Here is a 72,089-nt window from a genome sequence, read left to right on the forward strand (position 1 = left end):
GTGTGGTAGTTTGAAAAAAAAAAAAAAAATGATTGAGATGGATAAAAGATGTATAGCAGAATATGAATATGTATATTTTTAGTAAATCTCTCATAATTTTTTTTTTTTTCAAATCAACCATTAAATTTGTAGAACACGTGCACGTAAAATATATATACCAAAGCTATATATAAAAATAGCATTTCTCTTTTTTCCGGTCATTAACTCTAGATCTGAAGTGTCCCATCACAAATAGTTTGCGGTACAAACGAAGTCTTCGTTGGCTGGGAAATAGGTGAAGCACCTTTATATTTGTGCTGTCAATTCCTCTAGCTAGATTAGGAAAATGAAAGGCACTTCTCGATCAATACACTTTTTTTATGCCACTTATTAATGCTCGGTTTGTCCTTGTCAAAGTACATGAGAGACAAAATGTACATTTCCCGTTAAATTAACTAGCAGACATTAATTACTGTACTAACTAGTGTACGTTTCAGTAAAATTAGAAAAGTAGAAAATATAACTTGAAATTACAAGAAGTAAAACTGTTGCTCTCTTCAATATTCAAGCCGTTAGATTGTGTTTAATTGGTAATTTGAATTCATTGCTAATTGATTCCTTGAGTGTACGTCAGAATACATATATATTGAGGTTTATTTCTTCTGATCGATTTCAGATGTGTTTGAGTTCTCCGATTTATGGTGTAAATTCCCCCACCGTTGTTTGCTAATGAGTAAATTTTCTAGTATGGATAGTTTCATAAATATATGTCACATCAGATATATTTAGTGTGATTTAATTAATCACAAATTTTGGGTTAAATTTTTTTGATTGAGAGTCTTTAGTCTTTGTATTCCATTAGTATGGGTATGGAGGCATCGACCAGTAAGCATATATAAGTTAAAAGATTCTTCTCTTTTCTAAATATGTTTCTGGTTTATGTTGATGAGGGTCTTTGATTTGTTTGAGGAATTATGACTGAAAGTAATTTGATTTCTAAATTATTTTCACCACATATTTTAGCGTCAAAATACATATTTTCACCACATATAGTACTAGCAATTTTGTCTGTCTTTCTCAGATCAATGAAAGCCAACTAAAACAATTTACATGTAATTAACCAGAGTTTTATAAGCAGTCGGGTGGTTTGAGAAAGCTCTACTTAAGCAACCCAAGCTTATTATATAAAGAAATGATGGTTGATAACTCTTGTATAATTTTTGTATAATTTCAATAACTTTTGTTTTTTAAAAAAATAAAATAAATTATTGGATATGTAAGATCCACGTGTATGAAAACATATCAAAAGGTTAGTTAGAAAAAAAAAAAAAGTTGTACAAAAGTGTACAAGATTTGTACAATAATCATTTCTTGAAAACATATCTAATGGGGGGTAGCTTAATCGACTGGAGACCACGCCTCATGAAGCGAAGGTCATTGGTTCGAATCCCCCTCCCCCTCTTGTGTGGACATGTTAAAAAAAAAAAAAAATACATATCCAATGGTTTGTTTGAAAAAAAAAGTTGTACAAGAGTAGTTATACAACAATCATTTCTCTCTTATATATGGTGGCTTACTGGTTGACTTGGACGCCAAATGGACCACAACCTCACATGACTTGGTCAAGAAGATTATCCTGCATAAGATTCTTGCACCATTGTTATTGATATTGTTAAATCAACACATATTACAAAAGTGTAAATCAATAAGAAATGATGAAATTAATCATTTTATTTATATTCTAATCTTCTTCGATACATTTGTTTCAAATGTATTGAGAACAAAAGGATAAGGTGTCAAAACGAAAACTAAGGAAACATTTGTACGAAAAACGACATTGTTTGGGTCGTGTTAAATTTGGCACTTTTTCTTCTTCTTCTTCCTTTTTTTTTTTTTTTTTTTTTTTTTTTTTTTTTTTTTTTGTGTGTGTGTTGTAGCCCGAATCCATTTATTTTGAATGATATTGGTTTCACCTCTGTTCATGCGTTCACGTATTGATTAAATGCATGGTGATAAGAAGCAAGAAACTTTAATGAGTAATGCTATAAAGATGATTCTTGTCTTGTATCTTTCCAAATGTTATGTAGCATTTAAAATTACCATTTGATCAAATTTCAATAATAATAATTTCAAATGTAAAAGTGATTTTAAAAGGTATGTGGCATTTGTGAGGACAAGAGTTATCCTTCTAGCAATATTAATTAAGTCATTGGGAGTACTCTTAGCAGCCAATAGCAAAATTAGTGAAGTGAGAGGGTGGGGAAGGAAGAGGCCGAAGAAGATATTAGTGGTGGGGTTGAGAAGGATGTCCTTGGGAAGGGTGAGTTGGGCCGAGTTGGAGCTGGCCGGTGGTGGTTGACGTTGTGGGGCTGATTTTGAGCAATTTGTAGCGATCAATGGAGAATGTTTGGTTTGCCATGAATTTTGTTTGTGTAAGAAAGGAACCATGTTCTTTAATGCTTGCCATTTCTAAAGCCTTTGGTCTTGATTTTGGGGTCTTCTTTAATTTACTGCTCACAATTTCAATGTTTATTTGGGTTGTTGGTGTTGGTTTTCTTTGGGTTGAAATTTTGGGGGTGTTTATGACTTGGATGGAGAATTCAGTGATAGCTAGGGATGATGAAGAGAATGCGCTCAAGAGAGAAAAATATGAGGTGAAGAGGGAGATGGAATGCTGGAGAAGAAGAATGTCTAGGGAGAGAGAGCATTTTTTTTTTAAGGATTTAATAATCATTGTGTGATTGCATTGCTTTGGGTAGTACAATAGCTACCCAAGGGTTTATGGAACTTATAAAGAATTTGATGTAGTTGATTTTTTGTATTTTTTTTATTTTTATTTTTATTTTTTGTAATTTTCTTTATATATAAGGAAGAAAATGGGTTATTAGGTGTCTGCTACTAGTGTTCTAACAATGATAAAGTTTTATTTTCTTTATAGTTATTCTGACAAGAAAAAGTATCCATTATGTTGAATACTTATTTCAGTCACATGCGACCTTTTATTTTTAATTGAAATATTTTTAAACATAAATATTCATTCAAATGTTATATTATGGGATATTTTATGATCAATATATATATATATATATATATATATATTGAAGTTTTATAATGCTATTATAAAGTAATATTGAATATCCACATGACCTTAAGTAGCCACAGCATCTCAAGCCACGATGATACTAATTCACATAAAGAAAATTTTATAGAACTTAATAAAGATTGAAGTTTTATGATGCTATTATAAAGTAGTGAATATCAAAGTGAGATGTGAGTTGTCACAGCATCTCAAATCATATATGAAGACCAATGTGGTCCTGCCGTCACCCATTTTCTGTTGCAACTAGAACAGAGGTGATAGTGTAGTCACTCCTCATTTATTGTTAGTGGTTTTGCGGCCACCTCTCTCTAATAATAAGTTAGTTTGTAAGCTTAAAAAAAGAAAAGCATTTGTTTTCTTAAAATTATAAGAAGATGGGAAAAGTTTTTTATAAAGTGTGTTGTATTTTGCTTCTCAAAAAGTGATTTTTGATTTTTGAAAAAAAAATAATAATAATACTTTTTGGAACATTAACAAACGTAGTGTAGATTTTTCTTCTTTTCCTGCTTAAATCCTCTCACAAGTTTCTTTTCTTCTTTTTTTTTTTTTTATAATTTTATAATTACATTTAAGAATCTGCAAATCGGTTTAAGAAAAAGAAAGGAGCTCGTAGCCATAACAAAGAGGAGGTATAATTAGTTCAACTTTAATTAACTGCAACAGTCTTATTTTCTAACTCTTCTTTTATATTAAAAAAAGTCAAAGCATTAACCAACAATATTTTTTACAAAATACTCACAAAAAGTTTAAAATTCTTCTCTTTTTTATGTCATATCAAAACATTTTTACAACTTAAAAAAAAAAAAAAATTCTCAAAAATGATTATCAAACACCACCGTTTATGTATTTCTTTTCTGAGCATGCATCGCTTGAGAATTCCCATGCTTGATTGGGCTTGATATATGCCGGCCGCCATCATTTCTTCATCATATATACTGAATTTTCATTACCTGAAGCTCGATCTTCCTGATTACGGGCACTACTTTCATGTCATTTGTCCTGCTTATGAAGAAATGATGGTGGCCGGCAGGCGCAGGAGAAGGGTGGGTTGAGATGACCTAATAGTACTGCAGAGAGAGACACAAGGAGGCGTCCAATCACCATTCACCACTGATCCATGCAAGACGTCAAGGACTTGAAAACTTACCATAAATATAAGGAAAAATTGAGAAGAGCAGACAACCTAATTGTCCTTTGTCTGGTCACGAAATTTACTCTCTATCCCTTTCATTTGGGGTACATGAAAGGTGACTACACACTTAAGTTTAGCTGCAGCTTATGGAATCCTCTTAACGTATGTTAGACTGTATGTTGTGTGTAGATCTTTTCACTCAGCTCTAGCTCGATCCCACCATGCTTAGAAAAAGTTTTTCTCGATTTCCACGTACCCTCAAACGTACAGTTTTGGATCGGATAATATTACTCTATTGTCCTCCTGCTATTATGCTTTGGCATAAAATGATGTTGGTGTTTGTGCAATGATCAGAATCGTTCATCTGAATCATCTTGTTGTACGTTGATGATAGATCGAGAGAGAAGGTTTCAGATAATAAATGAGGCCAGGCCGACTGCAACCTCATAAAATATGTTCTGCCATTGGCGTGCATAAAGTAATTAGAACAACTTAATTGATACTGAAATATCAAATCCAACAAAATAAATTAGGGTCTTTATTATGGTTCAGCAAAAGTTGTCGATGTCCAGTCAGTGGAATTGAAATGGAATGTAGCTATCATTAATATTAACATCATATGCATATGCAGAAATATGATGGTTGTAAGAGAAAACGAAATTATATTTTATATATGTTTTTTATACATATTTTGTACATATCTTTTGTTGTAGTATTATTTCTGAATAAAACTTCAAAAAAATAGAATAATTATAGAATTAAAGAATAGATAGAGATGTATATATAATGTGTGTTGGAAAAAGTATTACAACTTTTATTATAAATTTCTTACAAACTGATGTGGCAGTCTATGTGACACTTACCGAGTAATGCTTAATTGGAATATTCTGTTATCTAGATGAAAGTTTTCCCTTTACATTTTTGTGGAGACCATTGCAATGAGTGGTCCCACTTCCACTTAATGTGAATATGGCGAAACACTTCTTTATCTGGATGAAATACGGATAAAGAGGTGTTCATAAGCAGTACTTGGCACTTATCACATCAGTTATTAAACAGTTAACTTTATTTATCAAATTTTGTTGCTTAATTTTTGGTGTAAACTATTTAGTAGAATCATGCACAACCAGACAACGTGATAATAAAAATCAACCATTAAATCATTTTTGTAAAAAAAAAATAAAAACCAAACCTTGATTAAAGACTAATTTTTAACTATCACATCGCCCAATTGCATAGGATTGGATTACTAAATAGAATTACTATATATTTTTCATACATACACATAAAATGTGTAAATAATATTACCCACAAAAAGTAGGGCTAACAGTTTTTTATATGAACTTAACACAAAGTTAAAGGATATTAGGATAAATAAGTCGGGTTAAGGTTGACTTATATAGTCTTATACCTATACTTCAACACAATTCAAATTCGACATGAATCCAATACAAAATTATAGAATTAGAATTAAGATATTTACTCTATTTAATTATATAAATAAAATTATAATTAATTAATTTAATTTTATATTTATGTCCCAACAGTATCCGAATTTAATTCGCGAGCACTACTACACAACACTGTTAGTCTTAACAAAAAGTTATAGAGGACCACGTCACTGGTCATTGACTATGGACGTGCACTTTTACGATTTTTGTTGGATGAACAAACAGTAATGATCAAACCAGTGTAATTATGAAACGGATTCAAATTCCAACCCCTCCTCCAACATCTTCAAAAATGTTTTTCTTATGGGATCTGTACCGTAATTTAATTATAGTGTACTTTTGGTCGGTTGTCCACTTCCTTTTTACAGCAGGCAAATCAACAGCTAGCGAATACTAAAAATGAATTTTTTTTTTTTTTTTTTTTTTTATTTTTTTTTTATTTTTTATGGAATGATAGAGTATTTGTTTCGATCTATTTCATCCTAAGAAAAAAAATAAGAATTTCAATTTAAACCGCTTTATAATCGAGATTTAAAGTAAGCTCATCAATTTAACAGTGTATATGATGTCATATTATTTAAACTTTTAAAAAGAAATATGCTAATATTAATTAACATCATGTAAACTGTTATATAAAGATGAAATCAAAAAATTTCATTTGAAGAGGTCAAAATATGAATGAGAGGTCATTTTTAGTAAGAGTCAAACTTTTATATATATATATATATATATATATATATATATATATATATATATATATATATATATATATATATATATATATATAACTTAATAAAAAAATTAAAAGAAAATTTAAAAACCAAGGGATCGAGATCATGCCGCTATAACCTCTTTTGTCTATACATGGGTCCGTCTCTACCGTTACATACAATGGCGGAGATAAAGGGGGGCGAGCAAGGGTGCCCGCCCCCCATAAATATCTGGAAAAAAAAAAAAACCAATGTAATTTTTTAACCAAAACTCTATCCTGTCCTTACAATAATGCCCCTACAAGGCTACAAACTCCTACAAATTAAATCAAAATATTCATTCCCTTGTATTTGCTCAAAAGAAAAAAATAAAATAAAATTCAAGACAGTTTAGTCCAACCCTAGCCCAGCGATAGCAGCAACCTTAAAAAATGGAAGTTACCTTCAAATTTGAACTGATATTGAACTAAGAAAACCAAATCCAAAATTAAGAAAACTCAACTCAAAACCAAAATTAGACACCATGAATGATCGACACGTCTCAAATTTTCATCTACACGCTACTACGGTACTAGCAAATCTTCATCTACACACAAATGTTCTTGGCTCCGCCTCTACTAAGACAGATTCTTAGTTCCGCCACTAGTTACATACACCAACTTAAAATTCTAATCGTGAAATCCAAGTGATCATATTCCTAGCTAGCTGTATGTGGGTGACAATTTGGTTATAAAAGTGTTAAATAGACGGTTCTGATAATAGGGAATTAATGTTGAGATTGCAAAGCCACAAAAGATAGATTTTAGTTGGTCCTGCATGCATTTATGAATTATGTAAGTCTGCTTATCCAAAGCTCTACGTTTTATACAGTGAACTTGGTGGTGTGTATTTGTGAGAGAGAGAGACGATCCAATTCCCCACCGATACTCCCCAAACCCTCCCCATGTCGTACAATTATCTTTTATTTTTTATAACTGCAAATATTGAGCCTACAATTATCTTTTATTTTTTTTTTAAATACAGATACACAAGAGGAATCAAATCAACTCTTACACCAAGCCTAGCTAGTCAATTTCAGGAATAGCCTTTATATGCTTGTGGAAACTTTTATTTTGCATGATCTTTTGTTATGCTTTCATAATGCTTGTTCTTGGGTTTTTCTGCATGTTTGAGATGAAAATAAAAAAATAAAAAATAAAAACTAAAAAAAAAACTAAAGATTCTTTTCTTGATTTGTTATACTGAGATTGAGCTCCTCGATCTAATTTATTATTTATAATTGGAGGAGCCTATGACACAATAGATTGGTGACTCTTGAGAAAAAAAGATGGAAAGAAGCCTTTTCAATATTTTTTGGTTTTAACATTATATATATATATAAAAGAGTGGCGGCCTTCCCTCATAGTAGGGCGGTTGACTACCCTTCAGAGGGCGCTATTGAGAGGCGATTGACTAACGAGCATCACTTTTTTCTAATTGGTTTTTTTTTTAAATAATAATAATAATAATAAAGTTGGAAAAAAATTATAAATTTACAGTAAGTTAAATCATCAACCATGTTACATGTTAATCATCGATTGGCTGTGATATAGATTCACATGTGCATCGAACGGTTTTTGCTAATTAAATGGTTGGCTGCGGATACCATTTTCAATAGGTAGGTTACACTAAGGATCTTAAAGATAGTTTTGATACCTCAATGATCAATTCAGTACACCTGCAAACCCTAGGGAATAAATGAGTAATTTTCCTTATATATTAACATAAATTTTTAGGAAAAATTACTTATCTAATTGTTGGGATTTGCAATTGTAACAAACTGATCCCAGTAGTACGTACAACAACATCACCCGGTGGTGTGAATCATCAGTTATGTTACGTGCTAATTGACAATTTACTCCAATATTACTCTATGTTAAATTTTGGTACTAATTAATCAGCCTTTAATTAGGGACCATTTAAGTTTCAATCTGCTTGAACTAAACAACCAATTAACTTTCTATCATGAAAAGTATCTTCAAAAGTTTTCTCCTTCTGCAGACATGGAATGAATGTGGGGGTACGTAGAGTAAGTACACTCGTGATTCTTCATATCATTGCCAACTCAGATTCTTGTTTTGAAGATGAATACGAACAGATCGATCAGGGAAGGGTTTTTCCAGTACCCCATTCAGGCGTGTCCATCACGCGCTTCCAAAGCAGGTTGGTTGAACTAGTCCACTCCCCATATAAACAAGAGGACCTTCGTGTGAATCCCTACTTACTTGGTGTCTTATTCATTCTGTTGAGAAAGTAAATAAAGAGGTGATGATGACATAATCATTCGATCAATCTCCATAAGCCCCCAGTGAATCAGTTTTCCCTCATTCACAGAGATTCTCTCTCCTCTCTCTCTCTCTCTCTCTGTGTGTGTGTGTGTGTGCATGGATGAACTGAAACCTACACTTGAATGCCCCTCACAGGGAAACATCAGCATGACCAATCTGCTCTAGTAGCTTTCGCCTCTCCTTTATCTGCCTTCTCTCTCTCTAGATCTCCTTCCTTTTTGTCTCTCGCTAACTATTCCACCACTGTATCTTTCTCTCTGTCCTTCTATTTATACCTCACTTTCAACCCTCCCGAGAAACACAGAGTCAAACAATTAAAAGAGAAATGTCCCCAGCAGCCTCCTCAAGATGGTGCCCAACCCCAGAGCAACTGATGATCTTGGAAGAGATGTACAGGAGTGGGATTAGAACTCCCAATGCTTCTCAGATACAGAAGATCACTGCCCACCTCTCCTTCTATGGAAAGATTGAAGGCAAGAATGTGTTCTACTGGTTTCAGAACCACAAGGCAAGGGACAGACAGAAGCTCAGAAGGAAACTCAGCAGGCAATTGCAGCTGGAGCAGCCACAGCAGCTCTACTATTATCAGCTGAATCAGCCAAGTCACCAATTTCTTGGCTACTTTGAGTCCACTGCCGCCGGTTCTTCTGCTAGCTTTCTTCCTCAGGTAATCTTGATTTTTTTATACCATATTTCCTCTTCTTTTAAATAACGATGGTTTGAGAGAGAATATTCTCGCTCTTACTTTAAAATATATAAGAATAGATGTTATCACGAGCTTCCTTACTGTTCTAGTTTAATTCTTTCGGTTGCTAAATTAGCTACACATGTTGTCTGGTCTGTTTCATGGTCGGTAAAGCACGATATTTCTTGTACAAGACAAAATATATAGTACCCTTGAAAAGAAAAAACAGTAGTGGAAAGGGTAAACTTTTTGTTCAAATTGATTTGGGGTTACTTTGTCTGCCTGACTTCATCCAACTAATGATTAGGTTAGACATGCACACTCTTTGTATGCTCATCCTGTGAGTAGACATGCAACAAAAGTCTCTAACATGCTCTTTTTGTGGGTTTTCTTTACCGGCGCGGGGGGGCGGGGGTGAGGGGGATTCTATCTTTTTCTTTTCTTTTCTTTTTTCTTTCTTCTTCAATTCTGTTTTTCAAAGGAGGCTTTGTTTCATCTTCTTACTATTAGAGCAAGAACATAAGGAAACATAAGGAATAAAACTTAGAATGGAAGCTTGAAATTTTCAATAATAAAAAAAAATCAAGAAACATGAATCAAAATCTCTGTTGCTCATTCCAATTAATTCCCCTACTTCCACAAGACAAGCATGTTTAGAGACCACATCATACACCTTTTTTATTTGAGAAATGTTTGATTTTGCTCAACGTATTCTTGTACATCTCTGTATAAGAAATGAATAAATTTACCATTAAATACCTGAGACCACATCGAACTATATAACATGTAATTTTACCTATTCAATGATAAATTTACAAAAGAAAATGGATAAAAGATGGGCCACACATATATGTGTAAAATCTCTTTCTAAAATTATTTTGATTAAATTAATGATCTTTATGGCTGCCTTGACTTGAAAAAGTTTTAATACAAAACATCTATATTAATATAATTAGTATGACTGACAAAGGAGTACTCGTACACACTGAAAATGGTAGAAGAGATTAAATATATATATATGAGTACTTCTGTTAATTGTCTCTGCTTTTTGAATTCGCTTAGTGATTATATGTTACTGGAACAGGGAGCAGGAGTGGCAGGTGCATCAACACAAGTGATGAATAACGCATGGAAGATGGATATCCCTCATCAGATGGTGGAGATGGAGAAGTCCATGATGACAACGTACGACCATGATTGGATGACAATGGTGGAAAAGAGTACTCCAACTTCCCCATGCTACAATACTAGACCCCTCCAAACCCTTGAACTCTTCCCTATCACAGCCACCAATCTCAAAGAAGAGTGCACCACATCCAAGCAACTCTAATATTCCACGCTTACCAACTATAAAACCCTCTCTCTCTCTCTCTCTCTCTCTCTCTCTCTCTGTGATTTTATTTAAATATTTCTGTGACTTTCATTTATTTCCTTGGTTTCTGTCATGTTTCTAGGCTCCATGGAGAGAAAGATCTGAATTGTCTAATGAGTAAATGGGTCCTGCTCCAACAGTGCTACTACTACTACCTATTTGCACTGTGTTCTCTATGTATTTTCCACAAGTGATCAAAATCTGCATTGGGCTTGATAATTGTGCTGTTTCTTTCTATTGATTTTCAGCTTGTCTTTATGCTTCTTAAAGCTGCATGTTGTAACACCGACACTTGGTGGTTGACACCAGCTTTTTGTTGGTCTTGGACCTTTCAGACAATGCAAGTCAATGCCTTAGCGGTTACTGTTACCGGCCATGACATGAACACTACTAATTAAACCGACATCTACAAAGAGTACTAATGCTACACCGATTCCATTTTTACATTATCAATTAACTGCTCTTATGGCAATGAAAATCACAAATACGATTAAAGTATTGATTAAACGACGATGTCATCTACTGCATGCAATAATCCTTTAGAAGTATGGATCTATCTAAAAGAGTGTTTCTCTCGAGATAATAATTCCCGAATCTTTAAATTAATAGGGATATATCCACCTTAAGTCAAGATCATATGTCAATTACTGCCTGGGGTGAGTTAAATACACTCACCACCATCCCAAATTACTCTTGTGATGGTTTTTCTAAAAATTTAAACAAAAATAAATAAATAAATTTAATAATTTAATCAATACTTTAACCAATAGAAGAGTAGAAGTATCGAATTACCCATATAAGGTTTTGCTCTAAATTTCGGATGAGCGCACCAACATAATTAGCATCGATATTAATTATAATAATGCTCAAAGAGTTGTGGATGCCGATTAATTAACGTAACTGACAAGAGTTAAGTCTCTTGGTACTATAGCAGACCTAGGGTTGGATTCCAGTTATATATATATATATATATACTAGGGATGGGGGTTTAAGGAAGCTGTGGGATTATAACCTTATTGTGGCCTAGCCATTGGAACACTCCCACCCCCAGAACACCCAAAAAAAGAGAATCTCAAAGAGTTCTGAAATTGTAATCTCTTATGACATGTCTTTTGAATCTTATCCCCGACTATCAAGTCTATTATATAGGCCACGAGCTAGCATGTAGCCTCGGGAAATACAGTAGTCGCAAATATATATATATATATATATATATATATGTAAGCTAGGGTTAAATACAAAAGTGGTAGTAATAAAATTGGTCCTACAAAAGTGGTAGTAATAAAATTGGTCCTTATTTATTCTTTATGACATGCAGTGTAAAATCACTCCTTCCTCCTGATTCACTTTTAAAAGCATATATAGAGATCAATTTATATTTAACGTAATATATAATAATTAAGCATGGGCATAAGAAAGATATATGTGACATGTATGATCAATCTTCCATTGCCTTAACTTTTAGATTAATTAAGACACAGTTGTGAGTCGTCCCCCTTCTCCCAAAATTAAGGAAATTAGTAAAATCAAATAATTACTATGATTTTTTTTTTTAAAAAAAATAATAATAATAATACTTGCACAAAATTTATTTGAATTAGAGCTGATCATGTGATGGTTAGAGTTCCTTTAATTATTATTTTTAGAGTTAGTTATGGTGTTGTAATTTTGTTAATTAATTAGGGGATAAATTATGGTATGTTTAATTAAATGATGTTTCCTTTATTTTCACACATGTTTTTAGTTTTTCTAATTAACAATTTTATATGAAATCCCACCACAGAGAAGACTGTTATTTTGTAGCGGTTCTTTTTGTTACTGCCACTATTGACCATATAACAAATAGGCGATCGCCAGTACCGTAAAGACTTCTATGGCACTGATCCCCTAAATAAGTGTACGAAGTTATAGATAGTTTATAGCAATGGAAATGACATTAGAGAAATAACCATTATTAAAATATATAGAATAATATAATCATATAGAATACCAAAAATTATAAGTATGATACGGATTACCCATAAAGGAATCTGGTATGTTATGCAAATATACCTCCACTGTACAAGGGTTAGTGTACAGGTATGTTACGGTGCTTCGTGTACTAGTATGTTACGGATAAACTTTAATGAGGTTCCAGAATGATAAGGAAACCACCATCATATGAAGACTAATATACGGGTATGATGAAATGGTAAGATGATGATATGATGTAATTAATTAGATAAACTTATGGTTGTAATATAAATAAGATGTGCAAAAATGTTATGTTTTTATGCCACAAAGTGAGATTATCATGAATCATGCCATGTTTTATAAAATTGCCACTTGCCAATCATAATCAAACATTTTGTGAAATTATACCTTTCAAAGGGCATATATAGTATCATGAAAATTCATTCTGAGTCTATTGTAAACGCAGATTTCATGGTTCATTAACTTCTGTGTGATGTTTACATCTTAATTCGTAGATTTACGCAGTTCTATTATTCCACCTGTGAAACATTTATTTGTTTCACAGTTTAACAGGTACTAGATTGAGTTGGAGTTTAGAGTCTTTTGTCAATCTTGGGGATGCAAATCAAGAACCATAGGCAATTTTACTGTATTTTAGTATTTATCAACTTCAGTGATGTATTTTCTTATAGTTAACTTGTTATTGATCAAAAGATGTTTTTGAAATATTAATTGTAACTCAAATTACATTTTTTTTTTTTCGCTTTCTGCTATTTTATTTATTCTGATAGGGTTTAGGGTAGTTTTTTCAGTTAATTAATTTTGGAAAATACTGCCAGTAACGTACTCTTCAAGATTACAACTCATTAGTGACATCTCTTAATTGTATGTCTTTGCTGATGAGTAGGAATTAGTGATGACTACGTGTCATCGGTGATATGATTTTGTTTTTTATTGTACCAAGCAGAGCAACAACAATGACGTTGAAAGTTGTCGCTCATAAGAATTTATCAGCTACGCCTCATGATTGTTGTTGCCGATCATGAGTGGGAATTAACGACTATAAGTCGGCACTGATCAAATATATACGATTTAAATTTATTTATTTTATTATTAAGCAGAGCAACAACAATGACTCTGAAAGTCGTCGTTGATAAGAACTAATCTTCAACGACCTGTGATTGTTGTCGCTGATGTGAGTTTTAATTCTTATTTTATTTTAGATATAAAATTAGCGTCTACATTTGAGTCGTCGCTAATAAGTTATTATTAGAAATTACTATTGTCATCGCTAATGGTATATTCAATTCGCATCGCTAATAACTTCCCACTATAGCCTACTCGGAAAAAAATTCCCGCCAAATTATTAGTGATGACATTTTTATTGTTGTTGATATATATATATATATATATATATATATATATTTTTAATATTAATGATGACGACCCAAAAGTCATTGTTAATATAGTCAACTATTACTGCCGCTCAAAAGTCATCACTAATTAAAGACAATATTTACTGTAGTGAGTAATGATCCTCAAGGTGTGTCATGTATAGTGTAACTAGCTAATTGGGGGTAGAAATTAACATGCTAGTGTAGAGATCTAGCTAGTGACCTCTTATATAGACTTCTACAGAGAAACTTGGTGAGCCATTCAATCACGTTTCTGCAAACAGTACTCAAATAACGATCTACGTACAAAGCTTGCAACAACTGAATTTATTTTGTAGTCCTATATGCAAGGCTTAAGTGGACAACTAATTAAGGTCTAGAAGCCTAGATTTAGGGAAAGAAATAGTATATATCATATTTATCACAAGTTTCTTCTTTCTCTTCTCTTCAACCTTCAAGTGATCCATGATCTAGTCGATCTACGTACCCATGCTTGGCATGAGACAGCCAAGATTGAATCAGCGGTAGACATGGAAGGAGAGAAGCCAGGGAAAAAGGAAAAATGACATGAAATCAAATGATTCATTACTTGTAAATGCACCAAAAGAAGCAGTGTCTTTAAGTGGTAATTCCCGCAGGTCAGCATCACCATCCAAAATCAGCATCGATCAGTAGCTAGCTTCATGCTAGGCCTACCAGCTGGTGTTGCATTTAAGCAAAGCAGGCCTATTTTCAAAACCATGCAATTCCATTTTCTCTACCACATAATTACCTTCCAATCTAGGAGCTATATAGCTCCTCTCTTCAAGCACTCAGAGACCCAATCAACCAAAATCACCTGCCCTATTAGCCTCCTTTCACAAGCCACTTCGAGCATGAAAGCCCCAAAAACAAACACATCATTCAATGAATCCACCCCAAATTAAGAGACCGACATTGACTCAAAGCAACAAATCACCCTCCGAAGAGGATAGAAGTTAAAATTAATATTATAAAAATAGTATAAATGAAGTTATACAAGTCGAGCCGAATTTATACAAGTTAACTGAGCTTAAATTAATACGAGCTTAAAATTTTTGTTCAAGCTCTATTTATTTAGTAAATAAACTGATTTCAAGCCGAATAAGAACATGTTCACACGTAACTATGCTCACTTATGACCGTAAGTGTTTTTTGTGTTCAACCGGGGAAAAGTTTTTGTACGCACGTGTTTAAGGTGTCAGTGTCTGTGCGCTTTTGTGACGTCTCACGTCTGTCTATGGAATCTTCAAACAACGACGCAGAGGCAGCACTCCACCAGCGACCCTGGGTCCCGCTACAGACAATTATAGGGACCATGAGTTCTTTTTTCCCCTTCGTTTTCTTCTTTCTTTTTCTGTGAACGTACTTTCTCTTCCTTTAATTTTGTTTTTACTTGTGCCCTGTTTTTTGTTCTTCGGTTTCTTGCAATTCGTCTTCTTATTCTTCTTTTTCTTGCTTTTTTCACAAGATTTCTATTAAAATGTTGATGAAATAGGAATAAGGAAAGGATTTGATTGAAAATAGGAAGAAAAAAAAAAGGATTTGATTAATAAATTTAAAATCTAGGAAGCAATTTGAAATTGGGCCAATCGTAGGAATATAAACTTGTATTTTCCCCATCTTTTTAAACTGCAACTTGTTTTTCGTTGATTAGTTTACAAATGGGTATATTGTGTCTATTCAGGGCCGGAGCTCCTCAAGGTTTTCCCTTCATATATATATATCTTAAAAGAATTTAAAATTTTACCCCTAATTTTTTTATTTTTTTTGTTTTTATTTATTTTTATTTTTTTCAATTTTTCCCTCACAAATCACAAATGCTAGCTCCGCCTGTGTCTATTATCAGTTTGTAAGGGCCATATGTGGCGTAAAAATATGCATACTTAATTATGTGAAAATATGGTTGTTTATGAGTTCAAATTTTTTTTGGTGCTTATAGTGATAATGCATGGTAAATCATATATATATATATATATTGCTTTCTAAATATGTTTGGCACACATATTTCAACGACAGATTGTAGTCAAGCAGTTTCTTCGACTTATATTTGTTTTTATTGTGTAGGTGAAAGTTTTATTAAATCACAGTTATTTTTATTTGTTTGGACAAAATTCTCCTCCAATTGAGTATTCAGTTTGTTGGTACAATTTCCGGTATGGTGACGTGTCGCCTGGTAATTCGCTACTGATCCTGATCCTGATCTACAACTTCGATCCTGCAAAAAGAACAAAGACTCGTCGGGGATGCTGACTACGCCCACTCCGATGTCTAAGTCAGTTCAAATCAATTTTCTGAAGAGTTTTTTCAATCTCAAGAGTTCAGAGAATTCGTAGTCTCATACCTGGTGCGACGGTCTTATTTATAGGCCGGACTTGCGGTCTTACCAGAATTCTTGACGCCTAGTTGGATTAGGAGTTTGAGTCCTAGCTTGGTTGAACTTTAACCATATCTTCAGGGAATTCGAATAAGATTGTAGAGTCCGAAGTTGATTGCGTTTGTACCTCTTTAAGCTTGATTCCGTATCAATAACTATCTTATTCCATTAATTATGGAATTGTGGTTTATCCCTGATCTTCTGGGATTCTATCCTTATTGCATTCTAAGACGACTGCGGTACACTTCAGCCAACCTCCGAGGTGATGATACCCGAGATATGTTCGCTCCGACTTGGAGATCTCGGGATATCGCCGCACCATAACAGATTTGTGTAAGGCCGAGATGTTGTTACTCTGAGACGTTGTCGCACTGACTTGATATCACACCGACTCGATATCACCCCAAGGCGTTATTACTCCGAGACGCAAATATCCGAGATATGTTCGTTCCAATCAGACTAGGAGATCTCGGGATATTTTATATACTGTAACCTGGAATGTTAAGACCGAGACGTCTTTATACCTAGACGATCTTTTCTTTGCTGGGTCGGAACGAGTGTCCGAGACTTAACTCCGAGATGTTTCTGAATCCACGTGTCTCTAGGGTTAATTTTATCCTTAACACAGTTTATTAAACTAACATATATACAAAACGTATGTTAGTTAATACTTAATAGACTGTATTAGATGAAAAATTTTCAACCTAATTTAATGCTCCATTTGTTTCGACGTAAAATGTTTTCTGTCGTAAAATATTTTCAACAAAATTATTTTTTAGAAAAAATAATTTTCTTGAAAATATTTTCCGGCGTTTGGCTCGTATGAAAAAATCACCAACTGCGAAAAAGCACTGGTGACGAGATTCCGTCATTGGCCAACAGGATTCCGGCCACATTCCGGATTCCGGTGCAAATTGCTAGATTCTAGCACCGGCTGAATTCTGACCTCTTCTACCAGAATTTGTATTGTTGGAAATAACAAGAATCCAAATTCAAAATTCCTCCCTTCTTTGTACACATGTCTATACTTTGTTGATGCACAATACTAATAACAAGAACAGGAACATGTATCTTCAAGAAAATTTTACAAAAAAAAAAAAAAAGAAAAAAAAAAAGAAGAAGCCTGTCTACTAAATTTTTGCAGTGTGAAAGAGCTAAACTAGAAGTTCTCCTTGTGGAAGTGGAAGCGAGTTGATGAGTTTAGGCTAAATTCTTGGCAGAGCTTCTTTAGTGATTTGGTGAGCATATGACTACCACAGTAGAACACACCTGCAACAACACCATCATCAATAATCAACTAGCTAGGAGTATCTTATAACTGAGGATCTGCAGGTTGACATAATTATCATAAGGGAAAGTTGTACCGTTGGTCCCTGTGGTATGCCATAATTATTTTTTACTCCCTATGGTTTAAAAAATTACTGGGAGGTCCTCGTGGTAGACAATAATTACAAATCGATCCCTGGCGTCAAATTCTGTTAAATTTTTTAACAGATTCTGTCAAATGTCACTTCAGCGACACGTGTCGCCATCTTATGGCGACACGTGTCCATCTTAATAAAAAAATATAAATTTATTAAAAAATAAATAAAAATACTTTAAAAAAAAATCAAAAATCAAAAATCAAAAAAAAAAAAACTGAACGGTTGGCCACCCATTTTGGGGTGGCCTGGCCGCCCCCAGCCGCTGCCACCCCCAGAGGCCGCAGGGGGTGGCGCGCGGCCACCCCTAGTGGCCGGGGGTGGCGCGCGGCCACCCCCAAGCCACAGGGGGTGGCCTTCGGGCCCCCCTGGAAGATCCGGGGGTGGCGTGCAGCCACCCTAGTGGCCTGGGGGTGGCCGCGCGCCACCCCGGAGTTGTCTGGGGGTGGCGCGCGGCCACCCCCAGTTGCCTGGGTGGCCATCGGGCCACCTCTGGATCTTCCAGGGGTGGCCCGAAGGCCACCCCCTGTGGCTTGGGGGTGGCCGCGCGCCACCCCCAGTGGCTGGGGGCGGCCAGGCCACCCCCAAATGGGTGGCCAACCGTTCAGTTTTTTTTTTTTTTTTTTTGATTTTTTTTTTTTTTAAAAAAAAGTATTTTTATTTATTTTTTAATAAATTTATATTTTTTTATTAAGATGGACACGTGTCGCCATAAGATGATGACACGTGTCGCTGACGTGGCATTTGACGGAATCTGTTAAAAAATTTAACAGAATTTGACGCCAGGGATCGATTTGTAATTATTGCATACCACAAGGATTTCCCAGTAATTTTTTAAACCACAGGGAGTAAAAAATAATTATGGAATACCACAGGGACCAACGGTGCAATTTTCCCTTATCATAATTGGATTGAGATTCAGTCAGTGGCGGACCCAGGCTTTAAAAGATGGAGGGGCCAAATCGAAAAAAAAAAAAAAAAAAAATTAGGATAAAACTGAAAAAATTAAAAAATTAAGGGGTAAAATTTTAATTTTTTTTTTTTTTTTTTGTGAAAAAAAAAAATTTAGAGGAAAATTTTGGGGCTTGGGGGTGCCAGGGCCTCCCCTAGCCCCAATGTAGGACCGCCCCTGGATTCAGTGTAATAAGAACTCCTTTTTGAATCGTTTATCTTAAATAAACAATCTAAATTATAACAGTAGGAAAAAAAAAAATGTGACTTTTAATGGAAAGAGTAACTAAATCTAGAGCTGATAATTCATGTTGGCGTGTCAAGTTTACTTATGGGTCAAATTTAAACCCGGCCAATTTAGTTAAACAAGTCAAATATTTCAAAACTAACACGACCCATTTAAATTAGCGTGTGATACGATACAACCCACTAACTCATTTAGTAAACATGACGTGTTTGGTTGACCCGACCCGAATAATCCATTTAATAAATAGGTTGTGTTGGGTTGACCCAAACACGATTCGTTTTACTTGTTGCAATCTATGTATGAATTTTTTAAAAAAAAAAAATTATAAATTTTAAAAATGAATTTTATATAAAAATAAATGTATATGAATTTTAGCCTTTTTAAGGTTTTGTTTTTAAGTTGTGTTAGGTGAGTTGACATGGGATTGACCCGTTTATTAAATCGGTTAATTCGAGTCAACCTGAATCGATCTGAACCCGATTATATAAAGCCTTAACTCGCTAATTTCGTATTAAATTTATGAGTCGAGTAAAAAATTATCAGTCCTAGCTAAACTACCCCTTATGACCAAAGGAGTGGTTCAACTCTCCTAAATAGACTATTAGGAATGGTTCCGCCATCCCAACCAGCATCACTTCCATTGCAACGCACCTTCTTTTTTTTTTTTTCTGTCACGATCTAGGGTCGGCCTAAGTATGAGGTATTGCAATCGGTGCAATACTCATCTCAATCCATATTATATATAATTGGTCGTTAAATCATCAGAAAAAAGCCTTACCTATTCGAGAAGACGGATGTGTACTTGCCAAGTCTGAAAAGACTTTCTTCCAGTTGGGCCTTGCAAAATGCGTTCGAATCTGCGACAATGACATGTTAAGAGACAAAATTTAAAGCAAAGTGGATGAGATGACTTGTTTACTTTGTTAAAACATACCCGACTTTCAGAGACAACATCAACTCCATTCTTAGCATGTTGCAGTTGCTGCACCATGGCAATAAGGGCAGACCGTGCATCTCCTTCTTCATAGACACTAGTAAGGTAGTTGTGCATTTCTATTACATGCTGCAACATGTTATAAGGCAACACAACACAAAGGTAGTTCTAGTCAATTGATTGATGTAAAGGGGAAGAAATATGATGAAGTGAAGCTGTTTTATGTTTCAAATTAAACCCACATTGTGGTCGTACTCTGCAATATCATCCATGACTCCTTTGAACCATTCAAAGGATCCTTGCTCCCTGGTTACCCAATAAAAGTACGCTCTTTCAGGACCCTTCTTATTTGCCCCGGCTGAATGGCTGTGTATTGGATCCTGCATTAATTATATTATCTTTTTCAATGTCAGTAACCATGTATGTATATATATGTCCACACATCTCTAACAAATATGTATCTGATTTGAATTTTAACTTACAGCTTCAATGTCATTTGGCTTGATGTTATTTAAGAGATCTTTTAAAATGCTGATGAATGGAGTAGCCCCAATACCTAGACCTATGAGCAAAAGGATGTCATACTTCTTGTAGTTCTGAGCCGGGGCTCCATATGGTCCCTTGATAAGGATCCTTGGATATCTGCCACAGAAAAGAAATCAATAAATTTTGATACCACACTGAGAACTGTGAAACGGTTTGTTAGAATATAAATTTAAAAGATTAAATTCATTTTTTCCTATCAACTTAAGCGTTGGGAATAAGTCGTGATTTAACACGGTTTGGCTAGGAGTCCGCTCACCCTGATTGTGAATGCTCGTAATTTGGATGCGCTTTAGTTTCCATTCTCATGAGACTTCCTCTTCTTACCTGTGTACTTTGGGGTTCACAGACCTGCATTTCTTTGATTTAGTATGCAGTAGGAAAAAAGAATCCACAGAAATGTTTACAAGGGTCAGGAAGATATTAGGCACCAGGAAGAATGGGAATCATATGATTATGATTCCAATGCAATCGCAGGAAATGTGACTTGCTATTTTTGTACATCACCTGTGCAAATCTGTTTTTAAGCTCTTTAGTCCAGTCCCCCAAGGTCCGTATGTGGACACTCAAGTAGTCATCTCCTGGAGCTGAAGTGATGGAGAAAGGATGCCTGTAGCAAATGATATTTAGTGTTCGAGTATAGAGATATTGCAGCATTTTAAAGATATGTACGTCTTATATATTACCATTCAAAATTTGATATATCTGGGCAATTGACAAAGAGGTACATTCCACTTTTGTACTTGAATCCTGGAGGTTTGCTCATGTATAGTGCTAAAACATTTCCTGTATATATAATGGCCTGCAATGTCCAAGAAACAGGATGGGTTTCATTCATTTTCCCCAAATAGTTTAAAACTTGTCATGAGGTTGATGGAACTTACCTTAATGATCTTTACACCATGATTCCTTTCGTTTATTGTTATAGAAATTCTCTCGCTAGCATAGAATAGTACAGGGACAATGAGATACATCCATGTCTGCAGATAAGAGAAATGGTGCACATATTTTCAGCACCACTTTCAGTTGTGGCCTCTAATAAAGCAGAGATAGTAATCTAGAGAATTAGTTGTCCTAGGTAGTGATGTAGATTATGGAATTCATTTAAGTATGAAGTGAGAAACAGAATTTGGTGAGGGTTACAGGGAGTTGTGTAGAAATTTGAAAGCCAGCAGCAACGATTTATTTTATATGAAATCTAAAGATTAAACAGGGAAGACTATAGGCGTCGTTTGACAACACTTTTTGAAAAAGTTTTTTGCTTTTTTAGCAAAATAGTCAAAACTACTTTCACATTATAACACTCTTTTAATAGAAAGCAAAAACCACCATCTAAAAAGTTTTATCAAACGAACCCTATGTTTCTTGTTCCCTATCTATGCCTATGCGATAAAGAAGCATATGCTGTCATCTCAAAAATAATACATACCGTCTTGCTGTGCCAGTCCTTTGTGAGGAACAAGAAATAGCCATGTATGGCCAAGAGGATATAAGCAAGAACCAGCAAATGGTGTGCATACCAGAAGGCATTGAACCCCGCCAAATGGTGGAATGGCCATGGTAACTTGATGACATTTCTTCTAAACGAATGTGTAGCCAGAGTGAAGGAGAAGGCCATTATAATAATCATTACAATCCCTGTCAGACCTGGGATACTTTCCACCAAGCTCATGTAACTTGGCTGCTTGTAACTGAAATTTGACCCAAGAATTGTCATGAATTTTTCTTTTGGGCATGAAATCAATCTTGGAAAATCACAACTCACATGAGTTATTGTATGAACAGAAATCCCAATTGCTATTGCCACTGAGACTAACTTGTGGAAGTTTATATTGTCGTCGAAGGGAATTAAACTACTGAGAAAGGTTGATCTAAGCTTAGTAAGAGTTTTTCTACAAACAGGAAGGAGAATGAGGGCCATATTGAACTTCAGAGTCTCAGCTGCACCCTTGGCAATGCAGATACAATATCCCATGACTTGGAATGCCCCTCTGTGCCTGTATTGGTTGAATTTCCAGAAATAAAGGACCAAGTTTATGGTTAACCACAATGAGATAACCCATATTCTCCTCCAGTTCTCATGGATAAGTTCTGTGGTTTTTGATTGGAATCTGCTAACAGGAGTTCTATATTTCTTGGGGATCATGGCTCTTGTTAGAGTTTGGGTCTTCTTGGCCAGCATGTTGCTTTCATCCGAGCTCACCATTCCCCTTAGTAGTGTCTCTAGCTGCCACATCTGTTTATAACAGAAATTTAGAACCAATCCTTTACCTCTACACACCCAAGGTGGGCAAGAACAATAATAATAAGAATAAAACAGTACAAGAAATTTGGTCATTAGCGACCAAACTTTCAGCACAACTTTTGTTAGCCGTCGCTCATAACCTTTCTCGATAGAGCAACTGCAAGACCTTTTAGCGACAACCCGTTGTCGCTAAAAGTCTTTAGCGACGACTTTAGTACCTTTTACGACGAGATGGATAAAAGTTCGAACGGATATTTACCTCTATATACCCTTGATGGTCAGGGTCAAGTTCTTCCATTATCAAAGCTGCATATTCCGCGGCTTGCTTTTTAAGATTTGCTAGCTTGTTTGCGGAGGCGCTCAAAACTATAACCTTTTCCATAAGATCTTTCAGAAATCAAACTCAAACATTTGAAGGAAAGAAGAAGAAGAAGAAGAAGAACAGGAATATTTTCCCTACCTCCTTCACCTCATCCTCTGACAGTTTCCCATCCCCATTCTTGTCACACCTGAAAATGTTTTAGACATATTCACTGACTCTGTTTTGTGTGTCTGATTATATATGCATGTCAAAGAGAGAGAAATTAAGTCCTTACATGTCAAAGAATATCTGAAGCCGGGAATCAATGTCTTGATTTGTCATGTCTTCCCAATATATTCTCAACTCTTCCAGAGCAATCCCATTGGCTGTGCTCATCATCATCTTCCTACGCCTACCCAATGCATCGTATAATTCCCCGGCAAAATCCTTCGATTCTGCTCCCATTCCTACAAAACAGAGAAATCATGAAAGTCACTCTGTTTCAAGAACAAGAAGAAAGCAAATTATACATGAATTTTTCTCTCAACTTACCAATACAGATTCCAAATTTGTCTCTGGAGAGCCTCCCATCAACTGAATGCTGATTGAAGCGCCTCTCAATGCACTTCCACGCATCGGCTTCCTTCCCAGTTGTTGTTCTGTCGAGGAAACGTAAGCTGTTAAGCCCCCTTGCTGCTCCTGACGTCATCCTTCCCATCCTGGGGACCCCATTCCTCTTTCTTGCGCTGCTATTGCTTTTCTTCAATGACGTCGTCGTTTCATTCATGGTGCTCTGATCAGCTGCCTCGTTGTTGTTGTCGATAGGAACATCCGCCATTTTATCAACGTCGATGCTTTCAAGAATCCATATCGTCGAGTCCTCACCGGCCGCCCTGTCGGAAACGTTCGCTGACACCATGAAGATTATGGAGTATTCTGATCTCCTACCCTTCACTTGGTGAGCAGATTGACAATTGGTTGAAGCAGAGGATGGTAGATGCAGTATTGTCAATTGGCAAGAGAGAGAGAGAGAGAGAGAGAGAGAGAATGAGAGGGGGAGCTGAAATTGGTGAGAACTGAGAAGGGAAGAAAAAACGAAGGTTCAGTTGGTTTATTTGTCTAATGATAGGTAAAGAAAAGGTATTTCTTTTGTTTTCTTTTGTTTTGTTTTCTTCCTTCAGGAGATAAAAGGAATCTCTTCTCCAATTTCATATTCTAACAACTAACTACATTTCAGGTGCGTTTATGTTTGTGATTTCGTAAAGAAAACGTGTAATTTTAAACTAAATTGTAGAAAATTATTTTTTCAAATCGCAAGCAATGAATATTTTTTTGAAAACGCAAAATTTTAAAAGGCTAACTTGAGATTCTAAATATCAAACTGCGATTTTGTTAAATGTTTAACTGCGTTTTTAAAAATCGAATTTGAACCCCTCTAAACATAAGGCCATTCGAAAAGTTATCTACGAATTAATGATTGACTAAAGGCTTTTTCTGTGTTAATTCTGACCGTGACTATGCTCCTATTAGTAAAACAAATCGCCCGGTCATGTATGTTGCAGAACGCTCATTGCTCTGTCCAAGCAAAAAAAGCCTATTTCTGCTTGTCCACCCAACCATTAAAAATGAGGAGAGTTGTATTCTTTGAAATCACACATTTTTAAATCGTTATTTTTGAAATCTCAAACTCAATCTGACCCCTAATTTTCTAACAACAAAAACAAAATTACAATGATTGGGTGACTTTAATTAGAAGATAAAAAGGAATCTCTCTTCCAATTTCATATTCTAAACAACCCAAAAAGAAAAACAACTAAAACGTGGTATTATATTCTTGTCAAACAAACATTGGTTCCGAATCTTGTCGAATGCGAGTTGTATGCACGTCTTTATTGAGGCAACCCACGACTTGGAAGCCTTTTTGTGAATTATGAAGGTTAAGGTTCCCACGCAGTTTGTCGTATGCACGTCGTGGTAGCCCAGTCCGACCAACTTTAGATTCGTTGGACATTTTCATAATTTTAAGGATAATGTTTTTTGGGTAAAAAGAAGCCACACCGACAGGGAATTCCACAAGCACCAAGCCATCCAGCCACCGCCGATTCGCCGAACAACAACGCCTAACGCCTAACGCCGACGGTTCCTCACCACTACTCCACCAATGGGTTGTTCCTCGCCGACGTTTCGGAGCTTTTTATCTCTCTTAATGATTTGTAGTTCTTGGATCTGTAGATTGATTCTGTTGATTTGATATAAAGTAAAAAAACAAATTGTATTAAAAGTGAAAAAATTTTGTATTGTAGTGAATGTTTTTATTTGAATAGTAATAAAAAATTATTGATGTGATATAAATAGTAAAAAAAATAAAAATATTTTGATGTTGATTGTTACTGAAAAATATGAAAAAGTAAAAAAAATGTACATAAATAGTAAAAAGCATTACCTTATTATGTAATGTTGTTTGCCTATGAATTTTGATGATTTGGGTTTTGGCGTTGTTGTGAGATGAAAATTGTTTTTCGTCAATGGGAAAAAGGGGTTTTGGGTGGCAGAAGATGGAGAAAGACGGAGAAATTTATGAGATTACTGGTGGTGGAGCAGCAGCAAAGGAACATTTAGCGTTAGGCGGTGTTCGACGGAAGAGAGAAGGCAATGGTTGGGGGTCCTGCCGATTGAATCATGAAAATATGTTGAACAAATAATATTGGCACGATGGGCTTGTTTGGCAAAGACACGTGTAGAACAGAATAATAGGTTGTTAATTTTGAAATTAGTAAAAAGTGATAATCTGATATAAAGTAAAAAGAATTTGCATAAAAAAATGAAAAAGTTTTGTATTGTAATAAATTTTTTTATTTAAATAATAATAAAAAATTATTGATAGGATATAAAAAGTAAAAAAAGTACAAATATTTTGATGTTAATTGGTATTAGAAAATATGAGAAAGTATGAAAAAAAAAAAAAAAAAAAAAAAAAAAAAAAAAAGGTACATAAACAGTAAAATGCACTACTGTGTTCCGCTCCTATTCTTGCCAAACGAGGCCAATGGCACGTAATGGATCATGTACAAAAGAAAGAAAAAGAAAACAAATGTACTCAAATTCTTTCAATTTAATCATGGCGAAAGTGGACGGTTTCACCCAATGCCATATGGATATGGGATTGTGAGATTAGAATCTTTCATTATTTATTCACAAATATCATTAAATTTAAGAGTTACAAAATAATAAATAAATAAATAAAAAGTAATGCTATGTACCATACAAATATTTTACAAAAATCTCACAAAACTGATGTGATAGCCATTGATTATTTTTGAAGTAATGTTAAAAATTACATTTTTATCATGTAATTATCTTGCAATGCTGAAGTGTCTGTGTCAACCAATCATTGATTTTTTTTTTTTTTAACATATGGATTCAAAGATTGGCTGAGACTGTCACATAAGTATTGTAGAACAATTGTATAATAAAAATGTTGTTGCTACAAGTTGGCCTTGCCACGTCAGCTCTGTGAGATATTTATTTGCTATGTACCATTATTTAACGAAAAATAACTAAGTACTGGGCACTAGAAATTATTAATTTAAAAATTTTTCAGCAATGTAATAAAAAATTCCTTCTTCAGTTTGAGAAAGCAAAAACAAGAAAACTAAAAGATGTACTTGCAACTCAAAACAAATACGAGAGCTTCTTCAATTCCTTTGCCTCTTAAGTTAAGAGGCCCACTAAGACACAGCCCAGTAAGTGCCAAAAGCGTTGTACGGATCATTGGTCCTCAAAAGTATTCCTGCCTTCACAACTTTACATGCTTGTTTGTTTGCCGTACGATTTATGGATGATCAATCAGGTCTGTTCAGCCGGCCCAGTTTTGGTATCTACCTTCGTAACCTTCCTGTGGGGTTAAAAGAGGATTTTTTCGGCCCAACAACTAAAGAGTCTCAGGCGAACGGATCCAATTTTGCTATCCGCCCATAGCCCCATATGCAGGCCTATATATGTATATATTAAAAAAAATAATAATAATAAAAAAAAAAAAAAAAAGAAGAAAGAAAAATACAATTTAGCTCTCCAAATTATCACATTTTTTTTCAGGTGGCCCCCCAAACTACCAAGACTTGCATTCTGGCCTATAAACTATCAAAGCCTTTGAAAAATGCCAATTTTGGCAAAATATCCCTATAATACCCTTGTCATGTGTCATTTTTCAATTAAAAAAAAATTAAAACAAAAATTTTATTTTTTATTTTTTAAAAAATATTGTGATTGATCGGAGAACGTACTGATTCTTTCTAGTATCGGCGTGGGGCACGATGCACTCCTACAGCTCGGCAAACTCGTCCTCGCCTCTCCGAACGCGAACATTGCTAATTTTCTATTCTTCGATGTCTATGATATTGATCTTTCGAAAGTTATGGATGATTCTAATATGAATTTTGTTTTGTTACAAACGACGAGCAAGTCTATCATTATTGTGGAAGACCTTGATCGGTTTCTGACAAAGAAATCAATGGTTGTGAGCTTGTTTGTTAATGTTCATATCCATTTTTCTCTTTGTGATTTTTTTGCATTCAAAACTTTGGCCAATAGCTACTTGGGGCTCAAGGATCACAAGTTTTTCTTTTAGGTGGAGGATATTTTTCAGAGTGGGGCGAGCTTGAGCTCGGCCAAAATCAGCAAGCTAATGATTGCGAATCGAAACTCGCCAAGCCAGGCTATAAAATCAGTCATCACTGCGTTGCAAATGGACGATGACCGGAGGGGTGTCAGGAAGATAGGGTCACAGTTGGGAAATAACACCACCCCAAACACCCATTTTTTAAAAAAAATAAAAAAAGAAATAAGAAATAAAATTTTATTTTTATTTTTATTTTTTTAAAAAAAAAGTTGAATTATTTTTATTATTTTATTATTTTTTAATTGAAAAATGACACGTGGCAAGGGTCTTATGAGGATGTTTTGCCAAAATGAGTTTTTTTTTTTTTTTTCATAAGCTTTAGTAGTTTGGGGGGCCAGAGTGCAAGTCTTAATAGTTTAGGGGGCCATTCGGAGAAAATGTGGTAATTTTGGAAGCTAAATTGCATTTTTTCCTAAAAAAAAAATTATGATTTGGATCGCCTCAAATTCTCTGCTCGAATTTAAGAGAATTCGGGCAGACGATTATGAGAGAACACTTATGAGATCCACCTGACCAAATAAATAGTTGAACAAATTTGAAGGGATCCTTATCCAAAAAAATCAGTATACTTATTAAAATAATATTGTTTTGGCATTTAATACCAAAAAACAACACCATTTGTGAACCGTTTCTCACTTTCGTTTTGAGTTTACTTCCTCGTTAGATTATTTACTTTTGGTATCCATATTTTGCATATATTTTATGCTATGTAAAAAGTGTTTTAGAATACTCTAAAAAGGATTGAGATTGGTGTTTAGGCCATTTATTTTAAATCAACAGCCTAAATTATGACAATTTATTTATTTTTAAATGTGGTTTTTTGGGTTTGGATGGTTGAGCCACCCCTAATAGCTAATTTGGGGGTGGTCAAACCATCATTTAACCAAGGGAGCGGTCCAACCGCCCTTAATGACCGATTTAGGGTTGCCAAACCACCCCTTTTAGCCAATGGGGTGGTTCTGCCATCCTAGCCCATCCATGATGGCTGCATTTGTGACACCGCACCAAGCGACTTCGTGTGACAACTCATGGTCGCCACATCAATACCAAGCAGGATAGATGTGGTAGCTTAGGTGGTCACCGCATTGAGCGAAGACTTTATATGGTGCGACAAGGGAAGAAAGATCTCATGTGTGCAACAGTTGTTTGCCGCGTGCAAAGTAATGCGAGAAGACAACGCTGATATCGCCGTGTGCAAACTAGCATAAAGTGAAGACATTGCAGCTGTCACCGCATTGATTGAGCGGTGGCAGTGGTGACCTTACGTGGTAATATCATCGCAACAATTGTTTAAATAACAACTGGATGTGGCGCAAAAGATAATTGCCTCACAATTTTATCACAATTGCCCCATTAATCCTCGTGGAAATTTGATAATATCCTTAGCACATGAAATCCGGCATGACACCAACTAAAGACTACAGTTTGTCAGCAAGTGAGAAATTTGGTGATATGGGTGTAATTCTGGACCGATTATATCCGGTCGGGAAACCGGTTCCAGGCACTAACTAGCTCCAAGTAACCGAAAAACCGAGAAATCGGTTTGGTATCTAGTTATTTATAACCGGGTATTCGGAACCGGTTATTTATTTCCTAGATACCCCGTTATAACCAGGTAACTGGCTCCGGCTGTATATATATATATTGAATATGAGCTTTTTCTTAGGGCTAGGCAAAAGATCAGTCCAATATCGTTCAAAATAAGGGTCCTTGTAGAGCTGTAAAACACACTAACCTCGAGCCTCACTCTTATGTGACCTCGGTATACTCACGCACGTCGCACGAATCCAACTATAACTTTTCATTTCTTCATTCTTCTCCTTGAAGCTTCTTCTGTAACGTCTCTTTCCTTCCTCCTGTCAACGAACCATCAAAAATTACATTTTTATCATGTAATTATCTTGCAATGACGACGTGTCAATTTCAACAAACTTTTTTTTTTTTTTTTCATATATAAATTTAAGAATTGGTTGTGACTATCACATCAGCTTATAGAACAATTGTGTGACAAAAATGTTGTTGCCAGTTGACCTTGCTACGTTAGTTTTGTGAGATAATTATTTGGTAGCATTATTTAATAAAAAATAACTATGTAATAAAAAATGCCTTTTTCAGTTTGAGAAAGCAAAAACAAGAAAACTAAAAGATGTACTTGCAACTCAAAACAAATATGAGAGCTTCTTCAACTCCTTTGCCACTTAAGTTAGAGGCCCACTAAGACACAGCCCAGTAAGTGCAAAAAGCGTTGTACCAGATCATTTGTCCTAACTATATGTTAATATGCTTCGCTCCTGCCTTCACAACTTTACATGCTTGTTTGCTTGCCGTACGATTTATGGATGATCAATCAGGATTGTTCAGCCGGCCCAGTTTTGGTATCTACCTTCCTGTGGAGTTAAAAGTGGATTTTCTGCCCAATAACTCAGACAAACGGATCCCATTTTGCTATCCGCCCGGCCCATATGGTGACCTATATATGTATATATAAAAAATTAATATACTTCTTAAAATAAAGTTGTTTTGGCATTTAATACCAAAAAAACAAAACCGTTTTGGAAAGAGACGTGACTTTTTCACTTTTTATGGAATCATTTCCCTTGCCAAATTATTTAGTGCCATTTGTGAACCGTTTCTCACTTTCTTTTTTAAGTTTACTCCCTCGTTAGAGTTTTGACCATTGGCATCATATTTTGCATATATTTTGTGCTATGTAAAAAGTGTTTTAGAATACTCTAAAAATGATTGAGATTGGTGTCTAGGTCATTTATTTATTTTTAAATGTGGGTTTTTGGGTTTGAGTGGTTCAACACTTCAGCCATCCCTACTAGCTAATTTGGGGGTGGTCAATCCACCATTTTAACTAAGGGATTCTTTTTTTAGTTTACTCCCTCGTTAGAGTTTTGACTATTGGCATCATATTTTGCATATATTTTGTGCTATGTAAAAAGTGTTTTAGAATACTCTGAAAAGGATTGAGATTGGTGTCTAGGTCATTCATTTATTTTTAAATGTGGGTTTTTGGGTTTGAGTGGTTCAACACTTCAGCCATCCCTACTAGCTAATTTGGGGGTGGTCAATCCACCATTTTAACTAAGCGAGCGGTCCAACCACCCCTTAATGACTAATTTAGGATTGTCCAACCACCCCCTTTGGCCAAGGGGGTGGTTCTATCATCCACGATGGCCGCATTTGTCACACCGCACCAAGTGGCTTCGTGCAACAACTTCTAGTCGTCACATTGATACTGAGCAGTATAGATGTAGTAGCTTAGGTGGTCGTTGCATTGAGCAAAGACTTTGTATAGTGCGACAAGGGAAGAAAGATCTCCTGCAACAGTAGTTTGTTGTGTGCAAAGTAATGCGAGAAGACAACGCCAATGTCACCGCGTGCAAACTAGCACAAGGTGAAGACATTGCAACTGTCATCGCATTGTTGGGCGGTGACAATGGTGACCTTACATGGTAATATCATCGCAATAATTATTTAGATAATAACTGGATGTGGCGTAAAGGATAAGAATAATGATTCATTGCCACCTAAAGATACAACTTTTCACCATCTTGCCTATGTGGCAAGGTGGTCCCCCACTACTTTTTGAATTTTTTTATTTTTTAAAAATAAATTAAGGTGGGGGACCACCTTGCCATATAGGCAAGATGGTGAAAAGTTGTATATTTAGGTGGTAGTGAATCATTACTCAAAGGATAATTGCCTCACCATTTTATCACAGTTGCCCCATTATTCCTGGTGGGAAACATGATAATATCCTTAGCGCATGTAATTTGCAATGACACAACTATAGACTACAATTTGTCAGCAAGTGAGAAATTTGGTGCTATGCTTAAAGGGAATCATACCCATCAATAGGCAACACCTAACCAAAAACATTTTGCGCTAAAGGACATGGATTCTACACTACGCTTGCCAGGATCGTATCCTATTAGAAGGAAACACATGATCAAGGCATTACTCGTTGGTAAACACTTCGCATAAGAGAAGAGATGCAATCAATTCATGTACATTCTTATTACATTCGCATGACTATTTGTATTACAATCTCTCTAGCTCCTACTTTTTTTTTGGAACAATTCACCCATTATCCTTGCTATTTTAAGTGTTAAATGTATTCTCGCTAGCACCTCGACAACTATTCAACTATTCTTGTTCTCTTTTGCAAGCATATGTTGTTTTCCGAGTTTCATCGTGCGATCAATTGCATCATCAAACTTCAAAAATAATTTGCAAAGCGTAGCATTAAGTTTTTGTAATATTCATTGTTGAACCATCAGATCACATATTTCAATGTTTACAAAAGAAAAAAAAAAAAAGAAAAAAAAGAAGAAGAAGGAGGCGGCAGAAAAGGAAAGAGAAAAAAAAGAAAGGGCAGTTCACATCCTTAATTGAGGAAGTCATTAAATTAATTGATAAAAGTAAACAAATGTATAACGAAATATTCAGTGATAGTCAATAAATACGAAGTATTCACCAAGAACATTTCGGCGTGGCCCACAATGACCATTGACCAGTGGTCCAGTCCTAATATTATCATTCGACAGGAAGCATCACACGCAGAAAAAACGACGTCGGATGCAGAGACCAGCTACTACTGCAGGCGGCGATCCGGGAAGCCCAAAAACCGAGGCCCAGCGAGGAGGGATGAGTCAGAATGACAACGGTCTCTCATCCCACTCGCTGGCCGACTCACTGAGTCGTCGTCTCCGTCTCTCACTCTCTCTAACACCAAACCAAAGCAAAGCCTTTTCCACTCTCTCTCTCTACCTCTGCGCACACGCCTTCTCTTTCTCTTTCTCTATTATCCCTCTGCCCTTTTTCGTCTTTTTCTCTCGTCCTCTTCGGCCTCCCCAATCAGACAGCCCTCCTCCCTCCACGTCACCATCGTCTTCTTCATCCCTGCGACCCCTCTTTCTCTTTCTCTATTTATAACCGTCTCGCCCCCTAGGGTTCCACAGATTCACCCCAACACAATCTCTCTCTCTCGCTCTGCGCACCACAAATTCTCGTGCCTTCGTTGACCTTCGATGCCTCGGACTTCGCCCTCTGCCCGCCAATTTCGCCATAGAAGCTCTTCGACTCACGAATGAGGTACTCTTCGATCAAATCCCTAATTTCAAAGGTTCTTTGTGGGTTTTTTTTTTTTTTTTTTTGGAGAAATTGTTTGTTCACCGATTTTTCTTGCTTCGATTTGTGTAAATAGTCACAGATTTTAGGACTTCGGTTTGCTTTTAAATTTTTAATTTGTTATTGTTCTTGTTAGGGTTTTGATTTGGCTCTGCCCGATAACTGTTGGAAATTCTTGATATTTGGTTAATTGGATAGTTGGGGGTGATTTCGGTGTGTTAATGTTCCATGGCGATTGAGAAGAATAACTTTAAGGTGTCGAGGTTTGATTCGGAGTTTTCTCCCGGTAGTAGGGAGACTGTGTCGAGTGATGAGGATGAGCTTCAACGGCGTAGCTCCGCCGTTGAATCGGACGACGAGGATGAATTTGATGATGCGGATTCTGGGGCAGGTTCGGACGACTTTGATTTGCTGGAATTGGGAGAAACCAGGGCGGAGTTTTGCCAAGTCGGGAATCAGACTTGCAGTATTCCATTGGAGCTGTATGATCTTCCGGGTCTGGAGGACATATTGTCCGTGGATGTGTGGAATGAATGCTTGACTGAGGAGGAGAGGTTAAGCCTCTCGAAGTTTCTGCCCGACATGGATGAAGAGACCTTTATGATTACGCTGAAAGAGCTTTTTACGGGTTGTAATTTGCACTTTGGGAGCCCCATTAAGAATTTGTTTGATATGTTGAAGGGAGGTTTGTGTGAGCCGAGGGTAGCTCTGTACCGGGAAGGTTTGAATTTCTTTCAGAAGCGGCAACACTACCATCTTGTAAGGAAGTATCAGAACACTATGGTTAGTAACCTTTGTCAGACAAGGGATGCTTGGCTTAAATGTAGGGGATACAGTATTGATGAGAGGCTTCGTGTGTTGAATATTATGAAAAGCGAGAAGAGTTTGATGTATGAGAAGATGGAAGATCTGCAGACTGACTCATCAGAAAGAGAGTCAGGTGAACGGTTGTGGAGCAGGAAGACAAAGGACAAGAAAGTTGTGCAGAAAGCGGGTCGTCATTCTGCATATGGAGTGGGCTCAAATTTGGACTTTCCTTCACGAGGACGGTTGATGGCTATGGAACTGGAAAATCATGGAAAGCAGAATCCAAAAGGTACGCTGAAGTTGGCTAAGCCGCCTTCAGCAAAGGATTTGGTGGGCCGCTATCCTTCTGTTTACCATGGTCTGGATATGAATTCTGGGCCATATGGTTCACCTGCAGCTCTTCCACGGCAGAGTAAGGCTGCAGGTTATGATTCAGCAACAGCACTCGGGCTAAGGGAACAGATGAGGAGTGGTGATGATGCTGAAGATATGACATATGGAATGGGTGTCCAGTGGGACTTGAAAGTGGGAAAGAAGCAGGGTCTTTCAAGAGGTGACGATATAGCCACTGACAGTTTTATGGGTCTGCCTCTGTCTTCAAAAGGTGATTTACCAGCCTTTGGTAGGAACAGGAATTCGAGTCTGTTGTCAGAGGTGAAGGGGACAGCAAAGCCACCTAATATGAAAACGTCCTATGACTTCGTCAAAAAGTCCAAGTATACTGAAAATGTACAGCAATTTGCAGTTGGGGATCAGATGAAGCCTTTCAAAGGCCGAGATCTACAGCGACCCCTCAAAGGAAATAGAGTTGACTCATCAGATCATGCTGAACCATTTTGGCATAAGAGGACTCATGGCGAGTCTTTTGCTATGGATTCGTCGTTTAAAGCTGATGATTGGGATATTAAAAGCAAAAAATGGAAGACAGGGAGGGAGTCCCCTGATCTGAATTACAAATCATATAGAACTTCTTCACCACAGATGAATGATAGATATTCAGTGTCTGCATTTAGAGCAGAACCATCGCAAGAGATGAAAAAAGGCAAGTTTCTGCAGAATGGGAAGAAAAGTAATAGAATGTTTATGAAAAGTGAAGACACAGAATCGGACTCATCCGAGCAATTCGATGATGATGAGGATAGCAATCCCTTGTTGAGGAGCAAGTTGGCTTTCCCTGGTGGTGTTATCGAAGGTTCCCAATCTAAGTTGTTACAGTCAGGCCTAGATGCGAAAAAGGCCAAATTTGTTAAGAAAGATACGAAGGGTGGCTTTGGTGATCATGGGCATGCGCCAGGAGTAGAAAACTACCCTTCAAGGCAAAGGGGTAAGATTCGAGATAGAAGTCCCTTGCATGAATCTGACACTAGAGCTTTTGGAGACGGCTATGTTTCAGGCTTGGGTAAGTTAAATGATGATGGTGATAGGAAACAAATACACAAACTGAGCAAGAATGGCAAGTTGCATAGGGAACCTGTTGAAAGGTTACACATGTCCTCATTGAAGACCTATCTTTCTGAGAGAAAGCAGAAAAGGGATGTCAGCCATGATCATTCTGCGCGTCAATCAATTTATTTACGTGATGATGTTGCTGTTGAGGAGGATGATTCGCTTGAAACACGATTTTTGCCCAATGAGAAGGGGCAGGGTAGATTTGGGAAGAAAGGTCAGAGTAAAGAAGCACGTGTGGATCGGAATGGAAGATCTGATGCTCCATTGATAATTTGCAACTCAGTGACAAAGAAGCGGAAAGGAAAGGAGGATGCAATAGACATGGATGGCAGAGATGAAGACGTTGACCTGCAGCAGTCTGATGCCCCACGGCACATCGATGATTCCACTCCTTTAAAGAGAAAAACAAAAAGGAAAACAGACCAAGACTCTGGTGGTTCAGATATGGAAAACACTGGGCCACCTGTTACAGAAATGGGAGCAGTAGAGATGGAGCTGGAAGCCAAACCACAGAAAAAACAATTTACCCTGATTACACCTACAGTTCATACTGGCTTCTCATTTTCTATTATACATCTTCTTTCAGCAGTTCGATTGGCAATGATTACTCCACTTCCAGAAGATTTAGAGGTTAGCAAACCTAGAGAGGAGCATAACAAAAACCAAGAGGGCAGTGTTAACAGGGTTCCTTCTCATGAGAAGGTGGATGTCAATGTTTCAGAGCATGCTGGGCAAGGGAATGGGCCTTCTCTTACTGTTCAGGAGATCGTTAATCGTGTCAAGTCAAACCCTGGAGATCCTTGTATTCTTGAGACACAAGAGCCTCTTCAGGATTTGGTCAGAGGAGTTTTAAAGATATTTTCATCCAAAACAGCACCTTTAGGAGCAAAAGGTTGGAAGGTGCTTGCAACATATGAAAAATCTACAAAAAGTTGGTCCTGGATTGGTCCAGTTTCTCATAGTTTATCGGATCACGAGACCATCGAGGAAGTGACATCTTCTGAAGCTTGGGGTCTTCCTCACAAAATGCTTGTGAAGTTGGTTGATTCGTTTGCTAACTGGCTGAAAAGTGGTCAGGAGACCCTTCAACAAATAGGAAGTCTCCCTGCCCCGCCTCTGGCATTGATGCAGTTCAACCTGGATGAGAAAGAAAGGTTCAGGGACCTAAGAGCTCAAAAGAGTCTTAACACCATTAGCCCAAGCTCTGAAGAAGTGCGGTCTTATTTCCGTAAAGAGGAAGTTCTTAGGTATTCAATTCCTGACAGGGCCTTCTCTTACACAGCAGCTGATGGTAGAAAATCCATTGTCGCTCCCTTGAGAAGGTGTGGTGGTAAGCCTACTTCAAAAGCTCGAGATCATTTTATGCTGAAACGTGATCGACCACCACATGTCACGATTCTGTGTCTTGTCAGAGATGCTGCTGCCAGATTGCCTGGAAGTATTGGTACTAGAGCAGATGTTTGTACGTTGATAAGAGATTCTCAGTATATTGTTGAAGATGTGTCTGATGCACAAGTTAATCAAGTTGTTAGTGGTGCCCTGGATCGTTTGCATTATGAACGTGATCCTTGTGTGCAATTTGACGGGGAAAGGAAATTATGGGTTTATTTACATAGGGAAAGAGAAGAAGAAGATTTTGAAGATGATGGTACTTCATCTACAAAGAAATGGAAGAGGCAGAAAAAAGATCCTGCTGAGCAATCTGACCAAGGGGCAGTGACCGTGGCTTATCATGGGTCTGGGGATCAAACTGGATATGATTTGTGCTCTGATCTCAATGTAGAGCCATCTTGTAATGATGATGATAAGGGAATGGAACCTGTATATAATGATGTGAGACAAAATCTGGAGGAAAATGTTGATATGAATCATGGATCTGAGCACAGTGACACTCATCAGGATCATCCAGTGGTTTGGGAGGATATGGGCTTAAATCCTATGCGAGAAAACAAATTGCTCTGTCAGGAAAATTCCAGAAATGAAGATTTTGACGATGAAACATTTGGGAGAGAAAGGCCGGTTGGACTCCTAAGTGCAAGCTTATTGTGAGGAATTCTTCAGGTAGTTACAATAGCACTATTTGTTTTCTGCATGCTGTCGATTTTTGTATGTATCAGTGCTTGGAAAATGTGTTTTTTTTTTTCAATTGAATGAATTGTTTTAACATAGTACGTTCATGTTCTTGAAACCTGTAATTATTTCTGTTTTGAGCTATATTTTCAAGCTGCCTTCTAGTTCTGTATGGAATGAAAAGTAATGAGGTCACAGTCTTTGTGGGGTTCTGGTTCAGTTATCATGGGTCGGTGCACCGTTGGAAATGTATGCTTCCACACTGACAATTGTTGTTGCTTTGGGTTTCAAAATGATCTCAATACTATTATTATTATTATTGTTGTTGTTGGGCTAGTGATCTCAGTTTGTTTCATGGTGGAAAAGTGACTTGGGACTAGACTAATCCCCACCATCCCCTCATCTTCTTTACTCTACATGTGGTGCCTCTTTAATGTTTCTTGTTGTCACTTCTGGTTGTTCACTAGATGTTGTTTAGATAGGTTGACTACAGGCCTAGGGTTCAGTGTTTTTTGGCTCCTTTGAAAGATCAGTTCCTTTTTAGCGTCTGCTGACCTACACAGTTTTTTTGTTTTACCTTGTAGTTTAATTGGACTAGCATTATTCATGTGGAGATGAATCTTATGGTCAGGTCTGTTGTCAGTTTAAGTGATAATGTTTATTACTCTGTTGTTGGTGTTTTACGTCATATGCTATGTAGGATCAGTTTACTTTTGGTTGAGCCACTGTTTACTCGCATTATTTTTTAGGATATTTGATTTTAAAAAAAAAAGTAGAGAAAACAATGATTCAAAAAGTGGGGAAAACAACGATTCAGGAGAATGAAAGAATAGTGGGCTGCTACATTTAAACGTTTATGTTTCTTTCTCCTACATATATTATATGCGTTCTTAGACAAAGAGTTGGGAATTTATCAATGATTTTCGTTTTTGAAAAGAAAAGGCTAATGCTGTTATTACACAGATAAAGGATAAATGGGATAGGGGTCTTTCGCCCAGCTTGTACTTTTTCCAAAAGAAGCAATAGTTTATAAATTGTTTTCATGCGTGTATGATAGAATTTTCCGTCAGTGGTGTGTGCATCTTCAGTAAAATATAATTGGGAAACCTGATCTTGGACTGTTTTAGTTGGTTTCTCCTGGCTAATTCAGATTATATTGGCAGAACAGCCGGCATCTTCAAATGAAACTGACATCTCTTAAGATTATATGGGCAATCATTTCCCCTTTTATGACGCGGGAAAGGCAATTTAATGACTACATGCCTCGATCAGTATAAGATTCTCTAACTCTAGGGGCAAGATAGGTAGGAAAAGGAAGAACCAATTGCATGAGAGTTAATAGCACAGGTTAGATAAGTGCAACCTGTTGAAAACCTGGTGAGTGGTTAGTTTTATGTCATAGATCTTGAAGGATTTCGGTATTATTTTGGGAATTACAGGTGATGATATACAGAGTGTAACTGAAGAGTGCTTTGTAATTGCTGTTTCTCAAATGTAGTGCTTTCACTTGTATGTAATTAGTTGTTAATTTGATTTCAAAACAAATATTTTTCGCATTAGTAGATACTGAAATCCAATTACTACCTTAAATAGTAGTTTGCCTGGTGTTTTGTTGGGCAATGGTGGTTCATCCTCCTTTTGACACTGGAATATTGCTTTATATCTGTCTTGGTTCATTATTTTGCAATAAAATTGGATATCAGAAGAGATGCTAGTTATTTGAACTCTTTGTATATGTTGTGTTATATTCCTTTTCTTTCTCTGTCATTTCATAGAAAGTGGAGAAAAAAAAAGGAGGCACAAGGTGGAAAGATCACGTCAATTTACAAAAAATATTGGAGAAACTTTTCCATTTAGCAATAAATTGTCATAATTTGTTATTTGATAACATGAGGGGGAGGGGCTTTTTTTTCCAAGGTGATAAGTTGGATGTGTTTTTTTGGCAGGTTGAAGATCAACCTACATTGGATGCCACGGTGATTCCCACCCTAGGCGTGTGTTATACATTGTTGAAGGTAGTGACATGTACATTGATGTCATCGGGAAATGTAGAATAGAAACTTGATCTTGTTTGAGGCCGTTGATTATGTCCAGCACAGGTGGATATCTTTTATGCTTCTTCGCTCCATAAACAATGCTTTTTTTTTTTTCTTTTTTTTTTTTCCCTTTTCTTTTTTGTCTTAATATCTCGATCATTTAAAATATAGGTTTATTTTGTATATCGAGTTGAGCAAACAGGTGAATTTGGTATATATTCTGTAGTGTGGCATCACAATATTTTAAGAGACTGTAAATATAGTTTAGATGAAATTACACGACTAAATTTTTGTCTTGACCAGAACCCTCAACCCCTCAAAAGAAAAAAAACTAAGCCAGTCAATAGATTTAGAGTGATGCAAAATATCCCACTTTTATTATATTATGCCGATGTGGCATAATTTAGTAGTTATATATATATATATATATATATATATATATATATATATATATATATATATATATATATATATATATATATATTTTTTTTTTTCTTATAACAAAAGTTGATGCAAAGGGCTAGTAGACACTGTCATGTCAGTATAGTGGGATAAAAGTGAAATATTGGTATGATATATAGCATTTCGCATATTATTAATACAAGTACATAAGAGTTGGGATTATATCAGTTTTAGGGTTTAGATTTTTTTTTTTTTTTTTTAATAACGTTTCGCGATATTTAAAGATTTATCATGTAGCAACATCTACATTATAAATTTAATGTTTTTTTTTTAATATTATTTTTTACTTTTAATGAAGAGAATCTACGGCTAGATGTGATTAACAAAGTATTGGAAGCATTCCATAACCGCATAACTGCTCATGACAGGTGGATACGAAAATGGGGAGTAGTATAAAGCAAGCTGAAACAACAACAGTGGAACAGGATCGAGTGCTCTTTGATTTTACAACTGCTAAAGCAAGCAGTCACCACCACCACCATCTCCGTTCTCCTCCAAATCCAATCTTCACATTTCCTAATGGCAGGCAATTCTCAGTGAATGATTTGCCCCGATTGTTTAGTGGATTGATGGTCTCTCTTGTAACGAAATTAGAATTCATAACGTGTTCTTAATATAAAAGAATTAGCAGAAAAGTATGTCAAAGCCTAGACTAGTAGCAATTTTTTTTTGGGCAAGTGAAACTAATATTATTGAAGATAAAAAAAAGAAAAAAGAAAAGAAAAGATGAGTTTAATAAAAGAGGGGTAAAAGTCCCTTGTCAATGAGGGGCCCGGCAAACATAGATGGTACTCCAAAGGTTAGGAGGACGCCATCGGTTGAAGCCTCTCATTGATGGTCCCATGTGTAGTAATGTAAAGTTTTTATTTTTATTTTATTTGTAATTATTTATTTGGGTTAAATAGGCTAGACATACATGTGCTTTACGAACTTTATTTTTTGTCCCCTCAGTTTTATTTTGTATCAAAATTGGTACCTGTGGTATGAGAAAAGACGGAAATGGTACTTCTGTCCAATTTTTCGTCCAAAACTAACGTCCAGTCACGTCATCCTACAGGTGTCGGCATACATGCGCTACACCTGTTCCCGTGGCACACTTCAGCGCTAACGTGGCTACTATTTTTTTTATTATTATTTTAATGATTTCTTATATATATATATATATATAAATCTGGGGTGGCTGAGTCACCCCCAAAGTACCATTTCTGATACTTATTCAAACCATAGGGGGCACATCATGAAATTTATAAAACCACAGGGGTATATATGAGAAAAAAAAATTGTGTTTTAAGTAACAAACATTTAGTCATTTTTTGGGTTATATCAATTGGCCACGCATATAATTTTGTGTTTCCAATTGTTACACATGACTAATTGTGTTTTGTTTTATCTTTTTTTTTTTTTTTGAAGGGTTCAATTCTTGTCAGCATGTTATTTTGATACACGACAGGCATACCAAATATACCAAATATTATTTGTGTATAAAGTACCATTTATGATATAATTACAAAACTAAAGTATCATTTCTGATACTTATTAAAACCACATGGGACACATCATGAAATGTATAAAACCACAGGGGTATATATTGGAAAAAAAAAATTGGATTTTAATTTTAAGGTTTTTTTCTTTTTTTTTTTTTGAAAAAAAAATAAAATTATAGCGGTGGCTCCTTTGGGCCACATGGGGTGGCCGAATCACCCCCTTAGCTAAAATGTGGGTAGCCGGCCACTCCCAAGGGCCAAAGTGAAAAAAAAAAATAAAAAAATAAAAAATAAAAAATAAAAAAAATAAAAAAAATAAAAAAAATTAGGTTTTAGCCCATTTGGCCTGGGAGTCTAGGGGTGGTCGTGGCCCATGGGGTTTTTTTTTTTTTTTTTTTTTTTTTTTTTTCACTTTGGCCCTTGGGGATGGTCGGCCACCCACATTTTGGCCAATGGGTGATTCGGCCACCTCATGTGGCCCAAAGGGGTAGCTGAGCCATCGCTATAATTTTATTTTTATTTTTTTTTAAAAAAAAAAACCTTAAAATTAAAAACTACAATTTTTTTTTTTTCCCCAATATATACCCGTGGTTTTATACATTTCATGATGTGCCACATGTGGTTTTAATAAGTACCAGAAATGGTACTTTATACACATAATATTTGGAATATTTGGTATGTCTGTTTTGAACTAAAAGTAACATGTATGCCTGTCGTGTATCAAAATAACATGTTGACAAGAATTGAACTCTTAAAAAAAAAAAGACAAAACAAAACACAATCAGTCATGTGTAACAATTGGAAACACAAAATTATATGCGTGGCCAATTAATATAACCCAAAAAATGACTAAATGTTTGTTACTTATACACAATTTTTTTTTTCCATATATACCCCTGTGGTTTTATAAATTTCATGATTTGCCCCATGTGGTTTGAATAAGTATCAGAAATGGTACCTTGAGGGTGACTCCCTTGGGCAAAATGGGGGTGGCAGCCACCAAAGATTTTTTTTTTTTTTTTTTTTTTTTTTTTTTTAATTTTATATTATTATTGTTATTATTATTATATATATATAAGAAATCATTTAAATAATAATAAAAAAAATAGTAGCCACATCAGCGCTGGGGTGTGCCACGGGGACATGTGTCGCGCATGTACGCCGACACCTGTAGGATGACGTGGCTGGACGTTAGTTTTGGACGGAAAGTTGGACGAAGGTATTATTTTTGTCTTTTCCCATACTACAGGTACCAATTTTAATACAAAACAAAACTGAGGGGTCAAAAAATAAAGTTCGTAAAGCACATGGGCCAACTATGTATTTTAACCCTATTTATTTTGAAAATGTGTATATACAAGTTTTTAAATTTTTCAGAATATTCTTGTTCTTGTAATTTGTAGAATATTATTATTTCCTTCCAAACATTCTAATACACAATGCTTTCGCAATCCCCCCTGACCAAATCCAAGAAACAAAAAAATAAAGAAATAAAAAAATAAACTGAACCAATTTTGTTCGTCTGAAAGTTCTAGAAGGGGAAGCAGTTGCGTGTTATATATAGCGTAAGCAGAACTACTAAAAAAGCTTCACATCCTCCTAGTTAAACTATCTTTTACAACGGGCCCTCATATAGCAGTCAAGAAGAAATTATTGAACACTTTTAACCTCGAATACAACAAACACTCCAAAAATCCTCAGAAATGCAGTTGTTATATAAGCCAGGGAAATTCAATGAACTGAATCATCCCCTGCCCCCACCACCCAAACAACAAAAAATTAGGAAAAAAAAAATAAAAAAATTCTACTATATATTCCTGCCTCCATAATGATTTTTCATTTCTTCACTTTTTTCCCCCCATATGTTATGTACACAATTTCTTCTTACCACTAAACTTTTTGTTTCTCTCTCCTTAGTTAATAGCAGTGAGAGGAACTCTGGAGTCTCTTACGGACTGAGCAGCCTCATATACCCCAGCAATAATTTGTTTTAAATCTCCATTTGCTAGCTTTGAAGATTTTGCATCCCAAAATGCCTTCAATAATTCCTCAAAAGCAGGGGTTCTGAGTTCTTCAATGGATGCAATGCTATGTAGATTAAATGACCTCTTTCTCGGTGTTGAACAAGACGGTTCGTCCACCTGTTTGTCACAGAGGATTGAAATATTGATAAAGAACGCCAACTTTATATAGAAATGGGTTTCTAGATGCACATTCTATGTCACTTTCTTTATGCTTTTTGGTTGCAAAGATGAGTATGTAATAATATAACAAATACTAAAACAAGATAAAATGTGTTTAACGAGTTTTGATCGTCTTTCTTACCGTGTACTCATAAAGAAGACATTTCCCTGCATTTTCAGTTATCTCTACGATCTTGTGGTAATGACCTCCCTTTAATTCCCTCAAATCCCCGCAACAAGGAACTATCATAGAATTGAGATTCCCGCATGCTTCGTGGTCAAGGTGCAGTGAATCTGTAAGTGTTCAATTCGCAGTTTTGATCAAAATTTAATGGAACCTACTAGGAAAAACTTGAAATCTATGTAATAATAATAATAATAATGCGCATGCAAAATTAGATACTGACGGTCAATGGATGAAAGCAGATCCTTGTTAGCACTTTCTACGTCTCCGAGTGCAGCTGACATGGCAGAAGAAAATTGAGCACGTAGGTCTTGATTGGCTTCCATTCCTCTCCTGATTGAAAGGAGAAACTGAAATGAGCGATCTTGAACAAAATTGTACAAAAATCGCATAGCTCTGGGGGAGTACATACCTAACAATTGAATCCACAGAAGAAACATTGCTCTTCTCTAGATTGAGCAAGGATTCGTGAGCATTCTTCCATTGTTCCGTACCCAAATTTGCCTTCCTTAAACTGCACATTTTTGTTTGCCATAAGTTCAGGGAATATAACAGAAAAGAATTGAAGGAGACCAGAACATGCCAAGAGCAGAGGTGCTATCAACTATCATCTCATAGTAGCCCATACCAATTCTGAAGAGCTTCTTCTAGGTCTTTCTTTCCACATTCCACAGCAGAAGTATCCTCAACATATTGGGATTCTGTTTTTTCCATGTGAACGGTCCATTTGGCTTTAACAGAAGAAGTGGAATCTTTCATCGTTGACATTTCCTGTTGCAGTTTGGTGGTTCTGCTGGTTGCGCTCTCCCGGAGATCATTTACTGCCATTTGGACCTAAAGAAACCAAAGAAGAAAGTCACAAGTCAAAGCTCAATTAAAGACCAGGTACAAATGAACAACGTGATTGCAGGAAGGAGAATATTTAACAGTTCAAACTCAAGTGGTACCAATTTTTTCTTCCTGGCATTTGAACTTGCAAGCAGCTCTGCAACTTTTTCTAACAATTGCCTTTCTTCATTAGCAGCACACTCCTACATTTATTTTTTTAAAAAATGTACTTAATACAACAGATAAAAAACCTTTAATCATGATTCATACAGTTGAATAGAGCACTGGAACCACCTCAAACTTCTCTTCAAGTTCAGATAATTTCTGATCATTGACTGTTTGTGCTTCTTCCACAATTTGGGTCAGTTTGGACGCATGCATGTCTAGAGTCTTGAAGAAGCTGACTGTTATATTAGAAACTGACCTTGCAGTTTCCACTGCCCTCGCATGTGCCTGTATCGGGTATCAGATAGAAGCATTTATTCAATGAAAGTGATAATAATCCGATACCCTCTGATGTAAAGGTCCAAAAACACAGCCAGTTACAAACCTCACGCTGTTGTTGTGCATAAGCACATAGCTTCTCTTCTTGCGTGTGAAGACTACTTTGAAGATCATTGAGTAGTGCATCAGCTTCTGAAGCGATTCCTTTGAAGAGCTGAATCATACAAATTAAGTCAAACACACAAAAGAGCTGAAAGAAGATTCACTGAATAAAGTAACTTACATCCTCAAGGGCGGATGAGTGCTTAGAAACTTCAGAATTCAGGTCACCAAAAGTTGACTGAGAATTTTCTTCGAGCTTCCCGGTTATATCATCCAAAGCTTTAACACCAGAACCATACATGGTTTTCAACTTTCCCAGCCTTCCTCGAAGTTCTTCTGTGGCCTGAAGCATATAAAAAGATAAAATTGAGTGGATTGACATCAAATCTGAAGAGTGCATATAAAAATCTTGTTTGCATCATACCTCTGCTTTTGTTGATACAAAGGACTGCATATCTTCCTCCATGTCTTTCAGTTGTTGCTCTTGTTGAGTCACAGAAGCTGCCACAGTCTTGTGCAAGATTTCAAGCTGTTGAGTTAATTGTGACTGGAATTTCTGAATAAGTATTCTATTTCCATCTTCAATTTTATCCTTGCGCTCTGAAAATCAACCATGATCCACAATATATATCATCCTCTAGTATTGATGGACAATACCCAAAACAAGAAAATAGTACAAACCAATTTTAGCAAATAAACTGGACACATCTGATGCAGCATTTTCTAGCTCTGCTCGAAGCTCAAATGCTCGCTCAACAAGTGACTTTTCTGAAAAATTAACAGTGGATGTCACCGTTAGACAGCTATCATCAATCATGCAAAAGCAGACTTGAAGAACCACAAACTTCAAGGCAAGTTGGAAGACTTGGAAGCTTACGTTTGAAGAAAACATGAAGACTCGTAAAATGGAAGCTTAAGTTTGAAGAAAACATGAAGACTCGTAAAATGGAACACCCCAAAATAAAGCCATTTGGTTCATAAATGCTGATTAAAATAAGGCCATTTGATACATAAATGCGGACTAGATATATTCTATTGGATTTGTATGCATGAGTTTTTAAATGCCTTACCCTTAAAAAGTCATGCTCCATCAAATGCTGATCAGATATATTATGATTTTATAAATGCATGAGATTCCATAAAACAGACTAACTGAACCCGAGCAGCAAGGGAGAAGTATAAAATACTGTTTCTAATTAACACCCCCAAATCTTTTACCCTTATCCAATCTCCAGCAAGATAATGATCAAGCAGAAAGTTAAGAGAGAAAGTGTGATCTAGACTAAGAATGACACTTCGCTCACCAGATTTGAGGAGATTAGATATGAGAAATTCCTTTTCTTTAATTGTTGCATTTGCCTGTCTGTGTTTTTCCTCGAGATCAAATAATACATGCTCAGTTTCCTCAAGCTTTTTCTGAAATTACATACAATAGGGAGAAGTTAAGTTCTTGCACAAGATGACAGAAGAAGATAATGTTCAATTAATGATATACGGTCTGCAGTTGACCCTCCAAACATATTATACCTCAGTTTTTTCAAGTTTATCACTTAGTTCAGCTGTCAAAAGTTGCTGAGAATTGTGAAGTTCTTGAAGCTCCATGAGTTGCTGTTGACAAATTGCAATGATTATTAACAATCACGTTTAGCAACCTGGAAAACCTTGAGGAAAAACATCTCAATGGAACATACCTTGTCCTTAGATTCCAAATCAAGTTCCATGCGCTCCATTTTTTCAGCCATTGCCTAGGGTAATGAGAGAGATTGAAAAAATAACATTACTTCCAATTCACTGTAAAATTCAGGTAAGAAAACTATTCCATTATCCAACTTTATGGTAATAACCCAACCTTCTTCTCTGATTCCTCATGAAGATAACGGTCTCGTGGTATGTAGATCCCATTCTTTTCTCTTGCAGCATAAACCTCTGATTGAACATAAAGAAACGTGTCATAAAATCCACCTTTTACCCTACTACCCAAGAGTAATTAAGTTACATCTTTGCTAAAATTTATTTCCTCTTTCCCACTATAAATGAGTTTAAAATGACACATTTTAACAAAAAATCCTCCTAAAACACCCTTAAACAAACCAAGAAATGTTTTTCAAATTTGAAAAAAGGTGGGTTCAAATTTAGGAATATTGTGGAAAGTTAAATGGACAAATACTTTCATTCCTGGAGTCTTCTAAAAAAGAAAGACAAAATCTATTGTGAGACGGAGGAAGTAAATTCCTTTCACAAAAAGAGAGAGCAACAACAATCGAAGAAGCAGTCAACCTTGCTTAAGCCGGTCGATTTCAAAGTACAAATCCTTAATCAATGCAGATTTCATCATCTTCTGATTGATCTGAGATAGTAATTAAATGAAGATTGTTATGGAGGTTGCAAAGAAGCAGAAATCAACTAAATAATATGAGAGAGAGGAGGATTTACAATAAAATAGGATTGACAAAAATAAAAAATTTATATACAGTGAACCACTTACCTCGGGTTTATTTTTGATATTTTTGGCTCGGTGTGCATAATCTAGGGTGCTGAGTGTCTCTTCCAGACAATGAATGGAAGGTGAAATTGTAGCGATAATGCATGTCTTTGTTTTTCCTCCTAGAGAGTCCCTCAATAACCTTGTCAGTTTGCTATCCCTGATATTCCAAGCAACTTAGCAACTAAACTTACTGTTCAGGTTTGCAAAAACAGCCAAGAGACCACAATGAATCTATCAACTAGTTATACTTCATACCTATATGGAACGTGACCAGAGTGCTCAACTAGTGCATTGATAACACGACCCAGGGTAAGCAAGCTCTTATTGATCTCCCCAGCTTCCCTTGCTCGGCCCTGCAAGTCACAATTACTTCACGATCAAATGTGAAAGTTTAGATAACCCATGATAAAAGGTAAAATTTTGTACTGTGTTTATTGGATTATAAGAATTACATAAACTGAAAAGCAAAAGTTTTCTGTATAAAATTCATCTAATAAGATCTTTCAGTCACACTAAAACCTTTCATGATATTTTTGATAAGTGAGACTAAAACTGTTTATGATGTATACATATGCTCTACTAGTTATATCATTTTATACACTAAAGTTGAATATAGATTAGATCTATTCATGCCAAACCTCTCGGGCACCAGAGCGTGAAATATTCTCAGAACCTGCAAGGTCAACAAGGTTCAGCTTCCCACATTTGATCATCTCTTCCCCCTCTGGTGTGCACTCCTTAATGTGAATTGTGATAGAAAATATTGAGTGAGAACGACTGCTTTGTTTGTTAAGAAGAGTTTCAGCCGTACGTCTTTTCGCAGAACCTTTCTCCAAGATTTTGTAAATTTCATTTGCAGTACATACTATCTCTTCTTCCAAACCTCTCACAAATACACCCCCCTTTCCATCCTCCATGAGAGCTATGGGTTTCTTAGATTTGTCATCCATGTATTTAGAACTCTCTTCCAGGGCCAGAAGATCTGTAATCTCCTCATTGTACAGTTCTAAAAAGGTAACTTTCATGCTATATTCAGCATTCTGAGCTTCTAGTATATCAAAAGTCTGCTTAACAGCTCTTGGGATCACACCTGCATCACTAGGAAATTCCCCATTCTACAAAAAACAACAAGTTAATCAGCAACAGAGAGAACAGGGACTACAACACACAAATTTAGATTTTTAGAAAGAACAACAAACCTTTTTTCGCGCTCCTCCTTCCATTGTATATGTTTTCCCTGTTCCTGTCTGACCATAGGCAAAGATGGTACAGTTGTAGCCCTCAAGTACTTCATTCACAATAGGAGACACAGCCTGATCATACAATTCCTTCTGTTGGGACGTTGGACCAAAGACCTAAAGCGCATTATCCAACATTACAATCATTTCCACATGATAAAGCAACAATAGATAACACAATATCATTCAATAAACTCCAGTTCTGGCAGGTTGGCCAATAAGACCAGGAAGTGAACACAACACAGAATATGCGAATTTTCACGTTTGCATAATCTGGGACCACAAAAACATACAAAACCCACAAAATCATCTCCTATAAAGCAACTCTACTTCAACCATTCTGCTTATTTAGGTCAATAACTAGGATTTCAGCATAAAAAACAACACGAGACACAGAGGAATTAAGAGCTCACAATCTTGCATTCTCCTCCCCATTCCTCCAACAAGCAAACACAGCATTAGCGAAAACACCAAAAAGCAATTACAAATAATTTGTCTTTGCAAACCTTGTCGAAGAAGAACGATCTATCAATCTGCTTGTTGGCTATATTCTGAACCGCCGAAACTTCCCTTCTACTCTCATTACAAGAAATCACCACCGGTGTATGCACTCTCAACTCATCCTCACTCAATGGCCTACAAATGCAATCCAATCAACGAATCATGAATCCGAAACAAACCAAATTGACTTAAACAACTCGCAGAGTCCAGATTCCAACTCACCTGCAACGCACAAGAACCTGCACATTCACACCCTTTTCTTTTTCAATTTTGGAGCTGGAATTCGAATCCCCAGATCTTATTTCTCGCACCGCCTTATCGCTCGACCGTGGCGTCTGCGACGGCGATATTGATACCATTCCAACTCTCCTCTGCGTGGAATCCATAGCTTTATTGTACTTCTCGACTCCTAAACTTCTCCTGAATCGATCCGAATCACTGAGAATCCTTCATTACCGAATAATCAGCGTATATGAGAAGATTTACAAAAAAGAAATAAAATGTGGTAAAAATGTAAAAATTGGGAATATTATTGGTGGAGATAGAGCTACACTGTTCTTGAATCTAAGGTAGAAAGCGACTCGGCACCAAGAAGTTAAACTCGCCGAGTCAACTCAGCTATGCTAATCTCACACTCTCACAACTCACTCGCTCACGCTCACTCACTCACACTCACAGATTTTGAACGGTGAAAATGAAACAATGAATGCGAAAAAGTACAGCGTAAAATTCGCTTTAACCATTAATAAAAACTTCAAAAGAAGAAACAAACACAGAGAGACACGCATTGATGAATCCATGTTGGATCGAAAATTACCGATCGAAACTCAACACGCGAATAATAATCAAAATCCGAGAAATCTCACTGTGTGATCGGAAATGAAAAACTTACAGACTGGGTTAACGTAATGACCAGCCTCTGAAGATCTTCGAATGCCGAACTACCTATTGCGACGATCGATTCTTTTAGAGACAGAAAGTCTTCGATGCAGAGAGAGAGAGAGAGAGAGAGAGAGAGCGTGAATGAATGAATCGGTGGATTTTGATGGTTTTTTAAATGTTGAATAATAATTCTCACACAGAGAGAGAGAGAGAGAGAGAGAGAGGAGAGGGACTGTGTGTGGGTCTTTGTGTTTAGAGCTGAGAGAGAGAGAAGAGTAAAATAAAATTAAAAATCATAATGGCGTTACGAGGCGCTTGGGAGCTGGAGGACGGCAATGACGGCTGGGGCCTAACGGCGTCAGCGAGATCCGTTTGATCGGAATTTTCCGACCGTTATAAAGGGACAAAAGCTAATTAAACGCTTTTTGAATATTTTTGAAACCGAACCTGCGTCGGAAATTGGCATTGGCCCATCGCTTTCTCGGATATTACAAGGCTACCCCTTGGAGAATTATTAATTTGATTAGTTAATTAAGATAAGGTATGTTTAGTTTGAATTTGAGTCGTATTTATATAAACTTTGTGTGAGAGCTTGATTGAGAGATTATACCAAGCGCAACTTTCCTGTTAATGTGGAGTGCTGGGCTCCACTCCCCTGCAAGCGAATGGGCCCATTTAATGATTTATTTTTATTTATTTTCTGAAAATCTTTTATGGAGAAATTTGAATTTGGAGAACAGCTAATTTTGTCTTTTTACTTGTTTGAATCGGTGAAGAAGATAATTTGCGGGCCTATGGGGAAAATTGAGAGATTTTGAGTTTTTATTTATTCATTTATTTATTTTATTTAAATAAATAGATTTTGAGTGATTGGGTGGCGTTATCATAGTCAAAATTTGTTTACAAACAAGCTTTGGATTAGTACTTCTTCATGATTGAGCAAGAGCCTTTTCTACCCTATGATTTTGTCCATTTATGTCACCCATGTTTTTCTAATAATTTCTTCTCTTTTTCTCTCTCTCTTTTTTTTTTTTTTTTTTTTTTTTGAGCTTTTTACAGCGAGATTTTAGATCTTCTCCATTTCAAACGGAGATAAACAATTTCAGGGTTTAAATTAAATTTTATAGACGTAGGGGTATATATATTGCTACATTTTTAAATAACGTGACATTATTTACACTGCTAAATGTAACAAAATAAAATTCACTAATCCTAGCTAATACTTAAAGGAAAAATCGATATATAAGGCACTTCTCTATCATTTTAAGCAAAAAGATAGTGGTACCTACTTAGCATAAATTTAGACATCTAACAATTTATGGCATTAGCACTCATAAGAATATCTATTAATTGAGTTTGACTTGTGTTCAGTTTCATTTGGATTTGGATATGTAGAGATTGTAATACATCCCCCGATAACTGCACATAAATGACATGTATTTCCATCTCAACAAGTCTAGTTTCAACTACAATTAGACTTAAGCTGGATCCCTACCGACCACATTTTTTTTAATCAAAATAAGAGCATTCGTAGTGAGCTCTCCAAAGTTTGGCTAAGTTTTAGCTAAAAAAAAAAAAAAAAAAAAAAAAAAAAATCTACTTTTGCTATTTTAACAATCACTTTCCAAAACACTACTCGTCAAACTCTTTAAATATTTATCCACTTAAAATATATATATATATATATATATATATATATATATATATATATATATATAATTCTTTATTGATCACAACCCACATTTTCCCGATATCCAAACACAATCTCAAATACATGCCCATCAATCAATGAAAATAAAATCAAATTTTTCTACATACACCAAACATCGAAATGTTCACAGAATCATAAATCCCATTAAATCGAAACGGTACCTTCTTTCTTTGCAAGTGTGGTTTTGGTCTTTGGATTCTAGCTCCTACTTTTGTTCAAGACCTCAATAATTTGAGACTTTCATCATATTCTAGCTCCTACTTTGGAAAGCGAAGGGATGGAATAAAAAGTGAAAATATTAAAATAATAATAATAATAATAATAGAGAAAGGAAATTGTGAGCCAGATTTGAAGTTGAAATCTGACAAGAGACAATTTGAAGAAACGATAAAGAGTTTGATAAATTAAACCGTGTTTTTTGAGGATATTCTCTAAAGTTTTGATTTTTTTTTGAAATGAACAGCTTGCTAGGGATGCTCGACAGAAGCTAATAGTCATCTACAGAAAATCCCTTAGTTAGTGTAACTATAATCCCGGTGATGGAATATTGTTTGTTTTAATTCATAAATGGAGTGGAATTCTTGCTTCTTAGCAAGAATGTGAAAAGATTTGGACACAAAGGGGAAAAGAAATTTGATGATATATTTAAATGGAAGACAAGTGGGGTTTGTGTGTGGTGGCAAAGTTGCCCCATGTGATAAAGCGTGATGTGAGCAGGCACATGTTGTTGGTGCCTCATATATATCTCACAAACCTTTCTTCTTCGCCTAAATGACTCTTCCTTTCCTCACTCATAGCCTCCTTCCTAAGCTTCCAAGTGAAACAAAGCTCCTAATCGGTTTATATGTACGAATTCAAGTCATTTTCGGATGGATAACTTTAATTTCACCCCAAGGCTGAGCACATTTTATTGGTTTCTCATCAAATTCCAGTAATTAATTTAGCTTTTGTTTGTTTTTACGAGTAAAATATTTTCTGTTTATTTGCAGTCCGAAAAATGGTTTCAGAAACATTTTTTAGCGTATTTTTATATAATACTAAGAGCTGCGAGAAAGAGAGAGACGACAAAGAGGAGCTGCGGAGAAAGCGAGTGTGTGCAAATAGAAGGCATCAGGAGGGTTCTTGCACGGTCCACTTGTCTGGATATATAGGCGTTCGGCTAGCCTGAGACCTGTTTGAACAAGTAGACTTCATAAGGAGTCTTCTCACAATTGCCTACTTGGGAATGTGAGAGAGCCGCACCAAATATTCAAAAATAAGAAAAATATTTGGAAAAAATATTCTACGTAGAACCAAACCAAACGGGCATAAATTAATTATCAAACGGTTTCGATTAGAGAATGAAAGTGATACTGTGAAGGAGGAAAATGAAATAGAGAAGGCTATAAGAAATCTCGAAATCCCCATATACACACCATCACCTAAAATGGAACAAAAGTAAAGATATTATATTTGTAAGGCACATCCATGACTAATAAATTTGGTGATGGGTTCTTCAGTATCTTTCAAGCTTAATTAGACCAATTCCGTGCTGGTGATGCGATTGGGGCTTTTGTTTTTCTTTGTGATGTTGCGTCTTTTTCAAGTCCTTTGTTTTTCTCTCTCACCAAATTAAAATAAAATTACAGCTATAAGTCTTGCCTTTAGAGGGGAGTATACCCAATCGTACAAGCCATCATCTTCATAACGTGATGTGGCTTGAGTGCCGTAAAAAAATTTACTCTATATGCCATGTAATTTCAGATTTAATATAAAGGGAAATCTGCACTTTATCTACTTTTAAGGTTTTACGCATTTTTTAATTTTGTTTCTAAAGTGAAAAAATTTGCAATGAACCCCAACAAAATTTTCTAATTTTGCAATGTAGCCTATCCGTTACTTAAGTCCATCATTTTCTACGGAAATAGACACACGTGCGATGCACATGAATTTTTAAGAACAATTGTTTTTGAAATATCCTTAAAAAAATCATTTTTTTTTAAATTAAAAAAAAAAAGATTAAAAAAAAATTGGGAGTAACTCGGCCACTGCCATTCGGCCGACCTGAGGGTGGCGAACCACCCCCATGGGCCATACCACCACCCAATTTTATTTATTATTTATTTTTTTAAAAAAATGAATTTTTAGGAATATTTTGGATAGAATTGCTCTTAAAAATCTACGTGCGTCGCACGTGGGTCTATTTCTATAAGCACTTAAGCCAAATCCGGTAACACCATCGGGATTTTTGGCTTTTGTGTTGTTGGGTCTTTATAAGTTCTTGATATTAGAGGGAGTATATAACATTCAGCTATTTAGGGGAGCTATAAACCCTTAGAGAATGTCTAAAAAAAAAAACAAAAAAAAAATCCTTATAGAGGACAAAAGAATTTAAATTTTTTGGTAGGGGTACATGTTCAGGTGGGCATTCATTTGCAGGTAAAAAATTTAGAAAGAGTTGGGTAAAAGTGAGAAACATTAAATGTAGTTTCCTCCCAAATTGAGACACAAAAATTTGTAACCAAGCAAAGAAGGCCCGGATTTACCTCTATAGTTAGCAACAACCTACTACAATGAAATGGATGTGCCAAAAACTAAGGACACCTGAGAATTGACAAGTTAACGAAAGATATTCATGACAAGGGGAAAATCGGAGAAAGAAGCACAGAAAAATAGTCTTAATATCCTTCATAATTCGATCCTATAATTACATGCGCTTAAATAGAGGAGTATTACAATCTAATTATAACATGGAAAGTAATTGAAGAAAATAATGGCAATAAAATCATATTTGCGGCATAAGAATTAAGTTTCTTCTTCAACAATCCTCTTGAAGTTGATGCGAAGGTATCTCGTGTGCTCAGCTTGCATAAGGCCGAATGAAGAACACTACTAGACATTATCTTTGTCAAAATATCCAATAGTTGCTCTCATATCTTTACAATAGGTGTACAAATCAACCCTGTACACAGTTTTTCCTTGATAAAATAAAATGTCTATTAATTTCAATGTGTTTTGTTAGATTATGCTAACTGCATTATGAACAATATTTGATTGAGGCCTCGTTGTCACAGTATAATGTCATAGGCTCCTTGATGCAATTATGTCCTATATCACCAATAGTGTTTCAGCTCAATCACCAACAAGAAGTTTTGTGTCAACAAGAGTTCTCAATTTTATCTCTATTCGTTAGTCTTTGTTTTGTTCATAGTAATGATCACTACACTACAAAAAAACTTGCAACTGGCCACTTGCAAGTTGTCACGTGTATGGCCATACACATGTGGCAAATTGTTAGCCACGTGTAATTGCCAACGTGTGGGCATCGTGGTAGATCCGGTTGTTGCAAAATGTGTAATTCGCAACGTGGCCGAGTTGCCCACGTCGCTACTGTGCCACGTGGCAGTCTGACAACGTCGAAACACGTCAACCACGTGGTATGACTCCACGTGGCACATTAGCCACATGGATTATGGTCCACGCGGCCGACAGTTGGCCACGTGGATTTGCAGACACGTGACCACGTGTCGGCATGTGGCATCTGCCACGTGGCAAAATGCAAGGTTTTTTTTTTTTTTTTTCAAAAAAAAAAAAAAAAAAAGGTAACCACAATATATATATATATATCCATTTTTCTCCCCCCAAAATATCATAAAAATATGAGGACAACATTTGAAATTTACCATAAACACAAAATCAAATTAAGCACATCAATAATTATAAATCCAAAACAACAATACAGGGTCGTGCGTCCGGGTCCCACTGTACTTTGGACTTCAGCCTTTTCAGTCCACTTTATCTCGGTACCACGTGATCCCCTTCTTTTGAGATGTTCCTGCAACGGTCAACAAAATTGATTCCCTTCTTGCCCCTCATTTCAAGAACACGCACATCTTTATCTTCTCTTATCTGCTGTCTTCTTACAAGTTCGAAACAACTTCCCTTCTTCATCTTTCAAGCCTTCCTCTTACAGACTCAGGCTCCTTCCATTCTACTGTGCGAACATACCGGTCGATTAAATGGCTTAGAAATCTTGCTCGTATAAATTGAAAACCTCCCTCTTCCATTATCCAGCTTTCCTCTTACATACTCAAAAATCCCATGCGCTTCCACAACACGGGGTCCAGAACCAACCGCATCTGAAATAAATCAAACACTTCCATAGAAGAAATCTCTATGGACGGCGTCCCAAAAGCAGGCATGTCATTTTTTATGTTCATGAATTTTCTCTGTTGTATGAATTCGCAAATTCCTTTTTTTTTTTTATTTATAAAAGAAAAAATATTCTGTTGTGGAACGTAGGGTTTGAAGATGCAATTTTAAACTTCTGGAGGAGCTTTCTTGTGGGAATCCTCATCAGGTAAATTTTATTCTTTCAAACATTTTTTTTTAATGGAATGAATTCTCTCTTGGGCGAATCAGTTTCTATTGGAAGGGCTGAAGAGCCTTGTGTTTTCAGTCTGAACTTGCAAGAATCTCGATAAGAGAAGAAGAAGATGTGGAGGGATTTGAAATGAGGGGCAAAATCGAGACCAAAAAGTTTGTTGACAGTTGCAGACCATCTCAAAAGAAGGAGGATCACGTGGTGCCGTAAATGCTGGATTGAAAAGGCTGAAGCTCAATGACCAATGGGTCCCAGACGCACTACTCCGGAATGTAACGGAGCTTGCCAAACAAGCCCTATGTACTAATAAACGTTATTGTTATTAACAAAACAAAGTTACACAAAATATCTACAAATCTGAAGGCCGTCCTTCTTGGGGATTACAAGTTCCCGTACCAGGCGTGTACTCACCAACAGGCGATTGCTGCGCAAGGGACAGTGTAGCAGGTGATGGTGTCCCAACGGAGGAGTGCTGGCTCAACTGTCGTCCAATAGGCGACAACGGACCAATCGTTGTCACATTAACTGCAAGTAATGAAAACATTAAAAAAATTTAGTATATGCATATCAAGTCCATAACATTGACTAAAAATAAGCAGTTTACACAATATTAATCATACTTGCAGATGCACTACTAACAGACGACGTACCACCTCCGTTTGGAGGTGGAGACTGCTTAGCACCAGGGCTTGCATGTGATACTCCTATGGAGGTGAGCACAGCCTCGAGGTGTCACATGCGCTGCTCCAAGGCGTCATTCTCAGTCTGAGCCTGTAGCAATGTCTCCATTGTCGCAATTCTGCCCTCATGTATGGAGCAGCCCTGAGATGTACACTGAGATGGTCCTCCCTGTGAGTGAGCCCAGTATGAGAAACACGTCCCCCTTACGAGAGTAACGTTCAGCCCAACCTACCGAACCCTCCCCGCGTATTCAGGCCTCCCCAACACCTGTTCGTACGCGTTGTTTGGTGCCCAACGCACCGTGTCTTCTGACACGCTCTGAGTAGCAGTAGGATCACTTGATAAACTCTGTGTCACCCTCTCTTGTATGTCGTCAATATAAAATACACATGTTGTCAATATATACTTTATCACACGTATAACTTAGAAATATTAGTAAAATAGCACAATTTGTAGCATACGCATAGGACCCGTGTACGTTCATTCGGGTGAGTCCCGTCCTTCCTAGTGTGCGTCTTCACGAATGACTCTGCTTGAGTGTGGGCCGTGCCAGAAGTAGTTGCCTATCACCATTCAAATGAAATAAATAACAAACAGTAATATTAATTTAGTGTAAAAAAAACAATTAGATACAAATATTATAACATCTACATATATTTGTTCATACCTCATCGTGATTAGATTTGGCATAACTTTTGGATCCCAAGCAATGGGGAAGGTCGTTCTGCTCCCGCATCCGCTTCATCCGTTCACAGGTCGCCTACGCAGTGAACATTTCGTAATATCTAAGCATTGACACACTTAAATGAGACATAAAATTAATTATATATATATTGAAAATACACATAATAGTAATACAATCAAAGACCTACATACCCTTTTTCGCTTAGTACACCAATCTCTTAGCAGGTGCTCCACATCTGTTTTGTCATACTTTTCAAAAACTTTGTCCAGCACTCTTGCACGAATACTTTCGGGTGTGTCACTGTCACGAATATGTAGCTCTTTTTTTAAATGAATGCTTCCACAAACGGTGTTTACGTCCAATATCAGCCCATGCTTCATGTTGTGCCTTGCGCTCATCTACAGATACAGGGAGAAAAAACTCCTCCTGCACATGCAATTTAAACATTAATTTTATAAGTTCAACAAAAACATAACCCTAAGTTTTTAAAAATAAATAAATAAATTAGTTTCAATGCCAATGTGTATTGAAACATCTTTTATAAACATCCCATCAGTGCGTCCCACATAGCCTTATTAATCTGCTTATCTACTATCGCCCATTCGTCCCGCATATGTATGTAGGACCCGCTCCTCACAAGCATTCCTGTAGCATGCCTAAAACGATTACAGGCTCATCCTACGTGTTGTGTTGCAGCATTGTACTGCAACACAATCTTTTTCCCTTTCAGGAGCACTCAATTCCTCTTCGGGTCCCTAATCACCTCATAGTAGATGCTCCCGTCTGGATTATACCCAAATCAAAGAAGATAAAACATTTAATTTAATATACTAAAAAAATTAAATTATATTAAACAATGATATTATTTTATGTTATTTCAAACTTAATATTAATTGGTAATATAATATGGGTTTTAATGATGTATAAATATGTACTTACCCATCAACCGAATCTGGTCAGTTTGTATGCACTGGGTCGCTGGGTCATCTGCATGCTCCTCGCCAACCCCTTTCCTTGGGGGAGGCTGCTACTCGTCGTCTGAAAGCATATCCTGGGGGCTATCGAGGGGCGACTGATTGGGACCCAACATCGCAAAGTCGCCCTCATGGGCCATCTGGCTCTTCCCCAAATCCGGTCCTTAACTCTCCCCTGAAATCGATGCCCGACTCTCCCTTGAAATCGGCACCTGGCTCTCCCCCAGAGCCGGCATCTGGCTCTCTTCCGGAGTAGTCATCTGTCTCACCCCCATAGCCAACATCTGCCTCTCCCCCGACTGTGGCAACGAAAACCTGTCATCCTGTGTCTCACTATCAGATCCACATGGTGTAGGTCCAGACCAGGGGTACAGAGTGTATGGCATATTAGCCAAAAGTGGACTGATCCCATCATGACCCTCTTGCACCCACCATCGAGTCACATGACCTGGTGAGGTGATCCCTAGCTGCGAGAACGTCGGTGGTGCCGAATATGGAGAACAAAAATATCCAGCGGAGCCGGTCTGCTTGTAATCTGACATGGCCATCCCCGGCAGGAATGGTCTATAAGTGCCATCTGGGTGGTGTGGCCATGGTGCAGTATACAGTGACCCCTGGGCTGTGGACATGGTCGTGGAGGGCACAGGTAAGCGTGGTACCCGGTGTGCACAAGGAGAAAGTCTCTGGTCCATCGAAATCTGTGAACAAATGTAGACAAATTATTAAACACGTTAAAAGTATAACTACCCAGCTATATATTAGTAAGGAACATGCAAATTATACAATGAGATTTATGCAAATTAGACAATGATCGCATTTCTTAATTACTATATGTTACAAATTAAAAATGTGAATTGAATTTAAGCGAATTGTACCAGCAATTAATATTTATTCATCCAACGAGAGCTTCAATCAGATCTATGTCGGGCCTGTCGTGCTCGAATTCATCATTCATATCATGTATGTTAGCAATGGCTAATACGAGTGGCACACACTCGTGATAGGTTGCATCTGCATCATGACTCCCTTCTCCCTTACCAACGTTGTACACGTTTCGCGGTTTAGTCTTCACGGCACAAACCCAATATGGGTTCCTTCCATCTTCGACGTAAAATACTTGGTCTACCTGAGATGTCAGCACGTAAAACTCATCATCGGAACCTGCTGCACCCGTCTTCCGCTTCTTCCGTTTCTTCTTACCCGCATTCTCATCCCCAAATGCAATTCTGTCCAATTGTTGGAAGATCTCGTCCCTGCATGGCACATTTGGAGCACATTCTAATTCTTCAGTACCGTCAAATGTTATTCTGTTCAGCCGCCACAGATGCTTAGTTGGCAAGTATCTCCTGTGCCCCATATAGCAAAATTTCTTGTTGTTCTTCAAATATTTAGACCTTGTCGAATGCCTACAGCAAGGACATGCGTTCACAACCCTGTTAGGCCAACCGGATAAATTTGCATATGCCGGCAAGTCGTTTATTGTCCACATCAACTGAGTTTGCATATTAAAATTTTCCATCTTTGAAGCATCAAATGTCTGTACCCCTACATTCTACAGTTCCAGTAATTCATCAATCAATGGCTGAAGGTAGACATCGATATCCATACTAGGTGAGCTCGGTCCAGGGATAACCAGTGATAGGATGAACGACGTCTGTTTCATGCACATCCAAGGAGGCAAATTGTACGGTACAAGCATTACAAGCCATGTGCTGAGGGATGTGCTTATGTTCCCAAAAGGATTAAATCCATCAGATGTCAAACCAAGCCGCACATTCCTACTGTTTGCCATAAAATCCGAATATAGAATGTCGAATGATCTCCATGCTTCACTGTCGGCCGGGTGCCTCAATATGCCATCCTTGGTGCGGCCTTCTGCATGCCACCTCATATAGAGCGCAATATGCTCCGACATGAAAAGCCTCTGTAGCCGTGGGATGAGTGGAGACTACCTCAACATCTTCACTTGACGTTTTTTTCTCGATGATATGACCTCACCATCCTCATCTAAATGTGTATCAACCCTCCATTTAGATTCTCCACATACGATACATGAATCTAAGTCCTTGTTGTCTTTCCAGAATAGCATATAGTTATTACGGCACGCCGAAATCTTCTCATACCCGAGACCCATGTCACTGAGGAACTTCTTCGCCTTGTATGTATTAATTGGCAATGTCTCATCACAAGGAAGCAACAACTGATTGATAAGCTCAAGAATATCAGAGAAAATTTTGTTACTAATACCTCCAACGCACTTTAAGTTGTACATGTATACAGTGGCACTCAATTTACTATGCTTGGTACCAGGGTAAAGTGGCTTTTCGGTAGTCTTTAGCAACTCGTAGTACTTTAATGTGTCTCCTCCAGAGGTTCTTTCATTAACTGCATGCGGCTGGATACTGATGACTTCCCTAACATCGTGCATGTTGAAGGCGTCCCGTAACATGGCGTGCATGTCACCAACCTGTTTGGCCCTCCGCCTTGTTCAATGCCTTCACCCTATTTTATGCTACCGATTGCCGAATTTGTGGCCAGACGAGTAGAACATTAGCCAGGAACAGCAGACCCTCTCGCTGTCTCACTGTGCATATACCACAAACTGTATCCTGGAGCCATTCCCCTACCCTCTGTCAGGTGGGCAATAACGTAATATGGGAAGTGACGCTGGTTATTTCGACAGTACTTTCATGGGCAGTAAATTTTACCATCAGCGGCTGTACAGTTACTAATGGCAAATTCCACGAACGCTCTACACCCGTCATTAAATTGTGTCGTACCCCTACGAGTTGACATCCAAGACTTGTCCATATTTGTTTGTACGCGAATCAACAGACCGAAACACATTAAGATTTTTAATTTGAGCAAATAACTATACGACCTAAAATTTTGAGACCCCCAAAAAAATTAAAAATTAAAAATAAAAAAACAATGACCCAAAACTCTTCTCAAAATTTCATGTTTGTTTTAAATTGTTGTTTGACTATATAAATTTTAAATTTCCATAGTCATGTCTTAAATTTGAGGTTATTTTCTTTTGGTCATCTCTTCATAGCACTTTAAAATTTGTAAAACCTTTTCACATCAACAGTTACAATGAACAGACAAAAAAGAAGAAGAAGGTAAGGACGTGGTTGTTGAACGTGTTAAGATTTCACGTTTGTTTTAAACAAATTATTCTACGGGTTATTTTTCAAAATGCACATTACGTCCAATTTTGTCCTTATTTGATTTTCATCGAATGTACCGAGATTCGTGTGCGTTACTAGCACCTTTAAATTTCGATAACCCTTGCATATCAATAGTTAAACCGAAAAGACTTGAAAAAATAGGTAAGAATGTGATTGCTGAATTTGTTTAAATTTCACATTTGTTTTAAATAAATTATTGTACAAGTTATTTGAAATATGCATACGTCGAAAATTTTATTCAGAAATTTTATTTTTGGTAACATATACCGAAATTCGTCTACATTCATAGCAGCTTAATATTCTTAGAACCGTCTCACGTTAACAATTAAACTTAAAAAAATATAACAATAAATTGATAAACACGTGGTCGTTGCACTAGTTTAAATTTGATGTCTGTATTCAACTGTTTTTTCTTTCTTTTTATGAGATATTTTTTTAGAACCGTCTGACGTCAACAATTAAACTTAAAAAAATATAACAATAAATTGATAAACACGTGGTTGTTGCACTTGTTTAAATTTGATGTCTGTATTCAACTGTTTTTTTTTTTTTTTTTTTTTTAATGAGAGATATATATGTTAATTTTTTAAACCGTCTGACATCAACAATTAAACTTAAAAAAATATAACAATAAATTGATAAACACGTGGTCGTTGCACTTGTTTTCATTTGATGTTTGTATTGAATTGTTTTTATTTTTTTTTCTTTTTGTAATTTTTTTGAATACAATATAATTTTTTCAACAATTGATTCTGCATATTATTTAAAAGGGGTAATTACCTTTCCCCCCATCAACTACCAGCCATTGTCAACATGCCCCCATGAACTGACACCTCGACCAAAAGAGAGTATCTAACTACTAACTTTACATATTTTACCCCCTTCCGTCAGTCTAATTTGTGAAAAGACTTAAATATCCTAACTCAAATTCAAAAATGACATAAATGCCCTCAACTTTTTTTAATATATTAATTTTAATATATTTTTTTTTTATTAATTATTGTTGGAGGGCATTTTGGTCTTTAAACTAAAATTAACGCCAAAAAATGAAATATTCTGTCCAAGTTAATGGATTCCCTGACGGAAGGGGACAAAGTATGTAAAGTTGGTAGTTGGATACTCTCTTTTGATCGATGTGTCAGTTCATGAGAGCATGTTGATAGTGACTGGTAGTTGATGGGGGGAAAATGTAATTACCCCTATTTAAAAATATGTTATATATAGAAAATTCTTCTTATAATATTGTGGTTATGTCGAAAACAGTCCATTTCTTCCATGTTCATAGCCTAACCGTAAATCATGATTAACTTGATCACAACAACAATTAAACTTTTTATTTTTAAAAATAAAAATGTTCGAATTGTACCGAACACTTGTTTAAGATTGATGTTAGTTTTAAACTACTGATTTTGTATATGTGGGTTTAAGTATGGACCATGTGGGAATTTTTATTTTATTTTATTTTATTTTAAATTTTTTAATCTTTTCTGAAATTACCATAAGGATTTATGTATATTAGTAGCACAACCTTTTTTATTTTTTTATTTTGCTACAATTTGTACATATTCATAACATAATTTGTTGATTATAATTCTGTATTTAAATTTTAGTTTGTCGTCGTTGGTTAATCTGATATTTTAATAAAGTTAAAATGATAGTGGATATTGTTTAATTTTTTCCACTTCCAAAAAACTCCAAAATTCATAATACCACATTAAAATATATATCAAAACTTTTCACATCAACAATTAAAACCCAAAAATTAAAAATAATAAAAACACAACATTATAGTGACATAAACACCAAAAAAAAAAAAAAAAAAAACATATAAAATTTTAATCAAACAAAAATTCCATCATCTATGGTATAACCAACCATAGCGAAACCAAAATAGACAAAAAAAAAAAAAAAAAAAATCATATATATACAACTTACAAAAAATCAATAACATTACAAGGGACAAAAAAAAATAAAAAATCTAAGGAAATATATGGTTCAGTTTTGTACGTATTGGTTGCCCAAAATTACCAGAAAATCTCACAAAGAAATAAATAACTCAGAAAATATCATAAATAAATCAATAAAATGTACAAAGATATAGCAAAAAATTCATGACAAAAATGCAAAAAAATTCCTCACAGTGAATGTCGTAGTGTAAGGATTTAGGGTTGCCTGTGTACTTGCATTTGTGGGGGAAAAAAAAAAAAATTACGACAGAATAATTGCATGCATGTAAACCGAGAGAGAGAGGGAACGAAGCTAAGAGATACCGACCGTTTGGCTAAGGCGGGAACGGAGCTGAGAGATATCTCCCACGGCCGGCTTAGAGTGAGAGTGAGGGAGATAGTGTATTGGGAGAGAGAGACAGAGAGAGAGAGAGAGAGAGATATCAAGAGGGGGGTTTTCGGAGAGAGATTTTGAAAGAGTGGGGATGGCAAGCTAGGTGGTGCGGCTCGACGAAGGGGATGCTGGACGGTGGTGCTGTGAAGCGGTCAGTGTGAGAGAGAGAGAGAGAGAGAGAGAGAGAGAGAGAGAGAGAAGGTTGAGGAAGCTATCCATTTTAATATGATTTTTTTTTACCATTTTTTTCTTTTTTCAGTTTTTTTATTTATTTTTATTTTTATTTTTTTTACTTTTTTCAACTTTCGGGTGGCGCGTGGATGTCCCACGCACAGCCACGTGGCCACGTGGCCAGTTTGCCACGTGGCCAGTTTGCCACGTGGTCACAACCACGTGGGAAGTGGGCGACGTGTATTTGATACACACGTCACCCATTGTTTGACATGGGCAAAAACATGTGGCTATTATGCCATGTGTTACTTGCCATGTCACTACTTAATATTTTACTAAAATTATAATATTTTATATTATATATACTATATAATAGGCATTTGTAATAAATCCATATAAACCCTAACCCTAAGTGTACTATATATAGCAATACACACTAAACCCTAAGCCCAAAATCCAAAACCCTAACCCTAAGTAAACTATTTATAGCACTAAACCCTAATTGTAATATATATTGAAACACACACTTAACCCTCCTAAACTAGCTAAGATACATAAGAGTTCATTAAATTAAATATTTAAAGTAGTTTCAGACTTCTTTTATGTGAAAAATTTAAAAATGTATATATATGTACAGTATGCAAAAGTAAACCCTTACTATATATACATACACATACTATATATGGCACAAATCTGAGTCGGGGTATATAAATATAATATGTAGAATATTTATGCAAACTAATTGGAAGTTATTTGGCATATATTATCTAAAGTATTTAAATAGTACACGAATGTAAACCCTGACCTTAAATATATGTACCATTAACACATGTATTAAGATAAGCAAGGACTTATACGAGATTTGACTAAATGTGGAGAGTTGAAATAAACTATATAGTATTAAGCCGTTATGGGATAAAATACCAAGATGTATATTTAATACGTACACAAGTTAATGTAAACCCTAACCCTCCGTATGTTATATATAGCTTCAACCTAGGGTTATTTTTTAATAAATAGTATATGTACAATATTATGGATATAGTATTGCATGGAAGTTAATTGGCATATATTCTTAAATGAATATATATGACACGGATGTAAACCCTAACCATAATTAAGTATATATACTATATATAACACTAAACTAGGGTTAGGGTTTAATACATAAATATACCATTAATTAACACATGTATTAAGAAAAACAAGGACTTATACGAGATTTGATTAAATGTGGAGAGTTGAAATAAACTATATAGTATTAAGCCGTTATGGGATAAAATACCAAGATGTATATATAATATGTAAACAAGTTAATGTAAACCCTAACCCTCCGTATGTTATATATAGTTTCAACCTAGGGTTATTTTTTAATAAATAATATATGTACAATATTATGGATATAGTATTGCATGAAAGTTAATTGGCATATATTCTTAAAGGAATATATATGACACGGATGTAAACCCTAACCCTAATTAAGTATATATACTATATATAGCACTAAACTAGGGTTAGGGTTCAATACATAAAGTATACCGTTAACACATGTATTAAGATAAACAAGGACTTATACGAGATTTGACAAAATGTAGAGAGTTGAAATAAACTATATAGTATTAAGCTGTTATGGGATAAAATACCAAGATGTATATATAATACGTATACAAGTTAATGTAAACCCTAACCCTACATATGTTATATATAGCTTCAACCTAGGGTTATTTTTTAATAAATAATATATGTACAATATTATGGATATAGCATTGCATGAAAGTTAATTGGCATATATTCTTCAAGGAATATATATGACACAGATGTAAACCCTAACCCTAATTAAGTATATAAACTATATATAACACTAAATTAGGGTTAGGGTTCAATATATAAAATATAAGGGAAAAAGTGTATATATAACAAATTAAAGTAGTATTCATTTGTTAAAGTATAATGTTTAAATATATATACACAAATCTAAGATTAGGGTATATAAATTGTATTTATACATTATGTACATAGTATCAACCCCCAAGTTAACATATATTTTTTACGGCTTATATTTTATTTGTGCAAATCCTAACTATACGTGTATATATACTATATATAGCACTAAATTAGGGTTAGGGTTCAATATATTAAATATACCGCTAACACATGTATATACTATACAATGACTTATACGAGATTTGTGTACTACATAACCCTAACCCTAAGTATATGTTTTTTTATGTGTACTACACAACCCTAACCATACGTGTATATAGCACTAAACTAGGGTTAATGCTATATATATAGTATTAATTAAAATAAGTATATATTCTTAATGTAGATATACTATATATAGATATATTGTATATATTACACAAATATAAACTTTAGAATAGCCATACAAATACTAAACGTACTAGTGTTAATTAAAGTTCAAATCGTAGAATATACTGAAATATGTATGTAGTATTAATTAAAAGTTGTATTTATTTTTTAAAACATTTATTTTACATGTAAATATCTATTTTATCAAATACAAAATAAAATAAAATAAAAATTACAACAGTTAGCCACGTGTACTAATGACACGTGGCCATTTAGCGACGTGGAATTAACCCACATGGCCCTGCGGTCACGTGGTTCTTGAAGGCCAGTCGGCCACGTGGCTGATTGTGACCACGTGTAATTAGTATACGTGGCAACATGGCCGCGTGTAATAATTACACGTGGTGACGTCGCCGCATGTATTAATCCACGTGGCCATGTGGCCACATGTATTAATCCACGTTTGTGCTTGAGTGAGATATTTGTGCTTGTTATGAGATTTCTCTATTTGAGGTGTGACTCCTCTTCCGTCGGTGGTGAGACTCTACTAACAACTCATTGTTGGCAATTGAAGCCCTGTTCAACATGGGATCTATCTTTATTTTCTATTGGCCTTCGTTTAGTTTTTGTTGCCTTCGTCCAAGCTGTGTCAAACTCCTTTTCCCTTCGGTAGTAAGACTCTACCAACAACCCCTTATTTACAAGTAAGGCCCTATTTAACATGGAATTAGGAATGTTATCTTTATTTTCTGTTGGCATCAATATATATGGCCACCATAGCTGCTGACTCATATCGGGTTCGTATGGTCCTTCATGATCTCCACACTCCTCCGAGTTCTCCACCAGTTTAGTGGTGTGATAATATCGATGCTTTAGCCTTCACATCAAATCCTATTTTTAATGCCCGCAGGGCCGCACTAAACGCATCGAGTTCGACTACAATTTCCTTTGTGAGAAAGTTCTTAATCATGATATTCACCCTAATAAAATACATTTCGACGGTACTTGATCAGATTGCCGATATCTTCACCAAATTAATTAAGGACGCCTCACATGATCACCTCGGTTTTTGCTTCTCCGGAACAAGCTGATCATGGTTATTCTCTCTCCCATTCGCTTGTGGGGAGATGTTAATTAATTAACCAACCTCAGACATCTTCAGCAACAACAACAACCAGAGTAACTGCATGTATTTTCCAACCTTGGAGTGCAGAAAAATATATATGGTAGCAGTTTCTCATACCAATAAGCTTTGAATTCAAATACATAACAACACATATAAACCTTTTTCTCTCTCAAATGTATGTATGTAGACTAGGATCGAGAATAGGCCAGATGGACTGATCGATCATCCCCGTCAAAACAAAGGGCCATATATAAGTGCTTAAGCAAAGCTGCACGATTCCAAGATTCCATGCTTTTTGACTCCTTGGCCACTCTCCTAATTAGAGGGAAACACACTATAACACACGCAACCTAATTAATTAGTCCCTCCGGCCATGGCCAACCCCATTCCCCAAATTCCGAAGGAAAGCACGAAAATAATATATATTATATATATATGTCCAACCTATTTGATAAGTACTACTCCTTTAGAAAGAGAGACAGAAGATCAAAAAGATAGAGTATTTAACCAACTGTAACCTACCCGCCAAAAGAAAGGCCGGCCTACAAGCCTCGCTTTTCGCTTTGGCGACAATTTTATATATCCAGCAACACAAACAAACTTTACGTGTCGTTTTGCATGCTGTTCCTAGATGGATATATATCCCGGGACATAATCTAATTTTATACAATTTTCTCTTCTTAAGCCAGCTTCCATCATGTGTGTTACTTCCATCATTCCATATGAGAATTTATTCACGAGTAATGCTAGCAGAGGAGGATTCATATTTTTTCTTGTGTCGTTTCAAAATTAATATTACAATCATGCTATTAGATTTGTGATAGACCACTATTAAATCTTAATTTAATAATAATTGTAAAAGCCACATCGATATTAAGAGAAAAAATGAAGACATGAGTCTTCCTTCTAGTATTACTGATTGTCGTTCAGTAATTAGCGGCATCAACCTGAATAATTGCTCAATAACTTCTTAATTGGGTCGGCACTCATTTTTTTTTTTTTTATTATTATTATTATTATTTTTTTTGTGTGGAAAAATAAGTTGAGCAATGACCACTTATTTCTTATTTTGTTTCATACAGTGAGGTGAAACTGTTACTTGGAACATACTCTATGTATATGCTGCGTATGCTTGAATTCACTACAGTCTACACACATATATATATATATATATATATAATATCTGTCCACATGAGAGAGTACCCTTTTCGCTGAGATCTGCACTGAAAGAGGTTTTGATTCTTTCCCCTATGAAACTTTGCTGCTCTCATGATTTCAATTACCAATATGTCCCTTTCGCTAAAGTGCTAGCCAAGGTGTAGTATTTAGTACTGTTAGACTTAAAGCTATCCACGCCTGTAAGCTCACAAAGGCTGGAACTAATTATTTGGTGTGGGGGCATTCTGAAGTCATCTTATTCTTTGAAAAAAGGTAATGTTATTTAATATACTGCAATATGACTGTTAGTCTTTAGATTAGTTATACAATTGTCATACAATTTGATAATGTAGTAGTGAAAATCAAAAAATTAGTTATTGATTTTCATTGTTATGTTATTTCGATCCGTTGTATAATAGTAATTGGTAAACTAAAATACGCTTCGAATAAGGAAGTAATTGTTATCCATATATGATTGGATCAAGGACAGTGCTGATTATTTGTCACAGTTCATCGTGCGAACAAGAATAGATGAGGAGAGAAAAGTATAGAAGAGGCCAATTGCAGCAACATTGTATGATCAAGCTATTTGAGTTTCAAATATGACACTAATAATGTGTTTGTGATAAGCAGTGATTTAACATTGTATTAAAGTCATAAATTATGAGTTCGAATCTTGACTTCACAAGAGCTTGAGAGTCGTACTCTAAAACAATTAGCTTTTAGAATAAATAGTGTTTCAAAGGACGGGTCTTGTGGGTAAAAAGCATAGCACAAGTAAATAAAGCAAGCAAAAGATGAAGTAGGGTATAGCTAATGGTGTGAGAGGTATGTTTTGTAATTGCTTGGAAGGGAAAAACGAAATCATCTCAAACCAGGCTTTTGGACAGGACAGCACTGCATGCAATCATAGTACCCCCCATGTTACCCAGTTAAATGGTCTAACATCAGGGGTCCTCACCTCATGAGTCATGCCAATAGAAAATGTGACAACCTAATACTAGAAACAAATAGAGAAAAGATCTGTTTGGCACTTCTTCTTGAACCTACGTTTCCATTCACCACTTGCAGTCGAGTTAGGTCAACATGCAGTACTTATATGCCAAATAATGCAAATTTAAACGCTCCATTTTATTCTTTTGCGTCCTTTGATTAGATGCCTAGACCGACAAATGCAAAATTGGTCCTATAGTTTGAGGTTTTGATAAACAATTCCTGGATTTTAGAAAGAGATTAAATATTCTATGAGGTAAGAAAAAAAAAAAAGGTGTATGTGGTTAGAAAAGTTAACAGAATTCGTTAATGTATTATATCAACACCAATTACAATATGACACGTGTTACTTATAATATATATATATAAGCAGCCAAATAAGATGGCTTGATATACCATGATGGTGTAGGGGTGGCCTATGTAGTCGGAGGTTTGTCCGGCGGCGCAAGAGCGGATGATACGGTAAAGGTTGAGGATTTTCGGCAAGGGTTTTGACCTGTTGTCTTTCTTGATGTGATTAATGCTCCACTCATTAATTACTCTAATATCTGAAGCAACAAGCAGTAATTCACGGGGGACGGGAAATCGTCCCCCACCCATCAATTTTTATTAAAAATCACTTTTAAATAAAAAGTAATGGGTGGGGGACGGAAAAATGTCCCCCACAAATCATTTTCCATGAAGCAACACGTGTAGACAACATGTTGAGAAAATAAGCTAGAAATTCATGTGAAAATGTCATCAGCGACCTACTGGCTACATATCAAAATTCTTGTTGGAATTTTCAACCTTTACTGTCTAACCGGCTCCTTTGCTGCCGGACGAACCTCCAACTAGATAAGCCGCCGCTACATGCACCATCGTAGTATCCCAAGCCATCTTCTTTGCCATTTTTATTTTTTTAAAAATAAAATCTTTATATATATTACATTTAGTTTTTTTTTTAATATTTTTTTATTATAAGTAACACATAGCACACAATGATTGGTGCTTATGTGCCACGCTATTGAATTCTGCTAACTTTTTTAACAGTAGGGACCTATGTCCTTTTTTTTTTTTAGTTACCCCAAAAATTATTTAATCACTATTTCAAACCTATGAAGCTATTGGTCAAAACCCTAATTAGGCCACATGAACCAATTTCACATTTAAGCAAAATACCACCCCAAAAAAGTCATCAGAGAAATTTCCAAACCTTTTGAATTTTTAGTGACAGATTACCTAATCCATGATTTCAAAACTGAAATTCAATATCATTGCCACAGTATTATCATTTGTGGTCACAGTGTCTATTCCAACACGTTCCCTGGAATCCTGGAATGGATGAACCTACATTGCCTACAATTCAAGGGATATATACATATATATACTTGCCCTTTTCCTTCGGGAAACATAATCAAATTGTGTAGTATATTTCTCCCATCACAACCCTTAACCTGCTGTCTCCAACACTCGAGTTCTTAGGATATTAGTATATTACCTACAAAGATAATATAGGCAGCTACATTAAGGGATATCATTTGAAGTATTGTACAAAAATTTATCAAATTAACAAATTAATTTATAACTTATTACATTATTTGCGGCTCGCCAGATCCTGTGATTTGTTAGGGACAATCTCACAAAAAAAGAAAAGAAAAAAAGAAAAAGAAAAATTAGGCTTTCTTCAATGAGTAATGTTACGTATCACTCTTGTGTCTCTCTTTTGTTCCCCCAAAATCGATATAGTTTTTAAAATCATCATTGAATCAAAATTTAATAGTGGTCTATCATAAATTCAATAGTACAAAGACAATATGTAGCATTACTCTTCTTCAATATGGAACTTCCCCTTTGTGGAATGAGTATTGCTACATATCACCCCCTTATCCCCTTTTTGTCCTCCCAAAATTAATGTGGCTCTTAAAATCACTATTGAATTTATAATAAATCACTATTGAATTTTAATTAAATTGTGATTTTAAAAGCTATTTCAATTTTGAGGGAGGCAAAAGGGGGACAATATAGTGATATGTAGCATTACTCATGTAAAATTGCTATTTAGTTGTTTGGGCGATGGCCGTGATCTTTGTAAATTGCTCCATCTAGGCATTTAGGAGTAGATTGATTTTCAAATCCATAATAAAATGGAATGGGTAGTCTAATTTTATTTATTTATTTAGGACAAAAATTTTCAACAAATTGGTTTATAAGAAATTTCATATAACTCACATATAAGGTTGACATGTGTCCCTTAGTATGTAAGAATATATATAGATTGTATGAAATTTC

At 36.0% G+C, this 72,089-nt stretch overlaps 4 protein-coding genes across 5 annotated transcripts; 2 read left to right on the forward strand and 2 right to left on the reverse strand.

The window, feature by feature from the left end:
• Positions 1–8,723: 8,723 nt before the first annotated feature.
• Positions 8,724–11,038, forward strand: LOC133876678 (WUSCHEL-related homeobox 3). Its single transcript, XM_062314936.1, has 2 exons — positions 8,724–9,366; positions 10,469–11,038. The coding sequence occupies exons 1-2, from the start codon at positions 9,025–9,027 to the stop codon at positions 10,712–10,714; spliced, it is 588 nt and encodes a 195-aa protein (XP_062170920.1). The 5' UTR covers positions 8,724–9,024; the 3' UTR covers positions 10,715–11,038.
• Positions 11,039–17,489: 6,451 nt separating this feature from the next.
• Positions 17,490–24,236, reverse strand: LOC133878146 (putative respiratory burst oxidase homolog protein H). The gene is made up of 14 exons (XM_062316654.1): positions 23,693–24,236; positions 23,436–23,607; positions 23,300–23,348; positions 23,099–23,212; positions 22,024–22,830; positions 21,479–21,574; positions 21,281–21,396; positions 21,102–21,204; positions 20,854–20,945; positions 20,534–20,693; positions 20,294–20,431; positions 20,052–20,180; positions 19,896–19,974; positions 17,490–17,767 (listed from the first exon to the last, which is right to left on the reverse strand). The coding sequence occupies exons 1-14, from the start codon at positions 24,057–24,059 to the stop codon at positions 17,658–17,660; spliced, it is 2,532 nt and encodes an 843-aa protein (XP_062172638.1). The 5' UTR covers positions 24,060–24,236; the 3' UTR covers positions 17,490–17,657.
• Positions 24,237–32,399: 8,163 nt separating this feature from the next.
• LOC133878666 (uncharacterized) lies at positions 32,400–40,426 on the forward strand. 2 transcript variants are annotated; one of them, XR_009901948.1, is made up of 4 exons: positions 32,400–32,921; positions 33,094–37,274; positions 39,230–39,382; positions 40,150–40,426. XR_009901948.1 is itself a non-coding variant. In XM_062317248.1 (3 exons), the coding sequence occupies exon 2, from the start codon at positions 33,186–33,188 to the stop codon at positions 37,260–37,262; it is 4,077 nt and encodes a 1,358-aa protein (XP_062173232.1). In that variant the 5' UTR covers positions 32,400–32,921; positions 33,094–33,185; the 3' UTR covers positions 37,263–37,274; positions 39,230–39,618. The 2 variants fall into 2 exon arrangements, 1 of the variants encoding a protein (XP_062173232.1); XM_062317248.1 differs by lacking the exon at positions 40,150–40,426 and having other exon boundaries at positions 39,230–39,618.
• Positions 40,427–42,878: 2,452 nt separating this feature from the next.
• Positions 42,879–50,303, reverse strand: LOC133877736 (kinesin-like protein KIN-5D). Its single transcript, XM_062316130.1, has 23 exons — positions 50,123–50,303; positions 49,453–49,677; positions 49,236–49,365; positions 48,691–48,846; positions 48,130–48,606; positions 47,747–47,844; positions 47,492–47,648; positions 47,284–47,353; positions 46,856–46,932; positions 46,698–46,751; positions 46,534–46,614; positions 46,311–46,422; positions 45,688–45,774; positions 45,431–45,606; positions 45,188–45,349; positions 45,011–45,118; positions 44,755–44,913; positions 44,580–44,663; positions 44,261–44,466; positions 44,045–44,146; positions 43,856–43,965; positions 43,591–43,742; positions 42,879–43,406 (listed from the first exon to the last, which is right to left on the reverse strand). The coding sequence occupies exons 2-23, from the start codon at positions 49,614–49,616 to the stop codon at positions 43,179–43,181; spliced, it is 3,150 nt and encodes a 1,049-aa protein (XP_062172114.1). The 5' UTR covers positions 49,617–49,677; positions 50,123–50,303; the 3' UTR covers positions 42,879–43,178.
• Positions 50,304–72,089: the final 21,786 nt, after the last annotated feature.

The sequence above is a fragment of the Alnus glutinosa genome, chromosome 9, assembly GCF_958979055.1.
Source record: "Alnus glutinosa chromosome 9, dhAlnGlut1.1, whole genome shotgun sequence".
In the NCBI taxonomy this organism is placed as follows: domain Eukaryota; kingdom Viridiplantae; phylum Streptophyta; class Magnoliopsida; order Fagales; family Betulaceae; genus Alnus; species Alnus glutinosa.

Bases quoted from the DNA above. Each gene is read 5' to 3' on its own strand.
- LOC133876678 (XM_062314936.1), top strand. From the start codon at position 9,025: ATGTCCCCAGCAGCCTCCTCAAGATGGTGCCCAACCCCAGAGCAACTG. The intron at 9,367-10,468 runs GTAATCTTGATT...TTACTGGAACAG, and splicing joins CTGCTAGCTTTCTTCCTCAG to GGAGCAGGAGTGGCAGGTGC.
- LOC133878146 (XM_062316654.1), bottom strand. From the start codon at position 24,059: ATGGTGTCAGCGAACGTTTCCGACAGGGCGGCCGGTGAGGACTCGACG. The intron at 23,349-23,435 runs GTAAGGACTTAA...AAACATTTTCAG, and splicing joins CTTCAGATATTCTTTGACAT to GTGTGACAAGAATGGGGATG. The intron at 20,946-21,101 runs GTGATGTACAAA...AAAGAAATGCAG, and splicing joins TTAAAAACAGATTTGCACAG to GTCTGTGAACCCCAAAGTAC.
- LOC133878666 (XM_062317248.1), top strand. From the start codon at position 33,186: ATGGCGATTGAGAAGAATAACTTTAAGGTGTCGAGGTTTGATTCGGAG.
- LOC133877736 (XM_062316130.1), bottom strand. From the start codon at position 49,616: ATGGATTCCACGCAGAGGAGAGTTGGAATGGTATCAATATCGCCGTCG. The intron at 47,845-48,129 runs GTTTGGCATGAA...TGTGACTTGCAG, and splicing joins CACGCTCTGGTGCCCGAGAG to GGCCGAGCAAGGGAAGCTGG. The intron at 44,664-44,754 runs GTGGTTCCAGTG...AAATAAATGTAG, and splicing joins AACTTGAAGAGAAGTTTGAG to GAGTGTGCTGCTAATGAAGA.